The sequence below is a fragment of the Orcinus orca genome, chromosome X (assembly GCF_937001465.1).
Source record: "Orcinus orca chromosome X, mOrcOrc1.1, whole genome shotgun sequence".
NCBI classification, from domain to species: Eukaryota; Metazoa; Chordata; class Mammalia; order Artiodactyla; family Delphinidae; genus Orcinus; species Orcinus orca.
Genome location: NC_064580.1, coordinates 4114753 through 4186841, shown reverse-complemented (window position 1 = coordinate 4186841; position 72089 = coordinate 4114753).

Below are 72089 nucleotides of genomic sequence, written 5' to 3'. Positions count from 1 at the left end.
TTCAGTGGCTCAAAAAGTGTAATAAAGTCATATACTGAGCTAACCAGCCTTCTGTCCTTTTCTTTTTTATTCTTTTTAACTCTAGAAAAACAGATGCAATAAATGATAGAAGTAGAAACTTAGGAAATTTTTTATTGTCAAAAATATAGCTGTGACAGTTATAAGAATCATATCTGCATCCCCACAGACAGTTATTTCCAAAACAACAAAGAGTAATAAAGACAGACACTAATATGACCATCCCAGGTCATGATAGTTCAAACATAGCTGATTTGACTAATCCCAGATGATGAAATTTTTTTTAAACCAAATTTATCAGTAAAACCTTTCCACAAAATGAAAATCCATGGTTAGATATAAAAAATAGATATTGTAAGAGTTTATCATCCTATAGGAGCAGCACTTAGAAGTAGAAATTACCTAATACCAGAACAAAACAATGGACAAGTGACACAAATTATAAATGAAAAGGGAAGAAAAAAAAGCAGGTGGCTGTTAGCATGAAAAACAACTTCCTGCGTTATAGCAGGAAAACATGAAAAGCGTTTTAGCTAACAAGCTGACAGCTGATATACTCTTAGTAGGATTGCAAACATTTTCGAATGTTCCTGGAAAGCTACTTGAGCGCTGACATTGAGTCTTTACAATGCTCATAACTTTTGACCACGTAATTTCAGTTTTAGGAATATTTCCTAAAGGAACTGTCAGCGTGCACTTAAGAGATTTCTGTGCATGAATGGTCATCATCATATTGTTTATTATACCAAAAAAATTGGAAGCAAAATGTAAATTGACTGAAGAACATAATCGTATTTGGATGTATGTAGTGTAGCCACAGAAGGAAACAATGCTTACGGTTTGATGTTATATGAAAAAAGCAGGATATAAAACAATATATACATTTGGTCCCCGTTACGTTAAAAATATATTTGGAGATTTCAGCCTAGAGTATCAATATGAGTTTGGACATCTCAGCTCCATGAACCCACTCAGATTTTCTCTACATAAATAGCTAAAAATTGAAAAACTTGCCTCACTCAAAGGGATTATCTATATACCAGAACTGATTGAAAGAAGCAGGAGTAACTATTTGAAAATTTCTCATCAACTTAAACACACACACACACACACACACACTTCAAGAGGAAGTATCTATATAAATTAGAAATGAAAGTCATGGAGAAGCAAATCGAAATCAGAGATTAAAGAAGGGAGACCAAAAAAAAAAAAAAAAGAAAGTGTTGGAGACAGTGAACAGCAGCAGACAGGTACTAAAGAAAACCAAACTGTCAAAATAAAAAGAATTATGAGGAAGTAACACCAAACCCAGAAAGCGGAAAACTGGAGAGAACAATGGACAGAAAGATAAGTAAAAAATAGATAGATGGCCGACTCAGAATTCCTACCTAGGTCTAAGGACACCCTGCAAACCAGAAGCCACAGAAGCACAGGAAGAAGACTTGACCAAAGAAGGAATCTTAAGCTCCAGATGGCCCCCAGGGCCAAGTAAAATCCTGCAAACACCTCCCACCGTATGAAGAGTGTAAGCCGTGCTGGGCACCCCAGACCTCTGACCGAAGGGGAAACGTCTCCCAGAAGCTGGAGCGCTCCCCACAGCCAGATGGTTACTCATGAGAGGCGGCAGCACAAGCCCAGGGAAAGACCGTGCTCTCCCGAAAATAACGTGCTTAGGCATGTAATGCCAACAACCAAGACATTAACTTAAAAAGGAACTCAGGAAAGGAAATTGGGGTGGAAAAGGGCTGAAGACAACGGTGTGGATCAGAATTGCTGTGAATGAGCTTACAGATGGGGGCAAATGTTAGAAAAACTAGACAAAAGGATCAGAATAATGTTGACAAGAACATAGCATAGCTTCAGTTATGAAAATAACACACCGAGAAATGAGCCCGTGGAGTCGGGGCAGGGGGTGTAGGTGTGTGCCCGTGTTTGTGGATATTGAAAATATAAAGGCAATATCTCCAACCGCTGAGGGAAGGAAGGGAGCAAAAGATAGATCCCCACTTTACACCACACGCCAAAAGGATCCAGGGAGGACACGGATCTTATTTAGGAAGGTGTAAAAGAATGATAAGAAAACATAAATGAAGGTTTATTTTGATCTGTATTAGAGAAAGCTTTTACACTAACGGTAAAGTTAGTGTGTGCTTGAAAGAATTTTGAGTATAAAACTAAGTAGATAAAAAGCAAAGAAATGTGATTATCACAACATTTATCCGAGAGAAAAGGTTAAAATTCTTAATCTATCGATTGCTCCTGTAAATCAATAAACAAAGATGCTCACATAAAAGAAAGATTAAGGACTTCCCTGGTGGTCCAGTGGGTGAGACTCCATGCTCCCAATGCAGGGGGCTGGGGTTCGATCCCTGGTCGGGGAACTAGATCCCACCTGCCGCAACTAAGAAGTGTGCATGCTGCAACTAAAGATCCCACATGCCACAACTAAGACCCGGCGCAGCCAAAATAAATAAATAAATAAATGTTAAAAATAAATAAAGCCTTTAAAGAGAAGATTAAATATTTGCAGCCTGTTCAGAAAGGAAATTAAATAAATAAGACAAAATATTTAATGTCATTAGAAGTCAAAGGTAGATAAACTAGAACTATAATTCTAAGTAATTTTTGCCTATAAAATTGTTAAACATTTAAAATATATAATGGCCAATATTTGTGAGTGGGTCTCGTTTTTGACATATAATATCCAATACTTCTACCTCATGACCTTTATCATAATTTGTAATAACATAGTTACATACCAGATTCGGTGGGGTTTTTTTGTTTATTTGGTTGGTTGGTTTATCTTTTTAAGTTTAAAAACTTTCTGTACAGTTTTTATAAGTTACACTCTATTTACAGTGATTACAAAGTATTGGCTCTATTGCCCGTGTTGTACAATACATCCTTGTAGCCTGTCTTACGCCCAATAGTTTGTACCACCCAGTCCCTCACCCCAAACTACCCCTCCCGCACTCTCCCCACTGGTCACCACTAGTTTGCCCTCTATATCTGGGAGTCTGCTTCTTTTTTGTTGTTGTTGTTATATTCACTAGATTGTTGTATTTTTTAGATTCCACATATAAGTGAGATCATCCAGTCTTCATCTTTCTCTGCCTGACTTGCTTCACTCAGTATGATCATCTTTAGGTCCATCCATGTTGCTGCAAATGGCATTATCTCCTTCTTGTTTAGGGCTGAGTAATATTCCATTGTATACATGTGCCACATCTTCTGTATCCATTCATCTGTCGATGGACATTTAGGTTGTTTCCATGTCTTGGCTGTTGTAAATAGTGCTGCTATGAGCATAGGGGTGCATGTATCTTTTCTAATTAGTGTTTTCATTTCTTTTCAGATATATACCCAGGAGAGGTATATACTGGCAGTTCATAATGGATTTGTTTTTAAAATTTAAGTTTCTCTCACTAAAAGATCAGTATCAGGAAGGTGAGATTCATATTTTTTTCTACTGTATATTCCTGAAACACAGTAGGACTTAGGCAATATTAATCCAAAGGATGAGTGAGTGTTGATAGACTCTGGGTCCCTGCCCAAGGTCCTATAAACACACTCCTTCCTGGATGGCATTGTGGAAATATGTGCCCACATTTCATAAAATGTGCATCCTCACTGAATCAGCGATTCCAAGCCCACTGGTTTATCTCAAAGAAAAGCAGGCCTATTTTTCACTCTGATTGAATGGGTATCTATATCTACCTCACTTTCCTGGGAAAATGTCTCTAAATGAAAAAAAGTGATAGGAAGAGGATAATAAGTCCATTATACTATGGAAAAGAGGAAAAAGTGAATGGTAGCAGCGAAGAATTTGAGGAAGGTGCAGGCACTCAGGCACCAGAGGGAAAGGAAAGCAGAAAAGAACCCCAGATTGGCTCAGGGCAGAAGGGAGCGGACAGGAGACCACGCCAGCGCTTGCAGGGAAAAGGAACGGAACAAAAACCAAACAATAGAGCAAGACGGTCCACAGAAAAACTGGCCCAGCCCTGCAACCCTTCTTCCTCCGCTTCTTGGAACAGCCAGCTGCAGCGTTAGTCCACAGGCTGAAGCCCTAAGACCACATCCGTCAATGAAGACGGGGTGCCGTCTGTGTTAGAAGTGGACCGGAGCAGAGTGGAGGCTTCAGATCGGCCCTCTCCAGGGTCAGATTCCTAGCATCAGTTATCCAGGAGTTTTCAGCCAGCCTGCCACAAACCCACAGGGGAGAGGCTACCCTGTCGGTGAACCTATTGACCAGTAAACCTGCTGTGCAGGTACCTTCACCTGCTGGGGTTTTTTGTCTCATTTCCCAGGTGGCTAGGCTCCTGCATTTCCGTCCCCACCCCCCAAGCTAAAATCAGAGATCAGTCAATTAAAAAAAAATCAGAGATCAATCGTATGAAGAAGAAAGAGGAGACGAAAGAGATGGAGGAAAAGCAAGAATTTTAAGAGAAAGAAGAAAAAGAAAGGCGGGAGATAGGAGGGAGAGGAGGGGAGAAGAGGAAAGAACAGGAGGGGGAGGAGATGTATCTGAAGTTGTTGCGGGAGACCCTTAGTGCTGGGACCAGAGTGCATCTTCTGGTCCCCACGCCATGGAGAGAAGCCATCCACCCCCTCTGTGCATCCAATGCAGAAAGGATGTGCGCCAGGCTGCCAACAATTCTCTCAACCTCCTGCTCCCACTTTTTTGGGGAGAGTCACTGGATCTTGTGGTGGGATTCAGGCTTCTGCCTGCACCACAAGGGTTTTCTCTTGGCCTGACGGATACAGTCCAGCCACCGTTGATCCATCAACACCCTCAACCGTAGAGATGCCCTGACCACTGGGAGACACAGACAACATGAAGGGGAGTCACAGCGAGCAGACCAAGATGTAAGACCCTGTGGGTGGAGGTCTCATGTGGAAATGAATCACGAGTGTAGCAAGATCAAGTCTAAGGACCATGATGCAGGCATGGGGGAAATGCAAGGCCATCCTTCTAAGCTTTGGGGAAAGGAGCATAGAGGGCGGGAAATCTGACCTTATTTTAAAAGATAAGTAGAATCTGGGTAGAGAAGGAAAGGTAGAAGGAAGGTGGCTCTTATTGTTTATTTTGTTTTGTTTTATTGAACTATAGCTGATTGAGAGGGAGGGTGCTTTTACTCAAAGGGTTGACCTCTACCCACTGCATCAGCACCTCCTACTACTTATTAGAGATCCAGTTTCTCAGGATCCATCCATCAGAGAACGGATCCATTTATCTGTTTGGAGAAGTCTTCTAAGTGGTCCTATCTCATTCAAGTTTGAGAATCACTCCTCTAGGCAAAGCGACCATCAGATGTGAAAGCAGAGGGGTATGGGGGAATAAACAAGCGTCATATGTCTAGGGAGACACTAGGATTCTGAATTGAGTCCAAGATGTGATGCTTGCAAAATAATTTCTCCCCACCCCCTCCTCTCTGGGAGGCTCTCTAAGACCAACAGGGAAGCCCAGGGTTTTCTTGAGAAGAGCTAGTAGCAGGGCATGTGAAGATGTATCAGCTGGAAAGAGCTTCTTTCCTGAATTATCTGATAAAACTTCATGAGGATGTCTGCCTGGAATGCAGATGCAATCCTGGAGGTGAAGCAGCCATTGTATGATCATGAAGAAGAAAACCAAACTCTATGGTTGGAGTGGCAGGAAGATAGAATTAACCTGGGTCCTTAACATCTATGTTGAACCTTAAGACTGCCTACCTACCTATTTTTTGTTATTTGGCAAAAATAAGTGTTTTCCAGTTAAGTCACTTTAGTTTGGCTTTCCTCTGGAAGGCAGGCTAATACAATATTAGCTGATATAAAAGGTGTTTCAGAATCTAGTAAAACATGAACAAAACATTGAAAATAAATAAATCACAACCATTTGTTCATTAGGCAAAGACTCTTACTAAAAAGAAGAAAAGAGAAAGGAGATTCTATCCCAGTATACAAGCTTCAGAGGAGCTGCGAATACCACCTGGGGTAAATTTTTGTTAAGAATATAGGTTTCTCTTTGTACAGATAGAAAGGACTAATGACATATGGTGTGTGCTACTGCTTCAGAGACCCACAGAGGTAACTGTCTCTCTCCCAATAACTTTTCTAGGTCATTACTAACCGAAAATGAAAAAGGTGAGAATATCACAGTACATGGATCGGTCAGCTAAATGTTTGCTTTACAATATCCAGTGCTAAAGTTAAATTTACTATGGGTCATTTATAACAAAGTAAGTCTTACCTGACGCATATAGAAAGGAAAAGAAACACACAATAGAAATATGGGGATAGTTAAATCCTAGACAAATAACAGACCTCCCTCTTGGCTCTAAGGTGATGGGTAACTCTTGGAGATGGAAAGTGTCACAATGTTTCCTAACAGCTCATTACAGAATGGCAGCAAAGGGCGCATAGAAGTCTAAAGGGCCAGCAGGAAAGAAACCAGATCTAACATGCTTGTTTTTTGTTTTGTTTTTTTTTTTATTTAAAACTTGTACACTGTCATTTGCAAGATACACTGAAGGATTATTTCCTCTTCAGCTGAGAGATATCATAAAATAGAGCCTGTGTATGTGTGATAGAAACTACATGGTATGAACCCTGTATGTTTTTTCTATGTGAGCTTCACTTACTATCTGTTGATGCAGGTTATCGGGGGGGAAATTCTCTTTCCCATGAAGTTTTAATGCAGAGAAAATTGATTTAAATTGCCGCCAGTGATTGGTTTTAGCTAAATCTGAACGCACTTCTGGGTCTGAGCTCTGTCATTTCTGTTGTGAAACAGCAAATGTAATATCTGCTTAGACGCTTCTCTTAGTTGGTTCCATAAAGAGGTAGGGGACTGGATTCTTTCATGGCCTTGGGGGCAGGGAACGCTCGCTCCATTTTGAGAATTTCTCTTTAAAACATGGTTTGGGGTCAGCAAACATTGGTGAATGTCCAGCTAATCCACATTTTCTCCACATTTGTTATTTCCAGTCTTTCCAAATTGCAGTAATTTAGTCATTTTGGTATGTAGTGGTTTTCATTTTAATTTCCCTGAGACTAACCAAGTTGAGTACCCTTTAAAAATATATATATATGTGTGTGTATATAAATATATATTTGAGAAACATACAACATGAAAGTCACAGTGAGCAAAAAAAGATATATATATATAATATGAACATTTGTATCTTAGACATCATATATAATATATAAAAACATAAATCAACATATTTGTAATATATAAACATTTATATTTAAAATATTATATATGTTTGTGTGTGTGTGTGTGTGTGTGTGTGTATATTTGGCCATTTAGGTATCATTTCCTTTTTTTTTCTGGTATCTGTCTTAGATTTTTAATCCATAAAAATCCCAAGGTATCAAATAAATGCCTTCTTTTTTCTTCTCCCCTTATTCCATGCATGCTTTTTACCCCAAGTATTCATAAATAAAATAATTTTACAAATAAGATTGAAAAAGAGGTTTAGCAGAGAAAACTGTTTCCTCTTGGAGTTTTCCCCCTGCCAGTACACCACACAGACCTGCATGAACCTGTGACTTTGAATGGGGAGAGAATTGTATGTGACCGCCGTGACTTGCAATACAGTCCAGTTTTGGAAATGAAGGTCCTGTCTTGGCTTTATTTATTATACAGTGCGACTCTGGGCATGTTGTTCAAATTCTCCACACCTTGTTTTCCTTACCAATAAAATGAACCAATCAGTTACTCGAGGATTGAATGAAGCAGAGTCTGTATTTCTCATAATTTGTGTATTTACTTACTTACTACAATCTCACAGATGTCGAGGTGCTATTACATCTTATCCCCAGCTACCTGCACTCATATATGAGTTTCTTTAACTACAGGCTGGACTCATATCTGGGGTTTCTTTAATTAAAGTCTGGTTAACAGAGTAAAGTAAGAAGTCAAAAACCTGCTTCAATGCATTTTTGAGTAGTTACTTGTATTTCAAAGACTTTGCCAATTTTGAGGATAAAAGTTCCCTATTTAGATAAATAATACTAGTCATGTTGCCTTGATCACTGTGTTAGGACTTACTCCATGGGACATGAAACTGCAAAAAGAAACAATAAATAACCCCAGGGAAGCTGGCCATGTTCTCTGAATCGCTGAAAGCAGAGAACACCTCAGAATACAGACAGAAATAGTTCTGTATATGTTGAAAGTGATCATTAGAAACATCTGTTTGGTCTGATCCCCTAGAGGCTTATGAAGAATCCCAGTAATAATAATGCTCATTAGCAGAACATTATTTCTCTTTATTCGATTTGTTACTTAATCCAATTAAAATGTGCTTGGATACATCTCAGGAGGAAAGATTTCAATTGTACCCATCTAGTTGCAAAGGCAAGCAGATTTAACAAAGTTCTGTATTTTAAGAAAACCCCAGTAACAGCCGAGAAGATGCTCTTTTTTAAAAAAAATATTTTATTGAAGCATAGTTGGTTTACAATGTCATGTTAATTTCTGCTGTACAGCAAAGTGCCTCAGTTATACATATGCATACATTCTTTTCATGTTCTTTTCCATTATGGTTTATCACAGGATATTGAATATAGTTTTCTGTGCTGAACAGTAGGACCTTGTTGTTTATCCATTCTATATATAATTCCCTATGTAATAGTTTGCATCTGCTAATCCCAAATGCAAATGGCATTATTTCCTTCTTTTGTAAGGCTGAGTAATATTCCATTGTATATATGTACTATATCTTCTTTATCCATTCCTCTGTCAATGGACACTTAGGTTGCTTCCATGTCCTAGCTATTGTAAAGAGTGCTGCTATGAATATTGGGGTGCATGTGTCTTTTCGAATTAAGAGTTTTCTCTGGATACATGCCCAGGTGTGGGATTGCTGGATCATATGGTAGTTCTATCTTTAGTTTTTTCAGGGACCCCCCATACTGTTCTCCATAGCGGCTGCACCAATTTACATGCCTACCAACAGTGTAGGAGGGTTCCCTTTTCTCCACACCCTCTCCAGCATTTGTTATTTGTAGACTCTTTAATGATGGCCATTCTGACAGGTGTGAGGTGATACCTTATTGTAGTTTTGATTTGTATTTCTGAGAAGATGCTCTTGATTTCTAGATTGGGCATTTCTTGTGGGTCTGCTGGAGGAACCAGCAGGTGGTACTTTCCAAGGTTAGAACCCCAAAGTTCAGGGGTTCAATGGAAGGGTCATTTCCAAAGACCCACCCATCTTGCTCCTGTACCTAGAACGTTATCACTCAATTTGGTGGTAAATAAGAACCATAACCACAGAGAGAACCTTGGAGGAATCCATCCAAAAAAATAGAGCTTGTCTCAAAAATATTTTTTCAAATAATAGAGTAAAAAAGCATCTAGCAGTGTTGGTACAGAGCGTGGGATCATTGTTTTTCCGTTTCCTCCTTGATCTTCTTTCAAATGAAATTTTTATGCCAGAAACTAGTTTGCTCTCATGAAAGTAAACTTTTGTAGGTAAAAATACAGCACAGTTTCTTTTCCAGAATTACCTTTAAAAGCTAAAGCCAGAGTTACATAAAGCAAACGATTGCCTGGTAAACTTGAATAATGCATAATAGTACCCTTTAGGGATGTATCCCAACTCTTATTTCTGTGTTTCCACAGGAATGTCAAGAGCATTTTAATTTTTAATCGAAGATTTTCTCTAGTGTGTCAAGGGCGAAGCTAGATCATGATAGTCAGACCTATTCAGTGCTGGACGCAGAATCCACGTTATTGGTCCAAGCTTTCCATGTCCTCTACCTGTTATCCCTGTGCGATTCTCACCACTGCCCTATATAGGAATCAGTTACCATTAGCGGAGTTGGAATCCAAAGAAACATGTATTTGCCAGTTAAGGACCATCATCCGTTTGCTTTTTTCTGTTGCGTTTTCAGAAGGAGGTCCGTTAAGACAGTCAGGAGTTACTTGACGGTGATAAAAGCAGTCATCTAGACTTCTGTTTTTGCACGAAACAACTCCATGTGCCACTGCCCTGTGTTATCAGATCCTTTTTAACCCCGTCCATTAAATATTGGCAAAGCATGCCCCGTGGTGACCTCCATCACGTAATAGATCAAGGAGAAAATGCACTTGCAGGAGACATTATGGACTTTGCCTTAATGGCTTGTGCAGGTAATGCTTATTGTAGGTGAACACAATCGGTGTGGTGTCATGTAATGACAGGTAGATGGCTCTGATAGGGGAGAATAGGCCACTTGCTGGATGTGTGCGTTGAGCCCAGTCCTTCAACTTCTCCAGACATCGCCTCCACAGTTGTGAACTGGTGCTAAGTCCTTGGGGAGATGTTGCAGTTAAATAAAGCAGCAACGTGTGAGCATGCTGGGTGCACTGTGACACTTTCTGCACACCTCACTGGCTTCACCATTTATTGGACCCTCTTGCTCTCATAGCATTTTTCTACACACCCTCGTTCTGCATCCGCTACGTAGAACTAGACTATTTTAATCTATCGCCCCAGTTCTCGGACTAGGCACTCAGAGGAAATGCTGACCTCATTCCTGTACTCCTGGAATTCGATAATGTTCCTCTCACTCCATAAGCACCTGGTGAGTGAGCAGATGAAGGATTGCATGACAAATTACCGCATGATCGAATGAGCAGAAAGGATGAATAAACCCTGTACGTTTCATAAGAATATGGTGCCAAAAGTGTAGAGTTTTGGGGAGAAGAATACATGCATCTGCTTTATTGCACTTATTTTCAGTTGCTTGTTGTCTAGTCCACTAAACTAAGGCTATCCTAAGACTATTCATTGAAATTTCACTCTTCATACTATTGCTAAGGAAGAATGATCTCTGGGTCTGAATTGCAGTGATCCCTATATTCTTCTGAACCATATTTTCCCACATTATTATTTTTTATTGGTTTGTGTGGCTGTGTCTTTAATGACTGGTGTCTCTCCACTGGGGTATAAGTTCAGTGGGTGTTTCAGGCATGCTCCTCCTCTATCCCCAGGATGTAATACAGCATGTGGAACGTGGGACCACTATGATTAATTTATATTTTGTATTAGAAAAGTCCATAAAGCTTATTTTTTTTTAATTCTCAAAGTTAAAAATAATTCTAAAGGCAAAAATTCTGAATTTAGTATGTTCCTTGTTGAAAAGTGAAAATGTGGGACAATGGTAGCGCTACTACTGGTCACTCAGAAGTGATTATAAATACTGTCCTTTTCCAATGAATTATAGTTGATTCGTTCTTTATATTTTTTCAACATTTTTCTGATGGTGTGTTTAAATGGGGTAATCATTGGGAATAATTAGTATTCTTTGTCATTTTGTGAAGGAGGAGCTCAGTTTATTATTTCAGAGTCTGCTTCACTAGAAACATTTAAAGGAAAATGTGATCAAACATTGTGGGGGGAGGGAAAGGGGGAGTGGCAGGAATGTGCAAATAAAACGTCTACTCTCTTGGGCTTCCCCGGTGGCGCAGTGGTTGAGAGTCCGCCTGCCGATGCAGAGGACACGGGTTCGTGTCCCGGTCCGGGAAGATCCCACTTGCCGCGGAGCGGCTGGGCCCGTGAGCCATGGCCGCTGAGCTTGCGCGTCCGGAGCCTGTGCTCTGCAACGGGAGAGGCCCGCGTACCAACAACAACAACAAAAATAAATAAATAAATAAAAGTTAGGCTTTTGTCTCCACATTTCCAAAGTGCTGAAATAAATTTGGTCAAAACATGTTTGGGGGTTTCCCACCCTTTTCATTCAGATGAAGTATAATTAATTTTATGTGTTTAAAAGCCCTCAATAAAAATAAAAATAGTCTTAGAGAACTAGGAAGAAGAACAAGCCCAAATGACTTTATTAATGAGCAAAGTGAGATTAAAGGTAATCTCTGGGCTCCGAGAGGTGAGAAATGGGTTTTGTCTTGTTCTTTTTCTAGTGCCCAGTGTCCGCCATTCAGGTGAGCAAATGACCGGATGTTAAATCAACTCACCCAACACAGTAGAGATCACTCAACACGATTCCATGCTGAATCCCAGGGCCCTCACATCAGGGTCTCCCCGCAGCCCTGACACCCATATTCTTTAGGCCGAAGAATAAATGCCTTGTAGTACTGTTGAATTTCAAAATTATAATGAGTCTCAAAACTCATTCCATAAAATGCAAGAATGGCTCCATATCTGTGAATGCCATGCACCATGATATTAAATCACAGAGGACGTAAGCCATGGGATCGGTATGTGCCAAAACCAATCTGATAAAATTCAGTGTCTCCTCCGGGTAAAATGTGTAATGAAAAAGGACTGATTATTTTATTATGAACAAACAGTATTCTCAGCTGTGAACCAGCCCTTTAATTCATATGGAAACATTAAAGAGATCCCTATTAAAGTTGGTGTAAGATAAGGATGCCCAATTTGTTATGATTTAACATTGTTGTGAAATTACTGCACAGTTCAGTTAGACAAAAGAGAGAAATAGGGAATACAAATTAGGAAGGAGGAAATGCAGTAATTTGCAGATGGGAGTGTATATGTGGAAAACATTGATGTAATCTAAAAAGCTGTTGGAAACAAGAAGAAAACTCAGTAATTTTATTCAGTACTATATATATGATCTATAACACATAATATATGCTCTTGCTTTTTAAGAAATTGTTTTACATTCCTCACAGTTTTTCCATGGGAACTTAATACATATGAACTTGTAGACCATAATAGTACATATCAAAGCATGGTGTTAAACAATATTAATAAAAGTTCAGTAGAGATGTGTGATTAGACAGATCAATAGAAGAATAGAGAATCCTAAAATTGCCCCCAGTACATACTAAAATTTTATTTTTAATACAGATGGCAATTCAGACCAAGCCAGGACACCTAAAACAATCACCCACCCCTTATGTATCAATACATTGTGTCAAATAGCTAAAAATTTGTGAGCGTGGGGGGATGTACGTTTACCCCTTCCAACAAAGGAAATAGTACACAAACCAAAGATTTAAGCATAAAAGGGGTATGTTTTTAACATATTTTTAATATTTTATTGAAATATTTTAATATATTTTAATATTTAAAAAATAACGTTAGAGTATCAGAGGCATTTCTAAGGAAAGCAAAAATCCAGACACTTTAACAAAGAAATTGATAAATTTGGTAATATAAACTGAAAATCAAAACCCAACAATTCCTGCATAAATAGCAAGAAACATCAAAAGTATAAAATCGTGCAAAATATTATGTACAAAGCCACGTTTGCCTGCTGTTGATAGCTTTTACAATTTAATGAAAGACCAAGATCCCAGCAGAAAGAGTAGACCAAGGACGGGAACAGATATTTCATGGAAGAATAAATACTATTTGCTTATAAACATAAGAAAAACTGTCCAACCACGTTCATAATATTAACAGGAGAATTAAAACAATTAGATATAGATATACAGATATATTTTTTTACCCTGTTGTTTTGAGAAAGCTCAAAGTATTTGAAAATACATATAGTATTGGCAAAGATGTGGGGAAACGGAAGCTATTGGTAGGAACATAAAATGGCGTGATCTCTTTGGAAAGAAATGTGATCTAGCAATTCCAAATCTAGATATTTATGCTACCCATCTATTCAAATATGTGCACAGCTCAACAGATAAAAAGGCTCATTTTGGCATGATGTATAAAACAAAGGACTTGAAACCACCTAGGTGGACATAATTGAAGATTAGTAAAATAAAGTATGATACCTCCGCAAAAAAGATGACTTTGATGCAATGATACATGGATGATGAAATGGAAAGTTTTCCCAGATAAACTGTTTAAAGAGAAAATGAAGTACAGAAGAATGTGTATAATACCTTCCACTTGTGGAAAAATAATATGTATATACGTATATATGCATACTTCAGTATATAAATATACACACCTGTACACTGATTGTTGGTCTGGGTTTTGACCATGTTCTATTCTTTGCACATCCCTTTTTTCTTCTGAGATTTTTTCTAACATGGGTATGCATTACTTTTATTTTAAGTTTAAAAGCAAGTTAAAATTAAAAACAAATGAAGGTAGAAAGGTGAAATAAGAGCCATCCCCATCCCCTTACTTCCTGAAATGTTCTTTTCCTCACAGTGTGACCCAATACCGTTCTCTTTTTAGAGCCAAATGAAAGCCGACAGCCCCTGGGATCTTTTCCCAAATAAATACCGAATAGTTACCCAGCTATAAGCTACAATTAATCTCACTTTCGTCCAGAGTGAATTCATAATTTAATATTTCCTTGACAAGGCAGGAGATGTATTAGGAATTTGCTGTCATTGCTGTCAATTATTGTGGTGCCTTAGACGCACGTAAGTCTAGGTTGAAGATGTAAAAAGAGCGTCTTTTGAGAGAATGCTCATGCAAGCATCACTTCATAATATTATTCTATAGCTTCTTATAGTTCCACTGATATTACATTTTTGCTTTACAATCACATTACCATTCCATTAAGGATACGACTCCGTCATCTGTTCTATCATATATCTATCATCTATCTATCTATCTATCTATCTATTGTCTATATTCTATCTATAATCCATCACCTATCTACCTACCATCTATTCTATGTATCTATCTATGTATCTATCATCTGTCATCTATCTACCTGTCTATATAAATCATCCGTTATCTATCTACCAATCATATCTATCTATCCATCCGTCTGTCCATTTTCTTTCTATCTTATCATCTATCTTGTATCTATATCTAACTAAGTCTATACCATGCAATACTTGGACGTGTAATAGTTAATAGCCTACTACCTAATGTTTTTAAAACCACATTCTTGGTAATAATGGTTCCCCAAATCTCATAATACAATTCTGTGCTGGTTTGCAGGAATTTTCCAAGCCATAAAGAGATGACATCTGACTGCTCTGAGTTCTGTGAAGAGTGATGTGGAGACACACGGCATGACGTGACTGTTACTACAGCCCAACTTGTCCACCAGGTACGTCCACTCGCGCACCTTTACCAGCCTGTCGCTTGGAAACATTGCTTCCTGCCTACTCTCTCCTCTGAACACAGAGCTTGACGACAGAGCATTAAATGTGTGTGGCTCCGTAGCGTGTCTGCTGAATGACAGGCTAAGGCATTAAGCTGCCCGGCATCGCAGGGCAGGAGCATCCACTGCAGTCCACGTGCGGGCGGCCTCTTCGGCGACAGTGGTTCCCGTTGGAGTGGTTCTCAGAGCTCAGTGGCCTCTGTTGATTCTGCTAAGTAAGTGGCCAACGGGAGACTAAGAACGCGGTCGAGGAGGGGCTAGGATGGGACCAGGCTCCACTGAATTTAGGTCACTTGTCACAAGCAGAGATCAGGTCACGCGATTCCCTGTGTTTGTTTAGATGACAGACGGTCAGCTCATCCAGGCCTGGCTGGACTTGGAGGGTGCAGAAACGGATCTGGACAAATCTTTGGTGAGGGCGGAGTAGGTGGCCTGGCTCTCAGAGCTGGAGAGAGTAAGCAGGCAAGGGCATCACAGCTATAGATGGAGGAGGGCGGTAGGTCCCAGACTGCAGGGGAGAGTAGGGCTGAGGAGCTGGGCTTCTCCTTCCTCCCTCCCTCCCCCCCTCCCCCCCTCCTTTCCTCCCTCCCTCCTTCCCTCCTTCCTCCCTTCCATCCTTCCCTCCCTCCCTCCTTCCTCCCTTCCATCCTTCCCTCCCTCCTTCCCTCCTTCCTCCCTCCCTCCCTCCCTCCTTCCTTCCTTCCTTCCTTCCTTCCTTCCTTCCTTTCTTTCTTCCTTCATTCCCTCCCTCCCTCCCTGCTTCCTTCCTTCCTCCCTCCCTCCCTCCCTCCCTTCCTTCCTTCTCTCTCTCTCTGTCTCTCTCTCTCTCTCTCTCTCTTTCTCTCTTTCCTACCTGCTTGCCCATTTTTGTCCTTATCACTTGTTTGTCCTTCTGGGACTTTGCAAAGTAACCAAGAGCTGGTTTTTAGGAACATCCTCTGGTCGTAGGACAGAGCAGTAGGGAGACAGACTGATGGACAGGTTTCAGCTGCAAAGCTCTTTCTGAGACAGAAGGGAGGGTTGTTCGTCCAGGAGCAGTAACTTGTAGAAACTCATGAAAGGAATAAAACATTCTCCTAGGAAACCCGGAGATCTTTAACCCAGACACAAAGGCAAGACTGGAGTCTTAGGGGGTAGCCTGAATACCCGCGTGAGAATACACCACGTTGCCTGGCTTGCTCGGCTGAAATCTGTCTCTTAATTTAACCCCTCTCCACAGTACACCGCCCCTGCAACCCAACAGGGTGTCTGCACGGCCACATGCAGCTTCCGAAAAGCGTCACCGGGCTTGTATAACATCTCCTGAAAGCTGTTTACATCTTACGCTTCTTGAAGTTAAAAAATAAAGAAAATTAAATGTGAATGAAAGAGATTGCCAGACATCCAAAGATTGACAGAAACCAACTCTTTTATTGCAGAATAATAGGAGAAAAAAATATTTGCTTAGGCCCTTGCTTTTGTGCCTGACACACATTCGGAAAGTGGTGTCTGAGGTCAGTGTGTGCACTTCCCAGGCTGCCAATCACATTTAAAACCACGACAATATAGCCTGTGTTTCATTTCCCCGTCCCGCTGAGTTAGATCTCAGCCTCACTACCTTCTCACGTCTCAAAAGATGCTGCTCCTTTTTTTTTTTTTTTTTTGACTCACTGAGTTTGCGTTTGCTTCCCTCTTTTAACCTCTTTCATCTGGTACCTCCAATCCCTCAGGGCCCACATCCAAGGCACCAACTTTCTGAAGATGCTTAAGCTTCTGGAGGGTAGTTAGTTCCTTCTCCTGGCTACACAGAGCCTGGGGTCACCCTGTTGTTAAGTCAGACAGATTTGTAGTATGTAGGGTTACTTCCTGTACCAGGCTTCAAGCATCGTCTGAGATTCTATTTTATTTTATTTATTGTGTTTACCTTTGTGCACTCAGGTCCTGGCACATGATTGGGGTTTTTTAAAGGTTCATTAAAACAAAGCAACTGAATGAATGTGTACAAAAATGTTTTAAACATTCTAGGCACTGCAAAAATCTCATCTACCTGTTAGGTTTATTACAAGTGACTGTGTTCGTCAAGGGTTATGTGACTCTATCAATTCTGTTCTGATGTTTCTTCCACTGTGAGTTAGATTTAGGGAGATTGGAGTCCAACAGGTTCTCAACCTTGAACTGAAAAAAAATTTTTTGGCAGAATTCTATGTCCTTTTTTATTCTTTCTACTATCTCGCTAACTTTATTTTTTTAATATATATTCTTGTGTGGAGCCATCGTATGCACTGTAGGATGGAAAGCTGCATCCCTGGTCTGTACACATCAGATGCCAGTAGTACTACACCTCCCCCTGGTTTTGACACCCAAAAATGCCTCCAGATGTTGCCAAGCGCTCCCTGGGGGGGACAGACAAACTCACCCCAAGGCTGACAATCATTGGCGTTCCCTATATTTTGTTTTCCTTTCTTGTTGTTGTTTTTTAAAGAGTACCTGAAGGGGATCATTTCAAAAGGAAAAAAGGCATCTATCATGGAAAGATTCAAGTAGGTGCGGTTTATTTGTTGGACATTGTTGAAGCCAGATAAAGTTCACCTTTCTCCTCTAAGGAGGAGAGAGAAAGAAAGAGAGTTAAACAGAGGCACTTGCAGCCCAAGGGGCCGCACTTGGTGCAGATGCAGAACAGGGCGCACGTCGTCAAAGAGTGTGCTGTGGGGTTAAGAGCTGTGGACGGAAGCCAGTCAGGTGCTCTTTCCTCTCTGAGCACAGCCCACCATGGACAAGTCTCTCCTGCCTTATATCCAGTAATCCTTCTCGGGCCTGGATCCCGTCTGCTTTCTACTACAATCACAGGCTTGAACTTGACTCAAATGAACAGTCTGAAAGCCACATTCAGTCTCCTTGGAATGAAAGGCATTTCTAACGGGCAACCACAACATATTTTTGTCTGCAGTCACCACTCACAAGCTGAACACTCTTGACTTGGTGGTTCATGATTAATTACCTGCTCAGAGCTACTTAGGGCTTCTCATTAATAGAAAGTCAGCAACAGGGAAAAGGAAAGAAATGCTGGAGTCTTGTCTCCATCTCTACTAAAAGATGATGAAACTATACGTAAACATTTCAAATTAGTTCAGGAATAAAAAGCAAAGGTTGTCGTATTAATCTGGGTTTTCCAGAGGAACAGAGACAATAGGACATATAGAGATCTAGCTATCCCCAGATAGCTAGATCTCTATATATTTACATTATATAAATATGTATATATAAGTATATAGACAGATCTATCTATCTAATCTATCTTATCTCTCTCCCTATCTTTCTGTCTATGCATATATAGAGAGGTATGTAGATATATAGATATGACATCATACATATATAATTTGTGGAGGAATGTATGATGTCATATATGTACACATATCAATATTTATGGTTATAGGGTGTGGAGATGCCAGACTATATGATTTCTTCTTTGGCAATAGTACGATTTATGCAGTCACACTGATGTGTTCTTTGCTTATCCTTCTAGTTAGCGACAACTTCAGAAGTGCTCAAGAACCATAGCAAAATCTCTCTTTCTCTCATATATATATATGTATATGAAAAGTGAAATAATTGACATTGAAAGGTTTTTATGTAAGTTCCTTGGCGATAAATGCAATGTGCTAATTCAACACATATTTTCAAACTAAAAAGTGGGATTAATGTAAATCTGCCTAATGGAATTCCAGAATCCTCATTATTTACTACCCATTTGTGGGATGAGAAAAAAAATTGTCTCAAAATGTTAATCCTCGGCTTCCCTGGTGGCGCAGCGCTTGAGAGTCCGCCTGCCGATGCAGGGGACATGGGTTCGTGCCCCGGTCCGGGAAGATCCCACGTGCCGTGGAGCAGCTGGGTCTGTGAACCGTGGCCGCTGAGCCTGCGCGTCCGGAGCCTGTGCTCCGCGACGGGAGAGGCCACAGCAGTGAGAGGCCCGCGTACCGCAAAAGAAAAAAAAAAAAAAGTTACTCCCTCCCCCCTGTACTCATCGAGCCTGTTTTGAATTAATGGAGCTTTATGTGCCAACCTCATTAATTATTACAAATGAATCTGAAGAAATAATAGACTCGTGTTGATACTTTATTGAAATTTTACAAAATATTCAGATCCATTCATTTGAAAATGTCAGGCAAAAACTAAAAACCTAAGCATCTGAAATATTTCTATCCGCAAACCATCAGTATACTTGGAAGCCAAAATGTATTATAATTCAATATTCCTGCGAGTAATCCCTTTGGTTCTGGGATTAGAACCAATTTCTATTTTCAATGAAATCTTCCATTTATTTCTTTTCTCCTTTAAGGAAATCATTTCTATTGGTCATGAATATTTACTGTTAGATGTTACCTAAAATAACATAGCTACATCAAGTTTGAAATCCTGGCTTTTAAAGGGTCATTTCAGGCTATCAGAACGTGAAGCATATTCCATGAAGAGGCTTGCTGGGAGAATGTCAGTTGTACCGATTTTCAGAGTGTATCCAGAATGATGGGGGGGGGGTGCTTCTCACCACTGGCCTCCTAATTTGTATATACTCTCTCTTCACAGTTTCCTTAGAGAAAGATTGCTCTGGTGACTCAGGGTCTTTGTGGTTCCATATGAATTTTAGGAGTGTTGGGGTTTTTTTTCGATTTCTACAAAGAATGCCACTGGGATTTTGATAGAGATGGCATTGAATCTGTAGATCTCAATGGGTGGTATGGATATTCTAACAATATTCTGTCTTCCAACTCATGAACGTAAATATCTTTCCATTTATCTGTATCTTCTTTCATTTCCTTCAATCATTATTTTATAATTTCCAGTGTACAAATCTTTCATCTCTTTGGTTCATTTGTTCCTAAGTATTTTATTGTTTTTGTGGCTATTTTTAATTCTCTTTTTGTGTAGTTTATTATTTGCATATAGAAATGCCACTGATTTCTGTGTGTTGATTTTGTATCCTGCAAATTGACTGAATTTGTTTATTAGAGTTTTTTGGTTGAGTCTTTAGGGTTTTCTACTTATACGACCACGTCATCTGCAATAAGTGATAATTTTACTTCTTCCTTTCCAATTTGGATGCCCTTTATTTCTTTTCCTTGCATCATACTCTGGCTTGGATTTCCAGTGCTCTGTTGAAGAGAAGTGGTGAGAGTTGGCCTCCTTGCTTTGTACTGCATCTTAGAGGAAAAGCTTTCACTTTTTCATTGCTGAGTATGATGGTAGCTGTGGTGTTTTGATATACGGTTTTTGTTGTGGCCATTGAATTCTAAGAATAGATTAAACATTCTCTTGGTGCTTAAAAAATGCACCCAGAATTCAAAAGGTAGAAAGAGCCATCAACTACAAGAAGTGACACCTAATCTATGGAGAAAGTACAAAGATCCCACAGTGTACATGTTTTGCGTTTCCTCCATCAGTTGACGTAGGTCTTAGACTGATTCTGTATGAGCTCCTTCTAACCAGGTAGGGCAGGTCTAGTCCACCCCAGGGATGCCCCAGAGACCAACAGGACAGTGAAACTTTGCTTAAGGTACAATTCCAGCTCCTTCCCCTGAAAGACCTATCCTGGGAATTGCTTTCGTTTCTAAAATCATTATACTCTCTCTCTAAAGCATCTTCTCTCATCGTTCTTTGAAACCGTATTCTGGGAGAGCAATGCGGGCGTTCTGGGATAGACTCTATCTGTATTTTTATTATGTTTTAATGTTCATTTTAAGATTCTTCCCCACCTCTCGAATTACATACAGTTTTATTATTTTTAGTCTCACAGGAAATAGTCTCATTTTGATTGCATATTTGAAGAGTGTATATGGATGTATAAATGTAATCTATTTCCAATTTATGTCCCTTTTCTGAAAAAGAATGTCGAGAATAGTCAAAATCACATGCATTACATTATAAATACCATACTCAGAGCCATAGTATCGGTCATCTGTATGCATATAAATTAAAGACATAAGGTGTGTGTGTGTGAGAGAGAGACAGAGAAAGAGAGATGCTATATCTGTGTTGTTTATAGATTTCTGAAACATATAATTTCATTAGTTTTTAAACTGAATGTCAATATTCAAGATTTCCAAGCTTCTCCTCACTTTGTCCTGTATCATAATTAAGTCAAAGGAAAGAATTCACTTTTGAATTTCAGTTACCTGGAATTGACCCAGCAGCTTCTTGCCTATCTTCAGTTCTCTCTCACACTCGGAGAAGTCAATGTAACTTCCGTTTGCTTGCTGTTATATGACCGTTCAAAGCACTCCCTACACACACACATGCAAATATTCCGTATGATTTCCACATGAGAAAGGGGGAGAGACAGCTCAGTGGAATGGAGCCTTTCTGGCATAACCGAATGAGAAAACAAGTTTCATTCTCTGCTTGCAATCCTGTCATTATCAAAGAGATAATTTAATTTCACGTGCATGCTTTTTGACATGTGCTATGCCTGTCACCGGTAAGAAGCCCAGCAGGTTTTATGTAACCCACACAGCTGGGTCTGCGAAGCACTTTTGAAACCTCAATAAGATTGTGAAACTGGGACATGGAACCCACTGATAGATATCACTCTTTCCTGTGGAGAGAACGGGTAATACGCTTTTCATTGTCTCTCTGGAATTGTCTATCCCCCTCTAGTCATCCAGATATCTGCTGGGGAGGCGCAGCTCCCAGGATGTGACTCTGGAAACAAGCTGGTCTGCTCCTCTGGGGCCACTAATGACTTTTCCTGGAGGTCAGGGGATAAGCAGCCTAATAGAGGCAACTCTGCTCCCATGTGCTTCTGGCTGGGAGACCATCACCACTGATTCCCGGTTCCCTCCCCCCGCCCGCCCTCCAGGCAGCCATCACCCTGGGGACCCTCATGCAGCAAACTGCTCTCTACCAGGTAGCAGCCCAATTAAATTATCAGCGGCCAGATTGCTCTGCCAGCCTTTCAAGTACATGCTTCATCTGTGTGACTAAGGATTCAGAACAAAAGGCAGATTTCCAAATTGCCAGTCTCTTTAATAAACCGTTTGAAGGTTATATGTTTGATTCTCTTAAGGGGCAATGTCCTGTTGTTTTTCTACCATGGTCGTATTCTCTGGAGCACTGCTTGCAGAGATAGAAGGGTAAATGACTCCGTTCTAGCCACATATTAGCAGAGGGTGGCATGGGCCCCCCAGGAAGCCTTGTTAGAAAAGAGCAGGCTGGGCTCCCCTGAGGGTCTGAGTCAGCAAGTCTGGGGTGACACCCAAGAATTTGCATTTCTAACAAGTTCCCAGGTGCAGCTGATAGGCTTCCGGTCCAGGCACCCCATCTGGAGAACCACTTCCTACAATATATTTCTCCCATTTTAACTAAATCGTTACATTCAATAGTTCAAATAATTCTATACTTCAATCTGCTGATTCATAATGATTCATTCCATCAAGGTGTTCTCCTTCTCAAAATCTGTATTGTTTAATTATCCACGTCTCGGCATTTTACAATATTTTCACTCTGGCTTTGATAACCATGAACTGAAGAAAAGAATGACATCGGTGTAGGCACCGCTGCTGGTGTTCCCATCACACCCCTTATATCTTCTTAGAATTGCGTAGTAGAGGTTATTTCTCCCTTTACTAAAATTAATTTAAAAATCCCTCTTACCTTGTTTGAAAATGAACTAGGAATACAGACACGAGAGGCATGCATTAGAGGACTAGCTACATGGACATCCCAGGCATCTGGCAAGTTTAATCACCCACAGGTGGTTCTCGTAGCTGTACATGCAGCTCACCTGTAACCTGTGCTTGTGAACCAAGGGGTCAGGCGGAGGTGTCAGGAGGACCTCGCTCCTCTCCTAAGTAGCGGCATTTCCGGTGTGCTGACAAAGGCTCGCTCTTACAAACAAAACTCTCCCTACTGCATGGTGCTATCTGAATTTCCACCCTTCACTTGATTACCGAGTCTTTTATAAAATAATTGGAACCAAAAGTTAAAAAGTAAGTACCCCTGAAAGAGGTAAGGTATGGAGTAAAAGACATTCCGTATATACTACAGGGCTGTACTAATTTCCTAGGGTTGCCGCAAAAAATTACCAAAAACCAGGTGGCTCTAAACTACAAACATTTATCCTCCCCTAGTCCTGGAGACCACACCTCTGAGATCCAGGTGTGGGCAGGGCCGCGCTCCCTGCAGAGGTTCCAGGGGAGGGTCCCTCCTGCCTCTTCCAGCTTCTGGGGGCTCCAGGCGTCCCTGGGCTCGTGGCCGCATCCCTCCCGTCTCTGCCTCTGTCTTCATGGGGCTCCTCTTCTGTGTCTTCTTTTCTTATCATAAGGACCCTTATTATTGGATTTAGGGCGCATCCGAATGCACGGTGACCTCCTGATTCCTGGCGCAGAGCTCCCGAAACCCTAGGAGCTTCCTGAGTGACGCAGGCCAGAGGAGCATCCTGCGACCCTCGGAACGAGCCGCGCCGCGCCCGAGTCTGCGCTGAGGCGTAGCCCCGCGAGGTGCGGGCCTGTTGCCCGGAGGAACCAACCACGTGACGAGAGGGTGGGCCCGTTCAGCCCCGCCCCCAGGCGCCACGGAGCGCGGAGGGGGCGGGGCTCGAGCGGCTCACGTTGCGCGAGGCTTTCGACAGTCGTTCCTGGCTGCAGCCCCGTAAAGTCTCTACGTTGAGGGGTTCCGAGCGCTTCCGGGTTGGGCAACCCGTCCGCACGTTGGCAGAGTGACGCCCCGCAAACTCCACGGAGACAGGAGCTCCGGCGCTCGGGGCCTCCCCGGGCCTCGCCCTCCACCGCTGTCTCTGGCTGTTCGTCCCTTTCTGATAAACGGGTGAGTCAGCCACGTGTTGCCTGCGTTCTCTGAGGAGGGCGTCACGGGGACCCTCCGTGTGTAGCCTTGTCGGACACAAGTGTGGGCGGCCTGGGGACCCAGTCCCTGCGCTTGGGGTTGACGTGGGAGCCGTCCTGGGGCACCGAGTCTTTACCCCGTGAGGTCTGCGCGCCCCCGGGCTCCTATCAGAGTTGAAGTGAACGGCACCCAGCTGGTGTCCCAGGAGAACTGGAGACCTGCTCGGTGTGCAAGACCCACACGTTGGGTGTCGGAAGTGCTGTGAATAGAGAAACAGTTTTCCTTTAATAATAATTTATTTTTTTCTACTCCTTTGGAGCAAACACCTCCTCCTGGCTGGCCTCTCTGCTCTTGGCCTTTTCCCCATAAGCCAACCTTCTCTCTATAGTCGGAGCATTGTCTGAAGCAGCAATTAGATCATGTCCGTACCTGCTTCAACCCTCCGTGGTTTTCCAAGGCTGTTAGAAAAAAGGACAAATTCCTTCACCTGCCCTGCTGACCGAGGAGGGGCCGCAGGTGAAGGGTGGTTCCTGATATAATGAACATGAGTTGGGGCTGGTGGAAACGATCTCCCACGGAGTGCATCTCTGGGTTTACGTTGTGTCCTGTTGCCTCAGGAGCTTCAGTATTCTTTACGTTTGCCAGAGGAAACATTAATGTAGTTTGGGACTCATCAATGTGCCTAATCTTCTAAGAGCGGACCCGTATGCTTTGGCGAGGCGGACTGTCATAGCATCTGTAAATAAATCCAACTTTGCCTTGTCATTTCCAATATTTGTGCCTCTTCCTTCCACTCTGTGTTTCATTTATTGTGCAGAATTTCCAATAATCATATCTATTGTGAGGATCCTTCTTTTGTTCCTGGTTTAATAAGCGCACCTCAATTTTGTTCACTCTTACTGGCTTTGGTTGTGAGATCAGTAATCTTCCCCAAGTCAAAGATTTATGCGAGACCAAAGCAGAGCTCAAACCCAACAAAGGACACCATCTCCATAGAATTTTGAGACTAGGGTGGCAACTCCTAATTTGTGGAGTGTGTGGTCATGCTTTAGCGGGCTAGGCTCTCGGCCAGCTCTAGAAACTGTTGCTAATGTGTGTCTTTATCTTTAAATACTGTCGGACAAATTCTAAGTAAATATGATTTTTTTTAAGTGGGTCTTGTCATTAGACCAGCCACATCTAAATGAAATAGAAATTATTTTAATTTGGTCTGTACTGTGTTTCTACTTCTGGCAATTTCACACTTATGCAAAGTCTGTTGAACCTCTGGGATTTTTATCTACTAAGTTACAGTGAGAAAAGCAGCAGCAAACTGAGCACTGTTTAGTTTTTGTTTGTTTTTTGGGTGTTTTCTTTTGGCCAATCTTGAGTTATCCCCCTGGCACCTAATTCCCTGAGTCTAGCTCCCCACAATTTCAGCTCTCCCAGATTATCACGTTCCTGCCCACAGTCATTGCCAGGTTCACCATAATGACAAGGTCGTTCCCAAGACTCGTTTTCATGACTCGTTACGCATTTGAGAAATTCTGTTGGGAAATTCTAGATCACTTCTCAGAACCTTGAATGAACTGGTGTGCCTTCGATCATTCAAAGAAGGGTACATCGTACCGAGTGCTGTCAATGCAAGACGCTTTGAACATGGAAGGATGCTAAGGTCTCTATTAAGTGGAACACACTTTTGGAAGGACCCGCCCGATGGAAGAGGTCCAACTTCTACAACCCTGTTTGCTTTATATGTTCCTCCTGGTGGGAAGAAACCCAGCCCACATTGCTCTCAAATCAACCTCCCCAATCACCCCAGCTAGAAATCATCTCTCCATCTTCTCTAGGCCTTGAACCGTATTTTTGCCTATTTGGTTGTTTGGCAAGTGTCCTTGATTTTAACATGTTCACATTGGGAGGTTAGTGACTTAATGTGGAGGCTCAAACATTGAGTCCATAGCAGACAGAGAGGCTGTGAATACACCGGTCAGCTGAGGAAGTCAAAACAGGCTAGTTCTGGACTTGCCAAACTCTGCCGACTTGACCCTGGCCTGTCATCTGGTTTTCGTGATGCAGGATACCTCTGTGGCCCCACATAATCAGCCTGCGTGTGCACAGATGTTCGCGTGTGCACGAGCTCTCTGTTCTCTGCATAGGAACCCCTGCTGTCTCCACTGATGGCAGAATCTGGGATTTGTCATCTGTGATTTCCTGGGACCTCACACAGTACCCTGGATACGACAGTTACCCCAGAATTATGTGAAATGAATGAACTCTCCTTTAGAAACAGTTTTAGCTCCTCATTTCCTGTCTTGTTCATCTTCAGGGACACATTCTTCATTTAGGGGAAAAAAAGCTGCTTCTTTGGTCAAATTAATTTGTTTAAAGGGTTCGGCCAAGACTGAACGAAAAAAGTTTCATAGATATTCTGTCAGATACGAACCAGCACATCTTAGAGAAGCATTTGCTTTTCTCAAAATTGGTTCTGCCTTGCTTCTCAGCTGGGCACATCTTTTGGTTTAGCCAGCCTGGTTTGCTTCTCATCAAAGTGGAGGGAATCTCATCCTTTAAGGTCATAGAGCTAATCAAATGGGCATCGGTGGGCTTCGTGGGCATCTGTGGACTTGGCATACAATATCTGTTACTTGCTTGAATTTCCTTCCCATTATTAAAAAGTATTTTAAGAGATAAACAGGTCAAGTGTATTAGGAAATAAATGTTTCATTTCAAACCATTTCAGCATAGTGAGGGATAGGTACTGTATTTGGTCAGCTATGATAAAGTGCCCTCATTTTGTTTCCATCCACCTGCCAGACACTGGGTCTGATAAGCTGGTCAGGTAGGTCCAGATTTTAGTTCTCAGGAAGCCCAGGGATAAGGTGGACTTCAGGTGAGAGAATCAACCCACTCAGTGAGGTCATCGGGAATCCAGGTGTTTTCTGTCTTCCTGCTCTGCAGTCTTGGGAGTTGGCTGTCTTCAGCTTCGGAGTTACAGGCTTGGCTTCAGGACAGACAGATGTGATGTAGCAGCAAAGAGAACATCTCTTCTGTGCGTCTCTGCTAGTTAGGCGGACACCCTCCTGTTACCCTTGCAGAAGACGTCCCTCATCTGATTAGCAAGAATCACGTAACACACCCAACTCCTGAGGTGAACAATAGCAAGATTACAGGGATTGCCTCTGGTTCAGTCAGACACTCCAAGATGCCATCAGCTTTTCCGTGGACACTGGGCCGCACCGGGGTGGAGTTGGGGATAAAGACGTGAACAAAATCACGCATCTAATTGGAAGTATAAATGGGGAAATTCATCCTGAGAGACCCCTGCCAGTGTTCCAGTGCAAATGTCTAGAAGGGTATGTTTGCTTTTGCTGTTCACAGAATAAAATTTCTGATAATATATGATCATGAATGCCCGCCTTTGTTTACATCAAATTGAGCAGAAGTTGGGAAAGGTCAGGGGAGAAAAAAGCATGATAAAGTTTACGCGTTCTTTGGATTTCATTTTCATTGCTGATCATGATGGAATTCAAAAACAATGGTGCTTTTCATACGGTGAAGTTCTTGTCAGAAGAAGAATGGAAATAACAAGGCTAAAATATCACCGAATGCCTTCCGGTTCTGAAAACTCCTCGGACATTGTAATTATCGTAAAAGACACCGACTCAAGATTCGAGAGGTCTTTACACAATATATTCCATGATGCCGAGCTTGTCAAAGATAGTCCAGTTGACTTGAGGATAAATAAAACAAAGCATCGTGAATTCAGGTGAAACAGTCTATGGGCATTCCTGGTTTCTACAATCCAAACCTACCAACATTTAAAATATAAACTTGGAGTTCGGGTTGCACTTGACGCAGGGGTGAATGTTTTCAGTAAATCATTGTAGTATTTTCAGATATGTGACAACCTAAAAGGGCTATTCTGAATGAATTACCAAGGTACATGTAAGTCTAGTTTTCAATAACAATTTTTTTTTTTTTTGCTAAATATCTGTCTTTGTCTTTACCCACCCATAGGCAAAGACACCCCTTGGGCAAAATAGTTAATTTAGTTGCCATGATTCATTAGGAGTGACAAAACGAGACAGAGGAACTTCCCTGGAGTTTTGATGGAATGAACGAGGAAAGTTCCCTTCTTATTCCTATTTACATACCCATCAAATTCCCTTTGGGAACCACTGCTTACTGCGGGGCCTCCTTGGTCACCTCTTCTGCTTCCCACCTCCTTCACTTCTGATCTCCCCTCGATGGGAGAAGCATTTGATTTACGATGGGTTTATGACCCATCCTGTAGTATGGTGCCCACTCCGTGGAGGTGTCTTATGTTGCTTTAGGAAACCTGAAAAATTAGATACTACATTTCCTTGAACCCAAAGAAGCTTGGTCGTATGACACGCCACTTTTATCTGGTTCTCTGAAAGAGAACATTGCCAGTCAAACCAATAACATAATGTTTTCTTACCACTTAACAATTTTTATGTTACACTTAGTCAAACAGCACTCTAAAGATCTATTATACCACTTTTGTGTGTACCTAAGACAGATTAGGGAAGGGGTCCCTACTTTTTTTTTTTTTTTTTACAACTTTACATGTTGATGTTCACATCTTCTGACACTATGGTATAATCTTATATGTCATTAGTATGTTGCTGATATGTCATTCTCTGCTTTGTGTTCACCGTCTCTATGAAGATAGAGTGTATAAAACTGAAAAGTGCACAGATCATTCATACGAAGCTTGAGTTATCACAAGTGAATAATTTGTGTCTGCATCTCCTTGGTCAAAAAGTTGACCATTGCAAGAAGATTCTCCCAACAACTCATCCCCTGCCCACTTCTCCCAATCATGACTTTTCATGCCACAGATTACTTTAGGCTCCTTTTAATATTTATAAAACTAGAACATTTATAAAACTGCATCTGACTTCTAATGCTTCACGTTACATTTGTGAGATCCACCAGTGCTGTTGTGCTTAGTGGTGGTTAGTTTATCTTCAGTGATATGTGGTGTTCCATGATACGAAAAATACTATCATTTATTGATCGAATCTACCTTTGACACCATTCGATGTGTTTCCCATTTGCGGCTCTTATAAATAATGCTGGCGAGCACAATTTTGCATATATCCCTAAAAGTGAAACTGACGGCTCTTAAGGGATATGTATGTTCGACTGTATGTACATGTTTCAAAGAGCTGGTATTAGTTTACACCCTTCCCCCCAGCATTCCCCTAATGTTCTGTATCTGTGCTATCCAGTGTAGTAGCCACCAGCCACATGTGGTCATTTAAATTTAATGACTATGAAATAAAATTTAAAATTTAGTTCCTCAGTCCCAGTAACCAAATTTCAAGTGCTCAGTGGCTGCATGTGGCCCCCATATTTGGCAGCACAGATTAGAAGCTTTTATCATCACCAAAAAGTTCCATTGGGTACCACCATTTCACATCCTAGCAGCACTCACTATTGTAAGTCTATGTAAACTTTGAAATTCATATGAGTGTGATGATATCACCTGGTGCTTTTTTAAAAATTTATTTTATTGGAGTAGAGTTGATTTACAATGTTCTGTTCATTTCTGCTGTACAGCAAGGTGACTCAGTTATATATATATATATATATGTACATATATATACATATATGTACGTATATATATATGTTGTTTTTCATATTCTTTTCCATTATGGTTTATCATGGGATATTCAATATAGTTCCCTGTGCCATACAGTAGGACCTTGTTGTTTATCCCTTCTATATATGATAGTTTGCATCTGCTCATCCCAAACTCCTAATTTATCCGTCGCCCACACCCCCCACACTGGCAACCACAAGTCTGTTCTTTATGTCTGTGAGTCTGTTTCTGTAGATAAACTCATTTGTGCCATATTTAGATTCCACATATAAGCGATATCATACGGTATTTATCTTTGTCTAACATACTTCACTTACTATGATAATCTCTAGGTCCATCTGCATTGCTGCAAATGGCATTGTTTCATTCTTTTTAAGGGGTGAGTACTATTCCATTGTGTGTGTGTGTGTGTGTGTGTGTGTGTATATATATATATACACACACACACTGCATCTTTTTTTTTTTTTTTTGCGGTACACGGGCCTCTCACTGCTGTGGCCTCTCCCGTTGCGGAGCACAGGCTCAGGACGCGCAGGCTCAGCGGCCATGGCCCATGGGCCCAGCCGTTTCGCAGCATGCAGGATCCTCCCGGACCGGGGCACGAACCCGCGTCCCCTGCATCGGCAGGCGGACTCTCAACCACTGCGCCACCAGGGAAGCCCCCCACTGCATCTTCTTTATCTGTTCATCTGTCGATAGACATTTAGCTTGCTTCCATGTCTTGGCTATTGTAAATAGTGCTGCAATGAACATTGGGGTGCATGTATCTTTTCTAATTAGAGTTTTCATCTTTTCTGGATATATAACCAGGAGTGGGATTGCTGGATCATATAGTAGCTCTATCTTTAGTATTTTTAAGGAACCTCCATACTGTTCTCCATAGTGGCTGCACCAGTTTACATACCTGCCAGCAGTGTAGGAGGGCTCCCTTTCCTCCAGACCTTCTTCAGCATTTGTTATTTGTAGACTTTCTGTTGACGGCCATTCTGACTGGTGTGGGGTGATACCTCACTGTGGTTTCGATGTGCATTTCTCCAATAATTGGCAATGTTGAGCATCTTTTCATGTGCCTGTTGGGCATCTGTATTTCATCTGTGGAGAAATATTTATTTAGGTCTTCTCATTTTCTGATTGGGTTGCTTGTTTTTTTGTTGTTGAGTTGGGTGAACTGTTCGTGTGTTTTGCAGATTAAGCCCTTGTCGGTTGCATTGTTTGCGAATATTTTCTCCCAGTCCGTAGGTTGTCTTTTGTTTATGGTTTCCTTGGCTATACAAAAGCTTGTAAATTTGATACGGTCCCATTTGTTTATTTTTGCTTTTATTTCTATTGCCTTGGGAGACTGACCTAAGAAAACATTGGTACAATTTATGTCAGAGAATGTTTTGGCTATGTTCTCTTCTTGGAGTTTTGTGGTGTTTCATGTCTTATATTTAAATTCACTAATAAACAAACAATGCTTAGAGTTAAACACTGTGTAAATTTTCCACGACGAGATTAACATATTACAAGAAACAATAGAAAATGTGGGTGGTGTTATGTGGTAAAGAGTAGTACTCTTGGACACTTTGAATAATTTTATGTAACCTTTCTGGGAGGCCATTTGGAATTATATAATAAAACGCCTTTAAAAAGTCTTAAATTTGTCTCTGTAGACATAATTTTAGAAATGTAACCCAAAGGAAAATAGCGCAAATGGGGAAATACATAATCCCAAGGAGGTTTACAGTAGCAAAGCAGCAGCATAGCTTACTTCCCCAGAATAGATGGGTTAATTAAATAACTCGTGTCTTAAATTCACATGTGTGATGGTATCACCCTGTGCTTTTTTAAAAAATTTATTTTATTGGAGTAGAGTTGATTTACAATGTTCTGTTCATTTCTGCCATATAAGAGAATACTATATGTGATTATAAACACAGATACAATCAAACATATTGTTTAGTGACTGGGAAACTAAAACTTCAAGTAAGATTTACAGTTCTTATCTCTAATGTGGAATCTTGGCTGAATTTTTTGGAAAATTGTTTAATCAGAATTTTTTCTAATTTTTCTCCAATAAAACATTATATATACATGTATATACGTATATATCTAGTCACAAGTCTATCCCTTCATTATTCTTCAGATTCGTTTCAAGAATTTTGCTCCTTATTTTAAAAATTAAATTAGAATATATTTACATGTATAATTTCTATGTATAACTATATATATATAATCTCTATACATCAAGATAGAGACAGTTTGTGTATCTTGAATACCAAAAATAATATGAAAATTCTGCTTCGTAACACGGAAATATGGACATTCAGTCAAAGTGTCTTTGTTTGTTTTGTAAATGGCATTTTAAAATATTTGTAAATTGTTTACTTATATTTCTACCCTGTGTGTTCACTGGTACAGAGAAATGCACAAAAATAACAGAGTTGCTCAAATCATAGAAATAACTGTATTTCCAGTTAATTTTCTCCTTGGGTTGGATCTCATCATGAGATAATGTATGTGAAATGGTTTTGAAAATTGTAAAACAAGGGGGAAATGTGAGTGTTTATTGAGAACGATCTTGCCCTGGAAAATACACTCATGCTACTTTCCATATATCTACACAATCCACTTCACTGGAAGTCATCTCAAATAACTTTTAGAAATGGAAACATTTCCTCTTTTGCTGCAGTAGGAGAAAATAGAAATAGGGAAATTATTTCCCTAAGTGCATGTACCGAGTGCCCGAACTGATTAAAAGTGGAGCCCAGAACCAGCAAAATGAACAGTCTTGTGGGATGAGAGAGTAGGGGAGATTACCAGTATTAAACATTTGATTAAACGAAGTACTTGGAGACCACTGAGTAAACCATAACTTTCCTTTCATTTTCAATACCCACTTTTTTTTTTAATGTGTTCTACAATACTTTTATTTTTCATGAATGCCAGAGGACTCTTGTGTATACCATGAAGTATGAACTTACTGAGTGAATTTATTTAAATCCAAATACATTAAAAAAAAAATCTGAACCTACTTGTCAGTAAAAGGAAACCTTTGAGAGCACGATGAATTATAACATGGGCATTTTTAAGTGAAAGTTTATCAGGAGTACTACCTAGTATAAATCCCCTCATTTTTTCCCCCTCGGTGCATCTCAAAAATTCTGATTCTGAAGCAGACTTAATTCATGAGAATGTACAAGTCCCTGTATAAATTTAGCTCCACTCCCCATGAATTGATATCTGGAAAAAAAAACCCAATCAAATTGGTATTCATAATGAACACCTTAAAAATTACTACTTTTAATTCAGTTATGTTGTGCCGTGTTTTCTTAATAGAATAAAAATCAATGTGTACACTAAGACCCTTCTCAAATTGTCCATCATCTTATTGGACCACCTCTTAATTTAGAGATCAGCTGCACCCCCATAATCCGTAAATGGAAGCCTCTGTGGAGGAATTGCATGGTAAACAAGCTTGATATTTCTTTATGTTTTGCGATTCTTCAGTGTCCTGAACTGTCTGCCATGTCATGTTAAAAATGACAAAGGGTGGGACTTCCCTGGTGGTGCAGTGGTTCAGAATCTGCCTGCCAAGGCAGGGGACGTGGGTTCGAGCCCTGGTCCGGGAAGATCCCACATGCCATGGAGCAATGAAGCCCATGCGCCACAGCTACTGAGCCTGTGCTCTAGAGCCCACGAGCCGCAGCTACTGAGCCCACATGCTACAACTACTGAAGCCCGCACGCGTAGACCCTGTGCTCCACAGCAAGAGAAGCCACCACAATGAGAAGCCCGTGCACCGCAACGAAGAGTAGCCCCCACTCGCCACAACTAGAGAAAGCCCGTGTGCAGCAACGAGGACCCAGTGCAGCCAAAAATATAAATATAAATTATTTTTTTAAAAATGACAAAGGATAAGGGAGCCTCAGCCCAATGCACTGTCCTCATTTCTGCCATGTATCATCATCAGAGCCTCCACTTCTGCTGAACTGGATGAAAATTCACAGACAGTTTCATCTTTAGGATTGCGAGTTTGAACAGGGAAAGTGGACTGTGTCTCCTTGGAGTTACATCCTCAGGTCTCAGGGTCTCATGAGCTAAGACTGTTGTCCAAGGAGAAGGCATGAAGTGGTCCAAGTAATAAGGAGAAAGATCTACCTTCCTGTTGACAAACCTTACATATTCAAAATCAAAAGCCCCTCAAAGCCCTCAAAAATTTGTCCAGTAAAAACATCTCTGAGAAACCCAGTCATCCTAAGGTTCTCTCACAACCCTCTTTCCTACCAAATTTCCCATCCTTAAGACTCCTGATGCATGCAATTTGGACCAGGTCTGTGGAGGGATAATAGGAGGATAAACTAATATGGTGACAGAGAAATGTCTGTTCCACTTGCAAAATTAACAAGGGGCCTCCATCTACCATCTCCCCTTTCTGGGTGTCTTTTTCCAGTGATCTGTTCTTTTTCCTATTGAGCACTCTATTTGCCATTTTCCAAATTTGGTTTTGGGATTTCTGCGGTCTTCTCCAAATATTCTTCCTTTTAATTCGTGGATGACCATGAGTTCTTCTGAGAAGTGTTCTTGTCCTCAAAACACTCACCGTCTGAGATGAGAGGCAGAGAAGTAAAAAGATGCTAAAATAAAAACCAATTCGTGTCATGACAAAGAGTACAACACTAATTGGTGGTTTCAGTGCCCAATTCGGAACTGGCTAATCAAAGAGTGGAAACCACAACTTTTGCACCAGAGGAACCAGGATGCCCAGAGGTACTGTGTAGTCAAGAACAAAGTGGATTTGGGGAAATGGGAGTAACTTGGAAAATGCTGGCGCATATACCAAATATCGGGCAGCTCTGAAAGACCAGTGGGGCAGGTTGGCACATGCAGTGGGAGCTTGCTCTTGGCGGCACTGTGTGGTCAGTGATCCTGGGAACATGTGTGTCAGATAATTTCACTGATTTGCTCTAAACGGCAGAAGGCTTCCCATCCTTCTCAGGCGCCATACTTCTCTTGGGCACTAGGTGTGTTCCCCGCTCCTAGTTTCTCTTTTCTGCTGTTTCTCTTTTCTCTGTCTTTCACGACCTCCCTCTGGATCTTTACTCCACACATACCTTCTCAGGGAACTTTCCAAGGCTTTCCCTCCACGGTCCAACACATCATTCCCACTTCCCATGCTCTGCTTCTGTTTATCCTTAGGACTTTTCTCTTTCGGACGTACTCTAGAATACTCCATATTGCACCTTGTTTTCTTTTTTCCTTTTTAGTGTGTCTTCCTCTTGCACAAGCAGCTGTGCCAGCCTGAGATAGGAGACCAGAGCTGGCCAAGAATGCTTATATTTATTGATTTATTTACTTATTTATTAGTTGTATTTTTTTGGCAGTGTCGGGTCTTAGTTGTGGCACGTGGGATCTTTGGTGAGGCATGTGGGATCTTTCGTTGCAGCGCATGGGCACTTGTTGTGGTGCGCAGGCTTCTCTCTAGTTGTGGCAGCGGATTTTCTCTTCTCTAGTTGTGGCACATGGGCTTAGTTGACCCGCGGCATGTGGGATCTTAGTTCCCTGACCAGGGATCGAACCTGCGTCCCCTGCGTTGCAAGGCAGATTCTTTACCACTGGACCACCAGCGAAGTCCCTATAATGTATATTTAAATATGATATGTGATATATACATCTTAGGAAATGTTTACAAATTTAGGATCATACTGTATATATAATTTTGCATCCTGCTTTAAAAATAAAATGCTGTACTTTTAAAAACTGCCAATGTGATACGTATTTTAATGTTAGTGGCTGATTAGTACCACAGAATTTATTCAGCTAATTTCATTTTGTTGAGCATTTGCACTTGATTTTCACTACTATCAGTAAAATTATAGTAAACATCCTTATACGCAAGTCTTTTCATAAATCTGATTATTTCTTTAGGATAAATTCCAAATAATGGAGTTGTGATTGTTTTTAAATTGTATTCTTTTCTTTTCCTGAGTCTGTGCCAGACCTAACTCATCCCTAATAACAACATGCTCTTTCATTTTCTCGGTATTTTTAGACATGCCTGAGGAATTTAGAGAGTAGTAATTTTCTTTAGTTAGAATACTTTCTTTCCATTTAAAAGCTGAAATTCAGGGCTTCCCTGGTGGCGCAGTGGTTAGGAATCCGCCTGCCAGTGCAAGGGACATGAGTTTGAGCCCTGGTACGGGACGATCCCACGTGCTGCGGAGCAACTAAGCCCGTGCGCCACAACTACTGAGCCTGTGCTCTAGAGCCCGTGACCCACAACTGAGCCCTCGTGCCATGACTACTGAGCCCACGCAACGCAACTATTGAAGCCCGCATGCCTAGAGCCCATTCTCCACAATAAGAGAAGCCACCGCGATGAGAGTCCCACACACAGCAATGAAGAGTAGACCCCTCTCGCCGCAACTAGAGAAAGCCTGCACGCAGGAACAAAGACCCAATGCAGCCAAAATTAAAAAATAAATAAAACAAATTTTTAAAACAGCTCAAATTCAACATTGATGCAATTTTCCAAACAATGCAGTGTGTTTATATCTGCATGATTTAAGCGTCATTTATCAGTAGGCAAGATTCCCAATTAAATGATTAGGCACTGTGATGAAATATTTAGAACTCTTCCCCCTTGGAAATAAGCATTTATATTGCCATCCGTAATGAGCAATAGTCATCTTAATTGCTTAATTTTCTAACAGAAACATTGGTGCTTTCATGACTATTAACTAAAGCAAACAAATCTTAATTACTATATTCTAGACTAATCATGTCAGTTAAGACCTTAAATTGGAAAAAATAATGTGTCTGGAAAGGGGCTCTTTCCTTCTTGCAAATTGGACATCCAGACTTCCCCCAAACTATGGAACGTCCATCAATATTTATTGAATATCTGATTCACTTTAAACTCAGTGCTGAATGCCAAGCATGCTTAATGCTAACATACATTCTAAATATACATGAAAAATACAAATGAAGAACTCCATTCAATAGAATCAACTATGTAAAGAAATGATTTGAAAATTGTATGTATATATATAATCTCAGATATAAAATGAGAAAGGACAGTAACTTGCAAATGAATCTGGATTGGATTGAAGAAGAGAGAGAGGGGTATTGAACGTAGCTGGCACTCCTCAAATATAGATTGGCTTATTTAACTTCAAGGAGGAATCAATTCTGTTTCACACGAGGAAAGGTATTTTGTGTGCAGAATGGCAAATTGGCTTACAAAGCTAATTCTGCTAGAAATAAGGGATCTTGGGAGTTGTGGAGAAGATGAGTTCAAACTACGCTGGTATAAGAAGGTAGTAACCATGCTCTTTTATTCACTGACACACATTCAGGACAGTCACAGACGTGTAGTGGGCACTTGTGAATATCTCTGGTAGAAATGTAGGAACCACTTTAAAATGATCATTAGGTGTGAAAAGTCAAGCGTTTACAGACTTTCTTCTAAGAGGAATCATTTAAATTAAAAAATCCACTACTCGTGTTAAATATGATAAAGGCATTTTTTGTTTTACTTACATCCCTTTCTCAAAAAGTAAATGGAAGAAAACCTTGTCTTCAAAGAAACCAAGAAATGAGAACTCCAGGCCAGTAGACAAACTGCTTCCTGGCTAAGTGTGCAGTCTAGCCAGGAGATGGAGATACTGACAGTCTGTCCTCCATCAGAATCAATAGCTCCTAGAAAAAAAAAAGTGTCAGAGACCTGAATTAGAGAGGAATGCAAATGGGCATATGTAAATCCTTCCTCTCAACAAAGCCTGTCTGTCAGGACTGTATCACTTGCTGCAAAATCCTATTTTCAACACTGAAATCTGACTGTAAACTTCCCTCCACCTCCTCCTAGCAGAGACATGCTTAGGACAGGCTCAGGATGCAATTATGTTGATGGAAATAAAAACGAGGAAAGCATTTCCATTTTTAAAAAGCTGTCACTCCCATCGTTTCCATGGATCTTAGATTCCTACCTCTATGGTGCTGCCTGAGGTGAAGCAAGTTGAGATGATTGCATCCTTAACTTTTAGTTTACAACTGTATCTACTGACTATGGGATAAAGTCTCCCTATCATCTGTACCAGCTCCCTGAACTCTTTTTTTTTTTTTTTTTTTTGCGGTACGCGGGCCTCCCACCGCTGTGGCCTTTCCCATTGCGGAGCACAGGTTCCAGACGCGCAGGCCCAGCGGCCATGGCCCACGGGCCCAGCCGCTCCGCGGCATGTGGGATCTTCCCGGACCGGGGCACGAACCCGTGTCCCCTGGATCAGCAGGCGGACTCTCAACCACTGCGCCACCAGAGAAGCCCTCCCCGAACTCTTGAATCTTGAAAGAGACCTGCTCCCAACGGCAAAGAACTGACTTGGAAAGAGGGAGTTTTTTTTTTTTTTTTTTTTTTTGCGGTATGCAGGCCTCTCACTGTTGTGGCCTCTCCCGTTGCGGAGCACAGGCTCCGGACGCCCAGGCTCAGCGGCCATGGCTCACGGGCGCAGCTGCTCTGCGGCCTGTGGGATCTTCCCGGACTGGGGCACGAACCCGTGTCCCCTGCATCGGCAGGCGGACTCTCAACCACTGCGCCATCAGGGAAGCCCATTTAATTTGAGTTTTTTTTGTTTGTTTTTTTTTTTTTGCGGTACACGGGCCTCTCACTGTTGTGGCCTCTCCCGTTGCAGAGCACAGGTTCTGGATGCGCAGGCTCAGTGGCCATGGCTTACGGGCCTAGCCGCTCTGCGGTATGTGGGATCTTCCCGGACCGGGGCACGAACCCAGAAAAGAGGGAGTTTAAAGGACAAAGTGAACCAAAGCTGCAAGGCAGACCCTTTGCATTGCTAATTACCTATTCTAAGGTAAGACCAAATGAAAGGGGAGCCAACAGAAAATTGTCTAAACTGCAAAGAAAGCAGGTGAGACGGGGTCACACAAGGGAACAAGCAATATAAATAACCAAAAAGGAAATGAACGATAAACTTAAGGAAATGATGATTTCATACAATTACTTCTTCATCATCTGCAACAAATTTTCAATACATGATTTCTCTTTTAAAATGCATTGAAAGATGGAAAATGTCTCCAAAAAAATTACAGAACAATAGAGGAGTATGTAAACGAAGTTGCTAAAGCTAGTGAAAGAAATGAAAGAGGAAAAATAAGAATTACGAAGGTTGAAAAAGCCATTTGGAATATCATAAAATAGACTTAAAAAGACTAAAATATTGCAGCGCAGAGGATAGGTTTGACTCAGTCACTCAAAATGAAAAAGGATAAAGATGTTCAGAATCAGGAGGACAATTGCAATGAGAGACAAAGAGGGTATAATGTGTACATAAGTGGTGTTCCTGAAGGTGAGAACAGAAGAAAAATTCCATTCAAAAACTAAAAGTAGAACTACCATATAACCCAGCAATTCCATGCCTTGCTATTTATCCAGAAAACCCAAACACAGTAATTTGAAAAGATGCATGTACCCCAGTGTTCATAGCAGCATTATTTACAAGAGCCAAGATATGGAAGCCACCTAAGTGTCCATCATCAGATGAATGGATAAAGAAGATGTGGTATATATACACAATGTAATATTTCTCAGCCATAAAATAAAGAAGGAAATAATGTCATTCGCAGCAACATGTATGGACCTAGAGATTATCATACTAAGTGAAGTAAGTCAGATGGAGAAAGACAAGTATCATATGATACCACTTACATGTGGAATCTAAAAAATACAACAAACTAGTGAATATAACAAAAAGAGCAGACTTACAGATATAGAGAACAAACTAGTGGTTCCCAGTGGGGAGGGAGGGGTGGGCAACTTAGGGGTGGGGGAATGGGAGATACAAGCTATCGGATGTAAGACAGGCTATAAGGACGTACTGTACAACACAGGAAATACAACCAATATTTTGTAATAACTGTAATAGGAGTGTAACCTTTAAAAATTGTGTAAAAAATGTAAATAATAAAGTTTTGTGTTTTTTTTTTAAGAATGAAATATAAAGTCGTCCAAAAAAAAGATGTGATAGAAGAGAAATTTCTTGAAATAAAGGGACACTTGAATCTAGTCGTCAAAAGTTAGTTTAGGAACAGTTGTTACACACTGAACCTCTCACCAAAACCTAGCCTAGTGATGTTGCCAAATGGGAAAAATAAAGAGAGAACCATAGAGTCACTTGGAGAGAAAAATAAGTCCTATGTAACATGGAGAAAAACAGGTTGGCCTTGGACGTTTTCATGGAGACGTTCGATGTCTGAGTGTAATGGAGCAATGGATATCGTTTGAAAGAATGTGGTCTTCAGAATGGTCCTTGGTCTGTAAAGGACATCTGACAGTAACCGTGACATTATCTTTAAAAACTCTACTGAAGGGACTTCCTGGTGGTCCAGTGGTGAAGACTTTGCCTTCCAACCCAGGGGGTGCGGGTTTGATCCTTGGTCAGGGAGCTAAGATCCCACATGCCTCGTAGCCAAAAAAACAAAACATAAAACAGAAGCAATATTGTAACAAATTCAATAAAGACTTGTAACAAATTCAATAAAGATTTTAAAAAATGGACCACATCAAAGAAAAATATCTTTAAAAAAAACCTACTGAAGAATGAAACCATTTAAACAAACGATGGGGAAATAATTCTGAAATTGAGACTTTATCAAAAGGGGTGCTGGTATGTACTGAATCCATCCTGATACAGTTCCAAGGTAAAATTATGGAGAGAATTTTGAAAACCAACTGAATTGGATTATTACAAAACTTGCCCTTTTCAAAATGACACTAAAATGAACAAAATTGGAAAGCTGAGGAGAGAGAAGATACCAGGAAAGTATTTGTAGAAAGTCCTTCATCTTTCATAGGGGGAAGTCAGTTGTTGCCCATAAAGCTAAAACATGACATTAACAAAAACAGTATCTCCAACCTTTTTAAAGATTTTTTTTTCATGAGAAGACTGTATAGTAGAAGAAATATCTTTCTGAATATCAGTATTTTCAACTTAACTCCACTTTAGGTTCTTCTGTGAAAGTCGTATCTTTTCTCCTAAGCATATATGACATACCTCATTTAAAAACGGATTCAATGCATTTGATCGACTTACCTACGTTTGGTGTGTATATGCATGTAGAGATGGTATTGTCTAAATGTTGAGTATGCTTATTTTAGATGACTTTTGGAATCTTCTTGATACTTGGCTGTATTATCTGAATTTATCATTTAAACTATTCTGATCATTGAAGAAAAAAAGAGTCATTGGTGAAGAAAAAAAGTAATAAAATCATGAAAGCAAAATCTATCCACAGCTTCAGAGTTTAGCTTAGCTCTGCCTAAATGTCTCATTAACCAGAATTTTCAGGCTAAAATACACACTTATTCAACGTCCCTGCCCCCCTATTCAGACTTTTTGAGACCCTCATGTTGCTTTACTTTGACAGAAGAGGAGGTATTTCATCCCTTCCTGTTCACACACAAGCAGGGACCATAAAATTGTATATTTAGTCCAGGACATGAACGTAAATCCTCCCCATTTCCCCCTTTTCTTCATCTTAACTAAACTGACATAAATTAAACTACATGAATAAATAAATATTCTCCTAGTTCCTAAACTCCAAGTATGATATCTTCATCCAAGAGAGAAACTTTCGTTTTTTTAAACAAACCCTTAAGTTTTGGCATGTTTACTTCAGTGAATTAACATGTGCTCCATCACAGTGAGGTCTGTGTACTCTTAGCTGTCTTTCTGTGGCATTATTGCTGTTACTCTGACAGTATCCATCTTTATGAAGTAACAACCAGAGCAGACCATCTTAGTTGTCCTTTCACACTGAACATGATGTTCTGACTCCCAGAAATCAAGAGCAAATAGCTTTGAGACTCTCTGGTTCATGGGAATTGAAGTTTAACATCTGAGACCGTCCTGATCAAAGGCCTACGTCAATAAGGGCAAAACCCTGGGTCCTCAAAATTTGGATTCTTACCCAGAACCACTCAGTGAACACACCTGGGTCCAGAACCCAGATCTTCCTGCTCCCCGACCCTATGAGCATTCAGTTCTTTTCTATACTCATTGGCGTTGACCAGCTCTGGAAAGCGGCAGCATGGCATACTGGGGAACAAAAGGGGGAATGCATTCAAAACCAAGCAGATCTCTGTAGAAATCATCTCACCTTTCCAAGTACCAACATATGTCCTTAGGAATATTAATTTTCTTTTCTCTTTCTTCTTTTTCTCCTGTCTTTCCTTCTCCAACCCAATCCCATCATGGGAAGAGAATATCACATATCTCAATGGGTCGATAACTCTGTAATTTACTGGGCTTTATTTTTCATGGATAGAGAAAATTGGACCTGAAATTTATGTCTATTCATAAGTATTCAGTCCATTTATATGGTGGTTCATTAAGGTAAAAGGAAGGCTGTATACGTTAATTAAATCCAAGCGCAAGCTGTGCATTTGCATTTGACGCGGGCATTTTAAGGGGCTGTGACGGATACATCATTAAAAGAATTAGGTTTGAGGTTAAATTAGTTATTGAACCACCTCCAGGCTGAGGTTCTCTGTTGTGTGGGAGATGGGACAGGGGGACCCACCGCTCTGCATAAATCAGGTTATCACACCAGGGCTGTTCAGCTTCCAGCATCGGGAGAGTGGTCGTCCTGGAAAGAGATTAGAGAGCATGTCATGAAATGAAATGTTCATTTTTATAAAATTGCAAGTGAGTTCATTTCCACCACAAAGGAATTGCTCTAACAGCTTAAGTAAATGTAAGACCCCAATAACTTCGGACCCAGGAAGTAAAATCATTATGAGTTTTGCCCCTTTGCACGATTGGATCTCTGTGTTATGGAGTCACCTAGGACCAATTTCTGTGATGCAGGTTCAAATAACACCCTGTGGGTAAAAAGTTGTGTTCTGATGAAGCACTATGCACTGTTTCTAGGATCTTGAAATAAATGCAATTTAATCTGGGGGGACTATTGCAACTTAGATTAAACAACTTATCAATAAAGGTAGCACCCATAGGATTTAGGCTCCACTATGAGGATGGGTCAGACAAGAGGCTACCTAATAAGAGAATACCCAAGAATCAAACACCACTTTCTCTACACCCCTAACGTATCAGTGGTGTCTCAGTCCGCATTCAATTGATGGTTCAGTCTGATCATCCTGGGCTGTCTATTTATTGAGATAAATGCATAATGCTTATGCATGGGTGCCGAGACACTTGAAGACGGTTTTTGGCAAAGCAAATAATTAATTCAGCAAATATTCATCTCATGCCTTCTAAGTCCAGGCATCACTCTAGGTAATGGGATACAGCAATGAGCAAACAGAGGGAGGTGTCTCTGCTTCCATGGATCTTATCTTCCATGGATCTAATAGTTTAAATGATCTTATCTTCCATGGATCTAATAGTTTAAATGATCTTATCTTACATGGATCTTATCTTATCTGGTGGGTGGGGGAGGGGAGGTCTAGCAATACAGGAGCAAACAAATCAATGAACAGGCTCTTTTGGACATTCTGAGTGTGGTTAAAGAAAATAAAACTGGGTGAGGCAAGATGAGGTGGGTGAGGGAGGTCCTTTAGATCGAGAGCTCTTAGAAGGCTGTATGTGACACCGAGCTCGAAGTAGGAGCCATCCGAGGAACTAGGAGCTGGACCTTTAGCCAGTAGACAGAGCACTAGATGCCCTGAGGGAGGCATGAGTTTTGTTTGAGGGAAGAGCAGAAGGAGGTGGGTGTTTGCTGGATCACAGCAAACAAGGGGAAGGGGGTTAGTCCTAATGGGAAAGGTAGGAAGGGAGCAGGTCATGCAGTCCTCCCAGACGCCAGTACGGAGCTTGGATGCTCTCCTCTCTTCTGTGGGAAGCCCTCTTAATCACAGGGTCAATAACAGTTTGATACAGACCGCTCTTGCAACTGCTTGCAAATAGTCCTGCTGTGATCCTCCAGGAACCCCCTTAGACGTCATGGCAGCGTGGACAGAAATGGTAGCAGTCGGGCACGTGAGCACGTTTGGGAAGGGACGCTGAGACAGCGCTTGACTTTGGGTTATTTTGCTGGTTGGATGTGCCATGCACTCTGTAGGAAAGATTGGCAAGATACCGAGTTTGTGTTGGAGGGAACCAGGAGTTCTGTTGGGGCTGCGCTCGTTTTCATAGGCCAGTTATTCATCCGACATGAGATGCTCAAAGATATTTGGGGGGAACTGCTATATTTAAAACCATGCAATGTGATGGCAAGGCCAAAGCAGTCAAGCTAAGATGATGGTGGGTTGAATAAGACACAGACAGAAAAGGGACCATTAATAGGGCAGCAGGGGGGCTTCCCTGGTGGCGCAGTGGTTGAGAGTCTGCCTGCCGATGCAGGGGACATGGGTTCGTGCCCTGGTCCGGGAAGATCCCACGTGCCACGGAGCGGCTGGGCCCGTGAGCCATGGCCGCTGAGCCTGCGCGTCCGGAGCCTGTGCTCCGCAACGGGAGAGGACACAACAGTGAGAGGCCCGCGTACCGCAAAAAAAAAAAAACAAATATAGGGCAGCAGGGAGACCCTGGGATGTCCTTTCAGGAGCCGCATTTGACTATAGCTGTTGACTGTTGCCTCATTGGATTGGCCGCTCAAAAGTAAAACCGAATGCATCACAGGGAAATGAGCAGCAGCTACCTGGGCTAGAGTGTTAGGGCAGATCCTAAAACATCCACCTGGTTGTGGGTTGGATGTCAGATGGATCCGAAGAAGGACCCTTCCAGCTTGTTGTGGGAAATTCACAGCCCTCTGTGAAACCAGGACCTGCCCTCAGGCTGCACCATTGTTTCTTTTGACTGTTCCTCCCTTGTCTCTGCATCCCCTCCCTTCCCTGATTAGCATCTGTTTGAACCTGCCCCTTGGAACTCAGGGAAGGTCATTGGGGCTGAATGAAGCCTATTTCCTGTAATCAAGACACAGGGGGACACAGAAAACCTTTTGTGCCCAGGAACCCCACAGGGTCCTGCTAGGTGTCATGATTAACGATTATTATTATTTTAAAAAATATTAGTTTAGGGCTTCCCTGGTGGCGCAGTTGTTGAGAGTCCGCCTGTTGATGCAGGGTACACGGGTTCGTGCCCCAGTCCGGGAGGATCCCACATGCCGTGGAGCGGCTGAGCCTGTGCGTCTGGAGCCTGTGCTCTGCAACGGGAGAGACCACAATGGTGAGAGGCCCGCGTACCACAAAAAATAAAAATAAAAAAAATATTAGTTTATTTATTTTGGCTGCATCGGGTCTTAGTTGTGGCACGCGGGGTCTTCGTTGAGGCATGCGAGATCTTTCATTGCATCACAGGCTCTTCGTTTTGGCTCCCAGGCTTCTGTCTAGTTGTGGCGTGTGGGTTCCAGGGCACGTGGGCTCTGTAGTTGTGGCATGTGGGGTCCGGAGTGCATAGGCTCTGTAGTTTGCGGCATGCGGGCTCTTTTGTTGAGGCGTATGAGCTCAGTAGTTGTGGCGCGTGGGCTTAGTTGCTCCGCAGCACGTGGGATCTTTGTTCCCTGACCAGGGATCGAACCCACGTCCCCTGCATTGGAAGGCGGACTCTTTACCACTGGACCACCAGGGAAGTCCCATTAATGATTATTAATGTGCTATCTTGTTCTGTTTCTGAGGTTTTACATAAGCTCTTCTCTTGGACGGAGGTCTGCCAACACCAGCTCTCCCGCTCCCCTTCTTCCTTCCTAGAAGCCGCGTTCACCCTGTTGTCATGCCTTAGCTGCCCCTTTCTTGCCCGTGTTTAGTGTGGGAGATGCTTGTGTGCATGGACAGAAAGCTTCCTGCACTTATCCCCATTCTGCCACCATCATATTTTATCAGAGCATCCACATCACTTCTCTGTGCATCCTCCTGGCCTGTAGATCTCTCAAGACCCCTTCAACGATCAGGTCGTCATCATCACCTTAGCGCTTGCTTTTCCGTAACCACGTGATGTATAAGTGAACATATACTGTGTGTCAATTTAAAAACTACAAATACCTTTTTTCATTGAACAAAATTATGTTCTAGTTTTTTTTTTCTTTTTCATATGCTCCGTTGACTTGTAGAAAAAAGGACAAAGCAGAGAAAAGTGAAAGAAATAGTGGAAGTTAGCGGTTCTTTTTTCCCCCTTAATTACAGTATCTTTAACAAGTAAAGACCATATAAAGGTCCAAAGAATGGAAAAACAGTTAGCAAATTCATGAACTGTTTGCTTATCCTTTAGTCTTAAGGATAATTAGTTGTATTAGACAAAGACTTTTGCTTGGATTAATGCCTTCTGCGAGGAAGCAGCCTACATTTTACGAGTAATTTTGCGAATATTTCAGAGCGGCAAGCCTTGTGAATAGATTAATGCGACCACCTGTTGCTTCAAGCAGAGTCCTTATTGATGTGCAGGGTTAGAAACCGAAAGACATGAATTTTCTAGTGAGGGCAGGGGAGGGTTTGACCTGAGGTACCCATTTTCATAATTGGAGGGAAGTAGAGTTCTTGGATGATGCTATAGCAGAAACTCTTTGTGATGTAGACATTTTCAGTTATTTATATGGCCTGGTAATATATGAGAAACTTGGTGATAATTACAGGTTGCTCCAAATTTATATTTGAAGGTTCATTGAAGCAAATTATTAATTCATCAAACAGCTATTTGTCTTTCCATGTATTGCTTGCAGGACTCTATCCTAAGAGCTTTGGAATAAAACGTGGAACAGGATGGTGGCATAGTTAATGTTAAAAAAACAAACCCACAGATAAATAATAATTCAAGGTAGAGTATAAAACATGCAATTTAAGGGGAATAGCACAATATTGGATTTTAGAGAAAAAGGTTGACTTCGAAATAGGAAAATCGGGAACATCTTCATGAATGAAGTGACAATGGACTTGATCCCTGGAAAATATAGGGCTATTTGAGTGCAAAAACATTTGAGGTTTGTTTTTCTCTTTTATTTTTATTCTAACTGAAGTATACTTGCTGTACTGTTACGTAAGTCACAGGTGTACAATATAGTGATGTGCAGTTTTTAAAGGTTGTTCTCCATTTATAGTTATTATAAAATGCTGGCTATATTCCCCATGTTGTACAGTATATCCTTATAGCTTATTTTATACCTAGTAGTTCATACCTCTTCCTCCCCCACCCCAAATTTGCCCCTCACTCCTTCCCTCTCCCCACTGGTCACCCTTAGTTCTTTATATTTGTGAGTCTGCTTCTCTTTTGTTATATTGACTAGTTTGTTGTTTTTTTTGTTTTGTTTTGTTTAGATTCTGCATATAAGTGAGATCATACAGTGTTTGTCTTTCTCTGTCTGCCTGGTTTCACTTAGCATAATGCCCTCAAAGTCCATCCATGTTGTCACGAATGGCATTATTTCATTCTTTTTAATGGCTGAGTAATATTCCATTGTATATATGTGCCACATTTTCTTTATCCATTCATCTGTCGATGGACACTTAGGTTGCTTCCATGTCCTGGCTATTGTAAACAGTGCTGCAATGAACATTGGGGTGCATGTGTCTTTTCTAATTAGAGTTTTTGTCTTTTCTGGATATATACCCAGGAGTGGGATTACTGGGTCATATGGTAGCTCTACTTTTAGTTTTTGAAAGAACCTCCATACTGTTCTCCATAGTGGCTGCACCAATCTACATTTCTACCAACAGTGTAGGAGGGCTGCCTTTTCTCCATACGCTCCCTAACGTTTGCTATTTATAGACTTTTTGATGATGGGCATTCTGACAAGAAACAGTTGAGTTTTCAGGGGAGCCAAAATCAGTGGGCTTGATTCCTACATTGAAGCTGTTTCTAAAGCAGACCCTGAAAAGAAGAGACAGGTAATTTTCCTCATTGACAAATTGCTTTAAAATCCACACCCTCTCTTTGACCAGGTGACATCAATTTTAACACCCTGGGCCCAATCCTTGGGAGAGTTGTTGTTCTTCTTTATGACGTCTCTCCTCTGAGTTTGAATTCATACTCTCTCAGAGCTATAAGGTTTTCTTTCAAATAAAATCCTTTAGCAGTTGCAGGCGACTGTGATCTGACTGATCCTTGATGTACTTCCCAGAACCTACATCTTAGCAGCAAAGTTGGACTCTGATACTTGGAGTGATGTAAGAAATAAGCCTTTGGGGCCAAAAAACTGCTAAACATCATGGTTCCAGGAAGAATCTAGGGCCGGTGACATTGCCGTTTATTCCTGTAAAATCTAGGATGAAAATGCAGTTTTTCAAATGTAAACTCAGATCGCTCGCTTCGCAGGCAGAGTTTACAACACCGTTGGGATCGAGGACAGCCAGGTGTTACTGTTCATCTGGATGTGACCGCAGACAGGGTGACTAGAATTGAGTCATGGCCTGATCTGTAAACCATGGCAATGCCTTCTCAGCAGCAGCCCTCTTTGCTTTTGACCATTAGGGGCATTTTTTTTGAGAGGGGACGCTTGAGCACGTCTGAATGGCATGTTACAGTACGGTGAGTAAGTGACCTCATTTAAAGAGACCAAGTAACAGTCACAGCTGGTAATGTAATGAGATGCTGTTGTTCTGACCATCCAGAGAAGGGCACAGTAGGGCAGAGCCATCCATGGTCTGCATCTCCTAGAACGTGTCTATTGATACATCCAGTACCCAGTACGATCCAGCCCAGGGTATCTCACAGGAGTGTGAATTAAGTGGAGCAATGTGACTTCTTACCAATAGCCTTTGAGGCAAAGGACAGTCCACCCAATCCATAAAATACAGGTTTTCATCAGAGCAAGAAGTAGCGTCTCGAGCAGAGTTTCACAGAGCACCCAATTTTACAAATTAGCTTTGACGCTCCTTATCTCTTTTGTAGCCTGAGTGTCCCTCGTTGCGTTTGGGATGGGACCCCTGGGATTTTTAAAGAACGGAAAGCCTACTCCTGGTTGATTGCCCACAAGATATATTATTACAATGATGGTAGCTCTTACTGAACGGTAGCCCATGCTGAATTTCAAATGCAGATAGATCTTTTTTTTTTAAAGATAAGGCTTTTTAAAAAAAATATTTATTTATTTATTTCTCTTTTTTTGTCTACACCACGTGGCATGCAGGATCTTATTTCCAACCAGGGATCAAACCCATGCACCCTGCAGTGGAAGCATGGAGTCTTAACACTGGACTGCCAGGGAAGTCCCGCAAATGAATCTTTTGTTCTTTTTTTTTCAGGATTCAGATGTTTGTTTTATTTTTTTCAAGGTAACAGTAGTGTGTGTGCTTTTTTTAATTGCACACTTGTCTGTAAACCAAATGAATAGGTGTTTTCTATTTTTTTTATACAGCAGGTTCTTATTAGTCATCTGTTTTATACACATCAGTGTATACATGTCAGTCCCAATCTCCCAGTTCATTCCACCACCCGCCCCCCCACAGCTTTTCCCCCTTGGTGTCCATAAGTCTGTTCTCTACATCTGTGTCTCAATTTCTGCCCTGCAAACCGATTCATCTGCACAATTTTTCTAGGTTCCACATATATGCGTTAATATATGATATTTGTTTTTCTCTTTCTGACTTACTTCACTCTGTATATCAGTCTCTAGATCCATCCACGTCTCAACAAATGACCCAATTTCATTCTTTTTTATGGCTGAGTAATATTCCATTGTATATATGTACCACATCCTCTTTATCCATTTGTCTGTCGATGGGCATTTAGGTTGCTTCCATGACCTGGCTATTATAAATAGTGCTGCAATGAACATTGGGGTGCATGTGTCTTTTTGAATTGTGGTTTTATCTGGGTATATGCCCAGTAGTGGGATTGCTGGATCATATGGTAATTCTATTTTTAGTTGTTTAAGGAACCTCCATACTGTTCTCCATAGTGGCTGTATCAGTTTACATTCCCACCAACAGTGCAAGAGGGTTCCCTTTTCTCCACACCCTCTGCAGCATTTGTTGTTTGTAGATTTTCTGATAATGCCCATTCTAACTGGTGTGAGGTGATACCTCATTGTAGTTTTGATTTGCATTTCTCTGATAATTAGTGATGTTGAGCAGCTTTTCATGTGCTTCTTGGCCATCTGTATGTCTTCTTTGGAGAAATGTCTGTTTAGGTCTTTTGCCCATTTTGGGTTGGGTTGTTTGTTTCTTTCATATTGAGCTGCATGAGCTGTTTATATATTTTGGAGATTAATCCTTTGTCCATTGATTCCTTAGCAAATATTTTCTCCCATTCTGAGGGTTGTCTTTCCGTCTTGTTTATGGTTTCCTTTGCTGTACAAAAGCTTTGAAGTTTCATTAGGTCCCATTTGTTTATTTTTGGTTTTATTTCCATTACTCTAGGAGGTGGATCAAAAAAGATCTTGCTGTGATTTATGTCAAAGAGTGTTCTTCCTTTGTTTTCCTCTAAGAGTTTTATACTGCCTGGTCTTACATTTAGGTCTCTAATCCATTTTGAGTTTATTTTTGTGTATGGTGTTAGGGAGTGTTCTAATTTCATTCTTTTATATGCAGCTGTCCAGTTTTCCCAGAATCATTTATTGAAGAGACTGTCTTTTCTCCATTTTATATCCTTGCCTCCTTTGTCATAGATTAGTTGACCATAGGTGCGTGGGTTTATCTCTGGGCTTTCTATCTTGTTCCATTGATCTGTATTTCTGTTTTTGTGCCAGTACCATATTGTCTTGATTACTGTAGCTTTGTAGCATAGTCCGAAGTCAGGGAGTCTGATTCTTCCAGCTCCATTTTTTTTCCCTCAAGACTGCTTTGGCTATTCAGGGTCTTTTGTGTCTCCATACAAAATTTAAGATGTTTTGTTCTAGTTCCATAAGAAATGCCATTGGTAATTTAATAGGGATTGCACTGAACCTGTAGATTGCTTTGGGTAGTATAGTCATTTTCACAGTATTGATTCTTCCAATCCAAGAACATGGTGTATCTCTCCATCTGTTGGCATCATCTTTAATTTCTTTCATCATTGTCTTATAATTTTCTGCATACAGGTCTTTTGTCTCCCTAGGTAAGTTTATTTCTAGGTATTTTATTCTTTTCATTGCAGTGGTAAATGGGAGTGTTTCCTTAATTTCTCTTTCAGATTTTTCATCATTAGTGTATAGGCATGCAAGAGATTTCTGTGCGTTAATTTTGTATCCTGAAACTTTACCAGATTCATTGATTAGCTCTAGTAGTTTTCTGGTGGCATCTTTAGGATTCTCTACGTATAGTATCATGTCATCTGCAAACAGTAACAGTTTTACTTCTTCTTTTCCAATTTGTATTCCTTTTATTTCTTTTTCTTCTCTGATTGCTCTGGCTAGTACTTCCAAAACTATGTTGAATAATAGTGGTGAGAGTGGACATCCTTGTCTTGTTCCTGATCTTAGAGGAAATGCTTTCAGTTTTTCACCATTGAGAATGATGTTTGCTGTGAGTTTGTCGTATATGGCCTTTATTATGTTGAGGTAGGTTCCCTCTGTGACGACTTTCTGGAGAGTTTTTATCATAAATGGGTGTTGAGTTTTGTCAAAAGCTTTTTCTGCATCTATTGAGATGACCATATGGTTTTTATTCTTCAATTTGTTAATATGGTGTATCACATTGTTTTGCGTATATTGAAGAATCCTTGCATCCCTGGGATAAATCCAATTTGATCATGGTGTATGATCCTTTTAATGTGTTGTTGGATTCTGTTTGCTCGTATTTTGTTGAGAATTTGTGCATCTATATTCATCAGTGATACTGGTCTGTAATTTTCTTTTTTTGTAGTATCTTTGTCTGGTTTTGGTATCAGGGTGATGGTGGCCTCATAGAATGAGTTTGAGAGTGTTGCTTCCTCTGCAGTTTTTTGGAAGTTTGAGAAGGATGGGTGTTAGCTCTTCTCTAAATGTTTGATAGAATTCACCTGTGAAGCCATCTGGTCCTGGACTTTTGTTTGCTGGAAGATTTTTTTTTTTTTGGGGGGGTGGTTCGCAGGCCTCTCACTGTTGTGGCCTCTCCCGTTGTGGAGCACAGGCTCCAGACGTGAAGGCTCTGTGGCCATGGCTCACAGGCCCAGCTGCTCCACAGCATGTGGGATCCTCCTGGACTGGGGCACAAACCCACATCCCCTGCATCGGCAGGCGGACTCCCAACCACTGCGCCACCAGGGAAGCCCTGTTGGAAGATTTTTAATCACAGTTTCAGTTTCATTACTTGTGATTGGTCTGTTCATATTTTCTATTTCTTCCTGGTTCAGTCTTGGAAGGTTATACCTTTCTAAGAATTTGTCCATTTCTTCCTGGTGGTCCACTTTATTGGCATAGGGTTGCTTGTAGTAGTCTCTTAGGATGCTTTGTATTTCTGTGGTGGCTGTTGTAACTTCTCCTTTTTCATTTCTAATTTTATTGATTTGAGTCCTTTCCCTCTTTTTCTTGATGTGTCTGGCTAATGGCTTATCAATTTTGTTTATCTTCTCAGAGAACCAGCTTTTAGTTTTATTGATCTTTGCTATTGTTTTCTTTGTTTCTATTTCATTTATTTCCACTCTGATCTTTATGATTTCTTTCCTTCTACTAACTTTGGGTTTTGTTTGTTCTTCTTTCTCTAGTTCCTTTAGGTGTAAGGTTAGATCAGGTATTTAAGATTTTTCTTGTTTCTTGAGGTAGGCTTGTACAGCTCTAAACTTCCCTCTTAGAACTGCTTTTGCTGCATCCCATAGGTTTTGGATCATCGTGTTTTCATTGTCATTTGTCTCTAGGTATTTTTTGATTTCCTCTTTAATTTCTTCAGTGATCTTTTGGTTATTTAGTAACGTAGTGTTTAGCCTCCATGTGTTTGTGTGTTTTACGTTTTTTCCCCTGTAATTCATTTCTAATCTCATAGCCTTGTGGTCAGAAAAGATGCTTGATATGATTTCAGTTTTCTTAAATTTACTGAGGTTTGATTTGTGACCCGAAATGTGATCTATCCTGGAGAATGTTTCGTGTGCACTTGAGAAGAAAGTGAAATCTGCTGTTTTTGGATGGAATGTCCTATAAATATCAGTTAAATCTATCTGGTCTGTTGTGTCATTTAAAGCTTCTGTTTCCTTATTTATTTTCATTTTGGATGATCTGTCCATTGGTGTACGTGAGGTGTTAAAGTCCCCCACTATTGTGTTACTTTCGATTTCCTCTTTTACAGCTGTTAAGCAATTGCCTTATGTATTGCGGTGCTCCTATGTTGGGTGCATATATATTTATAATTGTTATATCTTCTTCTTGGATTAATCCCTTGATCATTATGTAGTGTCCTTCTTTGTCTCTCGTAACATTCTTTATTTTAAAGTCTATTTTATCTGATATGAGTATAGCTACTCCAGCTTTCTTTTGATTTCCATTTGCATGGAATATCTTTTTCCATCTCCTTACCTTCAGTCTGTATGTGTCCCTAGGTCTGAAGTGGGTCTCTTGTAGACAGCATATATATGGGTCTTGTTTTTGTATCCACTCAGCAAGCCTGTGTCTTTTGGTTGGAGCATTTAATCCTTTCGTGTTTAAGGTAATTATTGATATGTATGTTCCTATGACCATTTTCTTAATTGTTTTGGGTTTGTCTTTGTAGCTCCTTTTCTTCTCTAGTGTTTACCACTTAGAGAAGTTCCTTTAACATTTGTTGTAGAGCTGGTTGGTGGTGCTGAATTCTCTTAGCTTTTGCGTAAAGCTTTTGATTTCTCCATCGAATCTGAATGAGATCCTTGCTGGGTAGAGTAATCTTGGTTGTAGGTTCTTCCCTTTCATCACTTTAAGTGTATCATGCCGCTCCCTTCTGGCTTGTAGAGTTTCTGCTGAGAAATCAGCTGTTAACCTTATGGGAGTTCCCTTGTATGTTATTTGTCATTTTTCCCTTGCTGCTTTCAATAATTTTTCTTTAATTTTTGCCAATTTGATTACTATGTGTCTTGGTGTGTTTCTCCTTGGGTTGATCCTGTATGGGACTCTGCGCTTCCTGGACTTGGATGGCTATTTCCTTTCCTACGTTAGGGAAGTTTTTGACTATAATCTCTTCAAATATTTTTTCGGGTCCTTTCTCTCTCTCTTCTCCTTCTGGGACCCCTATATTGCGAATGTTGTTGCGTTTAAGGTTGTCCCAGAGGTCTCTTAGGCTGTCTTCATTTCTTTTCATTCTTTTTTCTTTATTCTGTTCTGCAGCAGTGAATTCCACCATTCTGTCTTCCAGGTCACTTATCCGTTCTTCTGCCTCAGTTATTCTTCTATTGATTCCTTCTAGTGTAGTTTTCATTTCAGTTATTGTATTGTTCATCTGTGTGTGTTTGTTGTTTAATTCTTCTAGGTCTGTGTTAAACATTTCTTGCATCTTCTCAATCTTTGCCTCCATTCTTTTTCCGAGGTCCTGGATCATTTTCACTGTCATTATTCTGAATTCTTTTTCTGGAAGGTTGCCTATCTCCACTTCATTTACTTGTTTTTCTGGGGTTTTATCTTGTTCCTTCATCTGGTACATAGCCCTCTGCCTTTTCATCTTGTCTATCTTTCTGTGAATGTGGTTTTTGTTCCACAGGCTGCAGGATTGTAGTTCTTCTTGCTTCTGCTCTCTGCCGTCTGGTGGATGAGGCTATCTAAGAGGCTTGATGGGAGGGACTGGTGGTGGGTAGAGCTGGGTGTTGCTCTGGTGGGCAGAGCTCAGTAAAACTTTAATCCACTTGACTGTTGATGGGTAGGGCTGGGTTCCCTCCCTGTTGGTTGTTTGGCCTGAGGCAACCCAACACTGGAGCCTACCTGGGCTCTTTGGTGGGGCTAGTGACAGACTCTAGGAGGGCTCACGCCAAGGAGTACTTCCGAGAACTTCTGCTGCCAGTGTCCTTGTACCCTGGTGAGACACAGCCACCCCCCTCCTCTGCAGGAGACCCTCCAACACTAGCAGGTAGGTCTGGTTCAGTCTCCTATGGGGTCACTGCTCCTTCCCCTGGGTCCCGATGCGCACACTACCTTGTGTGTGCCCTCCAAGAGTGGAGTCTCTGTTTCCCCCAGTCCTGTCAAAGTCCTGCAGTCAATTTCCACTAGCCTTCAAAGTCTGATTCTCTAGGAATTCCTCCTCCCGTTGCTGGACCCCCAGGTTGGGAAGCCTGACGTGGGGCTCAGGACCTTCACTCCAGTGGGTGGACTTCAGTGGGTGGACTTCTGTGGTGTAAGTGTTTGTTCTCCAGTTTGTGAGTCACCCACCCAGCAGTTATAGGGTTTGATTTTGCTGTGATTGCGCCCCTCCTACCGTCTCATTGTGGCTTCTCCTTTGTCTTTGGATGTGGGGTATCTTTTCTGGTGAGTTCCAGTGTCTTCCTGTTGATGACTGTCCAGCAGCTGGATATGATTCTGGTGTTCTCTCAAGAGGGCGTGAGAGCACGTCCTTCTGCTCCATCATCTTGGTTCAGGCTCCCGGCAAACAAATCTTTTGTCTTCCTGTTACCTGTCACTTCGTGACCCCAGGAATGACAACACTAATATTTTAAAATAACAGATGCATATTTTATTTATTTAGAATATTTATTTATTTAGTTGTGCAGGCTCCTGAGTTGTGGCACGCGGGCTCCTTAGTTGCGGCCTGTGAACTCTTAGTTGCGGCATGCGGCACCTAGTTCCCTGACCAGGGTTCAAACCCGGGCCCCCTGCATTGGCAGCATGGAGTCTTAACCAGTGGACCACCAGGGAAGTCCCCAGATGCATATTTGAAATGGGTTCCATTAGGGAAGGCCAAGGAGTGAAAGAGAATGCAGGGAAAAGAGAAAATTTGGGTAGAAGAACCTCCTTTAGCTGCATGGTTATTTCTCTCAAAGTTAGGAAGACGAGGAGACTTTCTTTTGATATGTTTCAGGAAAATATTCAAAAGTGATCATTTGTTTGCTACTGTGTTACTCTTATTCAGGGAATTCAACATGATTTTACAAAGGAAGTCATTTTTGTCATGGTCTCTTTGGTTTCAGAAGCAATGTAGTGCTTTTAGAATCAAGAATAGGTTATCACTCTTGGGACTTCCCCGGAGGTCTAGTGGTTAAGACTTTGCCTTCCAGCGCAGTGGGTGCGGGTTGGATCCCTGGTTGGGGAGCTACGATCCCACACACCTCGCAGTGTGGCGAAAAATCCAAAACATAAAGCAGAAGCAATATTGTAACAAATTCAATAAAGACTTTAAAAATGGTCCACATCAAAAAATCTATAAAGAAAAGAAAAAGAATAGATTGTCAGTCTTCTTGTCTGGTGCCAGACATTTTAATATTTTTACCTTTCATCTTCTATAAAATGATATGCAAACAATAAGTGTCCTATTTACTGAACACAATTTTTGTAGAAAGTTAAAATTATACAATTATAAAATCACTTCAAACCTACTTAATGTAGAAATTTTACACATGAAATTTCAATCACTTTGTAATCCACTGCCTGAAACTTCCTGAAGAGGAAACTAATGGTGTTTGTTAATCATTAATGATTTATACAATGTGAAATTTTTTACTGCACACATGAAGTTAGTTGGAAGGAATATTAAAGATAATTTCTCATATTTGCATATGAAGAGAACTCTAGCAGCCATCCAGTTCTAAGGTACCCGTATGATATGTAGCTGATCAAACAAAGGAGGATGATTTTGAGAGTGAAAATGGACGCTATTTCGAATTGTGTTAGGATAACAGGCATCAATTGGGAAGTGGAGTTTTGTCCAAATACCCATTTTTACCCCCAAGGAAACTCTGGTCTAGAGAAGTGACCTCTTAGGACAAACAGGGACTATTCAGAAGACATCCCCACGGGCAAACAGTTGTGGCTAACTTTGGTCCTCCAATCCACCTGTCTCGTGGGTAACTCAGTATATTGCACGCTATCGAACTGCAAATGTGATACTGCTCACTGAACTGTGGAATATGACTTCTTCTAGCTGTAGCACGCCTCTTTCTCTCTTTACTTCCCATGATGTTCTAGAAATAGAGACAAGTCCCTGATTACCTTGGTCATGGTGACCAGGAACAGCATTGTGTTGAATTAGCAGTCAGAAGCAGACTCTACCCCTTCTAAAAAGCACCATGCCCCGTTTTACAGGTGAATCTTGTCGGAAGATGTATAAAGAGCAAACCCTTAGTTTTAATCAATGTTTTAGAAATGTAACAAGGGCAAAAGCTTTCCAGCTCAGTTTACAATGTTAGTGAATCTTTCATACAAAACAAGCTGGTGTGTATTTTGCATGTCCGAAATATTTCTTCATATTTCAAGTAAACATTATACACACTACTGTATATAAACTAGATAATGAACAAGGGTCTGCTGTGTAGCACAGGGAACTATACTCAATATTTCGTAATAACCTGTAAGGGATGAGAATCTGAAAGATATATATATACATATACATATACGTATATATACATATATATACACATATGTGTATAACCAAATCACTTTGCTGTACACCTGGAACTAACACATTTTAAATCAACTGTACTTCAATATAAAATTTTTTCTCAAAACCATAAAATAATATAGAGTATATCTGTCCCATGTTCAGGGGGAGCCTTCATAATCCCACAGCCATATCATGGACTTATAACTATAAAGATTTATAGGTGCCATTATACAAAACTTGTGATACGTATCCAGAATAACCCCGTGACCAACCCTGTGAGGGCACGGTTTATCACGCGGATCCCGTGAGGAAATCACGCAGGTACCTGGGGGCTGGCATTTCAGGTAAAAGGACCCCAAGCTCAAGTGCAGAGAGCGAGCCTGTAGTTAGTGTGTTTAGTAAACAGCACAGGGGATATTACAGCTGAATAGGAGGAGCGAAGTCAGCAGGTGGAGACAAGACTGGAAAAGTACCAGGATTCCACGCCAAGTAGGGCTTTCAGCGCCATCGTAAGGAATTTAACTTGTAGTTTGAGCGAGATGGAGGCCATTCAAGGGATTTAATGAAATTAATGATTCATTATGGACTTACATTTTAAAAGAATTAACCTGCCGCTGAGTTGGGAATAGACTGTCAGGTGGCAGGTCAATGCAGGGACCCTTGTTAAGGAGGTGACCGCAGTAAACTGGGGAAGATTTGATGGAGGCTAGGACCAGGTTGGGATGGAGAGGTGGTGAGAAGTGGTCAGTTTACGGATAAGTTTTGACCTTAACTGAAGAATGTGAGAGGGAGAAAGGAGATAAAGATGACTATTTTTGGTCTCATAACGTTGAGAATGGAGTTGCCCTTTGCACGTTGAATACTTATTCCATAGGCATCAAAGTGTGTCTTAGAAAAGCTGCGTTTCCCCCACTCTGATTTCACGTGGTCCTGTTTCAGTATAACCTTATCTCTTGCTTCTAGGCATTTCTGAGACCTGCAGGAAGTAGCGAATTCACTCCCACACCCCCTGAATGTTTCCTCCCAGGTCCCCTAAGCCTTGATGGGCACAGAAGCTGAGTCCCAAGAAATAATTGGTGGTGATTTAACTAGTGTTTTATAAGTACACATTAGTGCTAATTGACGTCCCAACCTAGAATAGAAGAGTTCTCTCTCTGCGTCTTTTTGTCAGTGGCTCAGCTCACCCAACATTTTAGTTGTGTGAGTTGTAGCAGACGGCTTCTGTAGACATTATTCTTTATTTAGATGATTTTGGACGGCAAATTTTTCAATTTATATTGAAAAATTACTCAAACTGGCTTTCAAAAAGATTGATGTATTGATGTATTGTTACGTAGAACTTGAATTCAGTTGTAGTGCAGTTTTCAAGGCTGGCTTATCCAGAAGCTTGTGTTCCATTTTTGTTGAGACCCCTTTGGCTTTGTCTTGCTCTGAGGGTTGGCTTCATTCTCAGGCTGCTCTGTTTTATAGTACCAAATGGCTGTTGCAATCCAGCCATCACACCAAACACCACTGTGTCCACAGAACAGAGGAAGTGCTCCTATCTATGCCTAAGAAGCTAGAGTCCCAAGATAAGCTCTGATTGGACCATTTGGGTCATGTGCCCTCCATGTGCTGATTGCTTCAAGCTGAGGCACACCACAGCCATGGTGTGAGTAGGTTCATGCTCTATTGGGGTATATGGGCTATGTGGATAAGAGATGGATATGGAAATAAAAATCTGGGTGGCATTAAGAAAGGGGATTAAGTGAATGTGCAGAGGCTACCTCTCTGCCCTCTGTAGTCATTTTGTCAGTGCATCTTAATCACACACACACACCTTAGCTGGCTGCTTCTGTTCCTAAACAATCACATGTGCACATGTATGTGTGTGTGTGTGTGTGTGTATATATATATATATATATATATATGTATGTATGTATTTACAAATGTGCATTAGTTGTTGTGATAGGCGTCATCCAAGATGGCCCCAGATGATCCCCACCTCCTAATATTCCTACCCTCACCTTGTCACCTACCTTCAGTTTCGGCTACATCAAGTCACTTCTTCTAATACCAAGAATACAGCAAAATAATGGGAGGTCACTTCTGAGACTAGGATTCCATCTTGGGCATCATGTCTGCTTTGTTTGCCCTGAGGGAAGCCAGCTGCAATATTTGGAGCTGTCCCGTGGAGAAGGTCACATGTAGAAGAAATGCCACATCTGTCCCACAGCCCGTGAGGACCTAAACCCTGCTGATACTATGTCAGCAAGCTTGGAAGTGGATCCTTCCCATCTAGTCTTTGATAAGACCCCAGCCCCAGGTGACATTTAATTGCAGCCTCGTAGGAGTTCCTAAGCCAGAAGACCCAGTTAAGGTACTCCGAGATTTTTGACCTACAGAATCTATGAGATAAATTATTGCTTCAGTTGCTCATTTGGGGGGGTAGGTTTTTATGCACCATCAGGCAGCTGATACAGTTAAAATATCTCAAAATTTGACACCAATTAAATTTTCAACACCATTGGCTTAGCCACCCATGTGATACTATATCGTGTGAAGAAAGTGGAGTCACATCACTTCGGTGAGAACATCTCTCATCTACTCACCATGTTGACAACTGTAGCCAAGAACCTTAACCTTCTCTGTGATCCTCAGTTCTCTGTAAAGAATAGTAAGCACTTCATAAGATTATTGTGAAAATGAAATGACAAAATCCGTTACTCAAAGAAGTGTCTGGCAGAACGTAGACCGTCAAGAGAAATAAGATTTTTTTTCTTCAGCGACTGTGTAGCTGTTATGAAGCATGCACCTGAAGAATATTTATGGACATGGGGAATGTTCACTACATATTAAGTGCAAATTCAGGTTATAAAAATGTATGTTAACGCCTAGACAAAATGGCTAGGGGGTTGTATGTTAAAATGTAAATTGACTAAAATTGATTCTGATAATGGTAGCAGACGTCTGTGAATACACTGAAAACCACCACTAGAGGTACATTGCTTCATGTGGGTGAATTGTATGGTCTCAGAATTACAGTGGCATAAAGCTGGTAAAAAAGCAAGTGTGTTTTTCTTGGTGTTGCAGACTTCTGTTTGCATCATGAACCGTTTCAGTATTTTCTACTGTGACCATGTACTTTCTTACAAACTTTCTGAAAACCTAATGATGACTCCAGTTTAAAATTACATGCAGTCAACAACTGTATAGTAGGCACGCTTGTCTGTCATCCATTTTTGGAATTTATCTCTAAGTATACACTGTTTGGATTTATCATTCCTGTGAGCTAAACAGACATAGAATTTTTTTTTTTTTGCTTTATTTCATTCTGTTATCCTTTTAAGCCAACACTTTATAAATAGATGTAAGAAAATCTGATTGCCATGGTGAGTATTATTCCATTTGAGGGGATGAAGTAAGTATTGGAAATGATTTCCCAATATATTTTCTTGTAACTTTGCTTAGAACCCCATCCGAAACACTGAGAAAGAACTCAAAATGCAAAGGATGTGGGTCCCGCATAGAGCATTAATGCATTGATTGTTATCTACCCAGTGCTAAGTGTTTTCCATTGATTATCTGTTCGAATACTCTTGTCAGTCCCATGGGGCGGGTCTGTGCGCTGCTTCTAGGATGGCTCTGGCGATCCCCACCTCCTTGGTGTTCATGCCCTTGTGTAATTCCTCCCCTTTGTGTGTGCATGGGGCCTGAAGACTTCCTTCTAATGAATAGGATACTCAGAGGTGATGAGGTCATAAAAGTAACATGTGACGTCCACCTTGGTAGTAGGCTACTTCTGTTGTTTTCTTGGCTTGAAGACTTTGATGATACACATTGACATGTGTGCGAAGCCCATGAGTCAGGGAACTGAAGGAAACCTCTGCCCGACAGTCATAAAAGAACTGCGGCCCTCAGTCTGAGAAACGGAGAAGAGTTGAATCCTACCCACAACTGCATGAGCTGGAAAGTGGGTCCTTCCCTCGTCCAGCCTTCAGATGATTGTGGTCCGAAGACCCAGCTAGGCTGGGCCGAGATTCCTGACCACAGAAGCTGTGAGATAATCCGTGTGAGTTGTCTCAAGCCACTACATTTTGGGATAATGTGTCATGTGAGGATAGAGAAGTAATACCCTCTATTATTGCCTTTACCAAACGGGAAGGATATCGTGTTGGTACGACGACCCCAAAAGTTGTCTGTTTTCACATGCAATTCCTCATGATAGGAGATGTTCCAGCCAGGCAAGAAAGATTGCAGCGAAGTTAAGGTTTTTGATAAATTTGTGGTCGATAGCGCATTTATAAATGTCGATAGGAGCCGAGTTTGGGGCTCAATCTTACCCTTTTAAAAGCAAACTTGCTTTCTCACAAAATGTCTCGAAGTGTCTTTTTCTGACCAAAACCGAACTCCGGGATGCCATTTCCCCCGTGTTGCTCTATTAAGGAGAGCAGCCTACAGTTCTTGGTTTCTACCGGGCAGCCCTTTACTGTCATGCTAAACAGCTCTTCCTTAGTGCTTAGGGTTCCTGGAGGTCCTCTGAAGCTTGTGCAGAGACTCACTCACGTACACACTGTAAGACAAGACAATTCCTCTGCCTGAGGGGATCCTTCACAGGGTCTCAATAACAACAGCTCCTTTTGGGGTACTAATAGGGTTAAGTCTGAGCATTTCCCATAACGCTGTGAGGTGAGCTGCCAGGTACCACAGCTGTTCACTGCATGAGCTCCTGCCTTATTCCTGGTGACAGTGGAGACATAGGGAACGTTTTCTGGGGAAATTCGGTGCTCATTGCTTCGTTCCTCAGGAGTAGACTTGGACTGGAACTTTGCTTGGTGTCTAAGGCGTTGTTGATCAGACATAAGCTTACCCTCCCTCTAGAGATTTTTTTCTCAAAGCGTCAGGGATGTTTCTTCCTGTTCACTGCACCGTTGACCCAGGTTTTGGGTATGCAAAACGTAGAGTACAGTTCACCAAAAATATTATTTTCACATCTATTTTGTCCAGTGATACGTGTACTTTACAAAGGAGAAAAACGGTATTTCAGTGTTTTCAGGGAACTAATCAGTGCCACGTATGTAGGTGTTAAGAAGCAGCAGAGCAGCGGGATGTGGGCAAACTCTTGTGACCTTAAATTGCATATAATGCTCTTGCACCATCTCTGCTGTCTGGATTGGATATGATATAATAAAGTGATGCTACTCAGCGCAAGGTGCGGAAGTGGTGTCCTGCAAACGCTTTAGTTCTTTAGCAGAGTTGACCCTAGCGATGCCTCGCTCAGAATTTGAGCCACAAGAATCCCTACAAGCCATCTTTTGCTTGTTTCATTGTATATCTCATTTAACTCTATTAAACAAGTACATTGCTTCAAGGGTATACCAATGGCTGCATATTTCCATAAAAGGTCATCCCCAAACTCTTGACATAAGATTAAAAATGTTTACTCCTTTATTATTGGGTAGAAACATTAGGTAATATTGAAAGTATTTCTGTTTAAAATGTTTTCAGGGTTTTTCTCACAGTTCTTCTTTCCCTCAAAAACTCTCTCCACTCTAAAATTTGGGATATTTTTGAAACTCTAAACCTTAAGGAACATTTTCACTTCAAAAGTGAAAGCTTAGCTGATACTTATTTTCAGTGCAATATGATTCCTAAATCCCATTCAGTGTAGTACCTCTGTATTTTTCCATCTTCAAAGAGAGTAAGTTTATAGGTAAATGCATTCTTCTCTGGGTAAATTTAAATGGGGTCAATAAAATGTATGAGCAGTGTCTAATTTCATAACATAAATAACTTCTAAGGGAAAGTTAAAAATATGAAAACAGTGTAAATTTCTACATATAGTTCAACAAAGAGTCCAATCGATAGTTTACGTTGACCTAGTATAAGAAAATTTTTTATGAGAATAGCATAACTAGAAAATACAAAATTGGTTGTACGGTATTATACATTTTTAGTAGTCAGTCTTGTTAATATTATATGCCTATAGGAGAAAAATGAGTTTATGTGGATCACATTAAATGGTGACTAGTTAAAAGATGAATTCAACGTGAAATGAAAAAATAAACATAATACGATTTTCTCTTCCATATAAATCAACATTCAAAATCTAGCGTAAGAGGCGGTGTAGTGTTGCCATGGACACGTAACTGTTTTTGCCATAAAGATAACACCAACATCATTGCTTCATAATGATGATTTGAGAATGTTTTGAATATTACTGAACTATCCACTCTTCTCAAACAGTGAATTTATTAACCAACGATGGTCAATTAAGAAAGAATTACTAAGGTTCAAAAGGAGGCTTCATTTAGATTTACGAAGATGGGGAAAATACCATTTTCTGGAAAGTACACAATATAGGAAGCTTGAGTGAGTTGATCTATAGCGTCTCATTGAAGTACATGCAAAGCCTTGCAGTGGTATGCTCAAAGAATGACTGAAATAAAAACAAAGGGAGGGAATTTCACAATTCACCTGGGATCTTTCCTGAATTATTTAGATATGTACACTGGGTAGCATAAAACTGCAATGACTGTGCCCATAAAAGGTATTTTTTTTTCAGAAATAATCAAAATATCCTTGTCAGTGAACAGCTTAACTTGTTAATCAGAATATCACAGGTTTAAGTCGCAGAGACTCTCTAGGTGAGAGGGGATACAGGACCATTTAGAACACAAATGTCAGACACCAGCTCAATTTTTTAGCTGTATCATTTTGAGATAGCCATTTATCCTCTCTAAAACTCAATGCATTCAACTGTAAAATGAGAGGAAAAAAAAGATAGAAATGCCCACAATATGGATGTTACGAACAAATAGGATTAAACACGTAAAATATTTAGTGTAGCATCTGGCATGTCTTCATTCATGAGAGGTGTTATCATCAAGGACTAACCACATGAGTTGGCCAGTGAACAGCATTGTTCTGTGAAGTACATGCTGCTTAAAAGAGTTTCCTCCTGCCAGGGGGAAGAACCAGCAAGCCAAGAGGAGCTTTGTGTGGAAATGTTCATGGGTGGTCTGCCCTATAGACAGACAGGAGATTAAACAAAAGGGAATACTCTTGCTGTTTCCCCTAGACTGTGTGTGTGTGTGTGTGTGTGTGTGTGTGTGTGTGTGTGTGTGTGTGTGTGTGTGTGTGTGTGTGTGTGTGTGTGTGTGTGTGTGTGTGTGTGTGTGTGTGCGCGCGCGCGCACGCGCGCGCGAGCAAGTGAGAGAGAGAGAGAGAGAGAGAGAGAGAGATTAGGAAGCGGTATTGTCAATGCAAGTTTCCTGTAATCAGATCAAATTGCAGTGATTGGGGAGCATATAGAACCCAGGTGAGCAACCGGTGTTGATCTCCAAAAATCCATCCTTGCCCACACAGAGTGAGGGCCTTCAGTGCTTGCAGGGAGGACAGGGTGTCTGGCTGTAATCATCTGTGGATAAGCAGTGGAAATGGCATCAGGTTCTGTCTTAGTCCTTTCGAGCTGCTCTAACAAAATACCATAGGCTGGGTGGGTTATAAAAGACATACAAGTATTTTTCTCAGTTCTGGAGGTTGGAAATCCAAGGTCAAGACTAAGGCAGGTTCAGTGTCTGGTGAGATCCCTTCTCCTGGTTCACAGACAGCTGTCTTCTCACCGTGTCCTCATGTGCTGGAAGGGGTGAGGGAGCTCTCTGGGGTTTCTTTTATGAAGACACTAATCCCGTTCATATGGGCTCCACCCTCATGACCTTATCACCCCCGAAGACCCCACCTCCTAATACCATCTCATTGAGGGTTAGATTTCAACATGAATTTTGGAAAAACACAAACATGCAGTCTACAGCAGATTTGGAGACAGGGGTGCACTGTACAGAGAGAGCAGACAGGACTCGATGCCCAGATATAGTACAGCTGACAATCATGTTGGAGGACTGGGTCTTCTGTACAAAGAGGGGGGTCTGATGCTGAGCCTTTGCTCTAAGCAAGGCAGAGCTCTTTGCTTATGGTGGCAGATAACAAAGTCCAAGAAAACCAGTTAGCTTGAGGATATTGTCCATCCCTAAAATAAAAGGATAGTATAATACAGGTAGTTATTCATTTCCAAGACTCATCACGGTAATGCGATGGCCATGGAAGGACGCAAGGGCAATTGGGAAAACATAATGCTTCCAGCTTTTTATTGAAAGGCACTTTTTTGTTGTTTTTAATTGTGAACAGTGGATTTCTTTTTTCTTTCTTCCTTTATAAATTATAGACTTGCTAAATTTTCCCTAGAATCTGACCTACAGTAACAATGGCCCTCCATTAAAAACATGAATGACGTTTAAAGGAAATTATTTGATATTTGAAAAAAAGGAATGTTGCGGTGGATGAATAGGTTGATGGTTCAACTATATCAGGCACTTGGGGTAAATATCTTGAAATATAAAATTGCAAAACAAGGTCTCCTGTGTTTGAGAACCTTCAAAGATCAAGGCTTATAAATACAGTCCACAGTGGAAAATAGCTTAATGTGAAGATGCAAAGCACCTTCTTAGCGTTATTAATAATAAACTCAGAGGCGTAAGTCGTGTTGCAGAGGGTTGTATAAGGTCACTGAGAAAGAAACGAGAGAGAACAGTAAAGACTTAGGAGAGATGTTCTAGTACAGGGCTGTAGCGGGTGAATACCAAAATACACACCAGCGTGCGCTCTTTACAGGAAAAGTAAATCAAAAGCGTGAAAGTAAACTTAGAACTCCTCACAGAGTTTTAGCCTTCATAAATATCCACCTGGCCTTTGTGTTTGCTGGTAAAATTATGAACTGTGATTCTCAGTTCTGCCTGGAACACTAGACGTGTGAGCCCCTCTTTCCGAGGGGTAGTTTGGTTTTATATGGACCACACAGGCACATTCAGTTGATCCCCATGAGTCACGATAAGTTCATGGAAAAATACGGCTTGGTTCCAAGATTATGAGAGAGTTGAAAAAGCCTGCGTTTTAACGAGGTGACTGGATTCAATTGTAACTCAAAGGTGAAGTTTCCATGTGTGCTGCCTCTGCTTTTCCCAAAGTTTCAGGGGCCACATAGACTTCACAGGAAAGGACTCTACATATGTTTACAAGGCTTCATGGTTTCCCATCCAGAAAATTTTACTTTTGGTCTCAAATATGCAGATTATCCATTTTAAAAAACGTTTATGGTTTTAACAAATGTTTTAACTTGCCTCCGATCCTGAAAGTTTTGTAGACATTGTTGTGGTATTTTTTTTTTAAAATGAACTGTGTATTCTTCAGTTACATTATGAATTGGTGATGTAATAATTGTCCAGTTCCAGGGTAGGGTAAAGCCTCTGGTGTGTATCAGTACATACTTACAGAGAACACAGCGGATAGAGGATGTTATGTAGTAGAAAAAGAATGAAACCTCCTTAGGTTGACACACAACCTCTTTGAGAAGGGAGAAGACACACTTAGGAAGTTGCATAACCACAGAATGGCAAGGGCTGTGTGCTAAAGAGCAGTGCAGTCCTGGGGTGTGAATTTTAGGGAAGCAAGCAGAATTTTGAAGGAAGGCTTGGAAGAGCATGTAGAATTTGAGCTTGTTCCACTACCTCAAAGTTTCATTCTCCTATTTCTGTTTTTCCCTACAATATTTCGGAAGTATACTTGTTGTACAGTATTCTGTAAGTTGCTGGTGTACAATATAGTGATTCACGGTTTTTAAAATTTTTACTTCACTTAAAGTTATTATAAAATATTGGCATATCCTGAGTGCAATACAATATACCCTTTTAGCTTATTTTATACCTAATGGTTTGTGCCTCTTACTCCCCTCCCCCGTCTTGCCCCTCCCTCCTTCCCTCTCCCCACTGGTAACCACTAGTTTGTTCCCTGTGAGTCTGCTTCTTTTCTGTTACGTTTAATCGTTTGTTGCATTCTTTGATTCCACATCTAAGTGATACAGTATTTGTGTCTCTGTCTGACTTATTTCACTTAGCATAATGTCTTCCATGTCCATCCATGTTGCTGCAAGTGGCAATTTTCAGTCTTTTCATGGCCGAGTGATATTCCACTGGGTTATATATATAAATTGTAAATAGTGCTGTTATGAACTTTGGCGTGCATGTATCTTTTAGAATTTGTGCTTTTGTTCTTTTCAGATATATATACCCAGTAGTGGGATTGCTGGGTCGTATGGTAGTTCCATCTTTAGTTTTTTGAGAAACCTCCATACTGTTCTCCATAGTGGTTGCATCAGTTTACATCCCTGGCAAGAGTGTACGAGGGTTCCCTTTTCTCCACACCCTCACCAACATTAGTTATTTGTGGTTTTTTTGATGATAACCATTCTGACAGGTGTGAGATGATATCTGATTGTGGTTTTCACTTGCATTTCCCTGATGATTAGTGATGTTGTGCATCTTTTCATGTGCCTGTTGGCCATCTGCATGTCCTCTTTCAAAAAATGTCTTTTCAGGTCTTCCCCCCATTTTTTTTTTTTTTTTTGTGGTACGCGGACCTCTCACCGCTGTGGCCTCTCCCGTTGCAGAGCACAGTCTCCAGATGCGCAGGTTCAGCGGCCATGGCCCACGGGCCCAGCCGCTCCACGGCACGTGGGATCCTCCCAGCCCGGGGCACGAACCCGCGTCCCCTGCATCGGCAGGTGGACTCCCAACCACTGTGCCACCAGGGAAGCCCCCACCCATTTTTTAATTGGGTTGTTTGTTATTTTGATGTTGAGTTGTGTGAGCTGTTTATATATGTTGAATCACTTATCAGTCATATCATTTCCAAACTTTTTCTCACATTGAGTAGGTTGTCTTTTCATTTCATCGATGGTTTCCTTTGCTGTGCAAAAGCTTTTAAGTTTAAGTCCCATTTGTTTATTTTTGCTTTTATTTCCTTTACTTTAGGAGATGGATCCAAAAAAACACTGCTGCAATTTATGTCAAAAAGTGTCCTGCCTATGTTTTCCTCTAGGAGTTTTATAGTATCCGGTCTTACTTTTAGGTCTTTAATCCATTTTGAGTTTATTCTTGTATATGGTGTTAGAGAATGTTCTGAGAATGAAATTAGAATATTCTCCTATTTCTTTTGACCAGAACAGTGGTGGGCTTTCTATTAGAATTTTAGCTGACGTGTTCATTGTGACATGCTCTTAGGCTAAAATTTGCAAGAATGGAAATCTCACCTTGGGGTTTGTTTATTCCAAGTGCCAACTCCTCTCCAGAATCAGTGGGCTTATATTTATCCTTGTCTAACTTCAGGTAGTTCATTGGCATTTATTCTTGTTATCTGGACACTTGTTGGTTCAGTAGGGTCTTAACTGGCCACGCTGATGTGAAATTCTTGAGCTGGACTTCTACGAAGTTGAAGACTTGTTAGATACAAGAGAAGCAGAGGGTGATACATTACATGCCAGAGAAGTAAGTCTATCAGAGATTCTGGGGCTGATGGGAGTGCACTCCATGTGTAGGGAAAGAAATAACGGCGGTCTCCTTTGGTTTAACAGAAGTGGGAAACTAGACGTTAAGGCTGTAAGCAGAGCATGCTCTTAAGAAGCTGGGTGTGAGTGGCTGTGTTGGGCCTGATCGTAAAGGCTGAAAATGAGCGATTCAGGGTAAGACAAGGTGAAGATGAATCTGTACAGCCACCTGTCGTGGTCCTAGAGGACAAACCCCAGAATTGTACCAGAGCAAGGGGGGCATGGGGATTGAGACAGAGGAATATGATGGAACAGATCTTTTTTTGAAATTTATTTTAATGAAGTATAGTTGATTTACAATGTTGTCTTAATTTCTGCTGTAAAGTGATTCAGTTATACACATATATATTCTTTTTCATATTCGTTTCCATGCTGGTTATCACAGGATATTGAATATAGTTCCCTGTGCTATACAGTAGGACCTTGTTGTTTATCCATCCTATATATTGGGTTGGCCAAAAAATTCGTTTGGACTTTTCCGAAACATTCTTACGGAAAAACGCAAACGAACTTTTTTTCCTGTTTCAGTTTTTCACCACAAGCCTTCAGGCATTGCCTTATCCATGGGGTTTTCTGGAAAACTCCTCAGTTACTTTAGAAAACAGAAGAAAAGGTTTATTTTCCAATTGAAGAAATCTAAGGTACTCAGATGGGGCATCCCTCTGTGTAAAAGAAGTTGCAGCCTCTCTTATGTGATGGGTCCTTCCACCTTACAGATGGAACAAAGCAGGAAACGAAAGTGAAGGAAGAGGAAAAGATGGGTCAGACTTAAATGAGGGGGTGAAAGATAAGTCAAGCCAGCCTTCAGTAATCATTACCCCATAGCAAGTGCAGACATGGAGGACTAAAGATAGAACGTGAGTAACATTGTGTTTTATTTGCAGAGATAGTATATTTTGCAGAATAGCTAATAATTACATTCTTCCCCAGATTCACACTCAACCTTGCAGTTTTTGAAAGTAACTTGTTACCTCCTGTAAATTTGTAATAGTGCTGGTTATATTGGTCACAAATCCCTACACTTACCCATTCATACCTCTAATCTCAAACGAGTGCATACTACCGGGTTTGTTTTTCTAAAATTATTCCATCATCGTGAAGGATTTTGCCTCTAGTAACATTTGGTTCTAATGACGTTTAATCTGTTTCTGACCTACTATTACATCCTTCAGTGGTTATCCACCCTAAAGATTTCTCCCTTTAATTCTGTGTTTTAAAAAATCAGGAGCAGTGGGGTAGAAGCTTGTCATTGTGCAATCATTGAACCTCTGTGTACTAATTAATGGTTAAATATGTAGCAACAGGATTTAGTGACATATTAGCAGCAAGAAGTCAGTTTAAATTATAATATCCATATTTTACCACCGTTACTGTAGGACCACTAACTCTCCCTAACTCAGTTCCTGACTAAAGACAAAAGAGCAGGACGAATAAAAATACTACTTATCAATACTTTACACCGTGGAGGCCAGCAACATAAATGACATTTTTAAAACTACAGTGTTTGAATCTCCTTTTATACACTAGTTCCAGATGTGTATGGCAATGCTTACTTAGGTTGCTTTTTCTATGTGGTGCTTAAGCTCCAACCAGGACACCATCTGATGGTGATCAAACAGTCCAACTCTTGTTGTTCCAGAAATTGAGAAAATTGGAATTGGTCATGATGACTTTCCCCCCACCATGCTTAGAAACAGACCTCAATAGGCGAGCCCATCTCTGGTAAAGAAGTCAGCCAGTCGGTGAGCTCAGCTTTGGGTTTTTTTTTTTTGGTTTTTTTTTTTGCATTACGCGGGCCTCTCACTGTTGTGGCCTCTCCCGTTGCGGAGCACAGGCTCCGGACGCGCAGGCTCAGCGGCCGTGGCTCACGGGCCCAGCCGCTCCGCGGCATGTGGGATCTTCCCGGACCGGGGCACGAACCCGTGTCCCCTGCATCGGCAGGCGGACTCTCAACCACTGCGCCACCAGGGAAGCCCGTCAGCTTTGGTTTTGAATGTAGGGTGACTGCTTGGTGGTGGTCAGCCTCATCCATCTCGTCATAACCAGCGGCATCACTGCCAGCATCAGCGTCAGCATCAACAGCGGTGCAGCCTTCACTGGGTACCACGTCTTTCCCTGGGTTCCCTTACTGGATGTGAATGCCATGGCTCTAATTTCTGTCTGCAAGACGTTGTCAGTAAAATTGATGTACAAGTTGAGACTGACAGACAAGCAAGAAATGGGAGTGAAGTGATGACTAACTACAATATATATTTTTTCCGTGATTTTTTAAATTTTATTTTTGTTTTTTTATATCTTTATTGGAGTATAGTTGCTTTACAATGTTGTGTTAGTTTCTGCTCTATAGCAAAGTGAATCAGCTATACGTATACATATATCCCCATATCCCCTCCCTCTTGCGTCTCCCTCCCACCCTCCCTATCCCACCCCTCTAGGTGGTCACAAGGCATCGAGCTGATCTCCCTGTGCTATGCGGCTGCTTCCCACTAGCTGTCTGTTTTACATTTGGTAGTGTATATATGTCCATGCCACTCTCTCACTTCGTCCCAGCTTATCCTTCCCCCCCACCCCATGTCCTCAAGTCCGTTCTCTATGTCTGCGTCTTTAAAACATAATTCAAAAAGATACGTGTACCGCAATGTTCATTGCGACACTATTTACAATAGCCAGTATGTGGAAACAACCTAAATGTCCATCGACAGATGAATGGATAAACAAGATGTGGCACATATATACAATGGAATATTACTCAGCCATAAAAAGAAACAAAATTGAGTTATTTGTAGTGAGGTGGATGGACCTAGAGTCTGTCATACAGAGTGAAGTAAGTCAGAAAGAGAAAAACAAATACCGTATGCTAACACACATATATGGAATCTAAAACAACAGTACGGATGAACCTAGTGGCAGGGCAGGAATAACTACAATGTATTAAGATTCAGCGTGAGGTAGGTACAGTGCTTTTGCGTTGGAGAAAAATCTTGAAGCATCGGAAGCAAACTTCTTAGAGAAGGAGAATGCTGAAATGTATTCACTGATTCAGAAGACGTTTGTTGGCCAGTTGTTTTTTTCCAGGTTGTAGGCTCCCCGTAAGGGGACACACAGGTGTGTGAAATAAAAGCTTCATCCTCAGTGTGATGGTTAATTTCATGTGTCAGTTTGTCTATAATTAGCAGATTACTTTCACAAATGCTGCCTTTGATTATGTGTATCCTGTGAACTAAATGCTAAGGTACTATAATTTCTGTTTGCAGATCGATCAAATGGGAGTCAAGTAATATTTTTATTAAAATACTACAAGTAGTAAATGAAGTATTTTTCCCCATCTTCGGACTCTTAGTCCAGTATTCTTTCTGATGCTAAAATATCTATTAGTAGAGTTGATTGGCAGCTGTGTAAACTTCAGAAAAGTGCCCAAGAGAGATGCTGACCAATTCTGGAGAGGTTTTTTTTTGGTTTTGTTTTTGTTTTGTTTTTGTAATGGCTTTAATCCCAGATCTCAATACAAGAGAGAGGAATTGTAAGTTAGGATAAGATTTGTCACCTATGAATTTAAAGAGCCCTTTGTAATTAAACTTTATATACAGTGAAATAGAAGTATAAAAATTTCATTGATATTACAGGTGCAGGATCATGATAGTCTCATTTAAAACAAACAAAAAAAATAGTTAAAGGTAATCCTTAGAGAATGTATATCCTAGTTAAATTACATGTTTTTTCTTATTGACCAAACTTGTATTCTACAAGTATTTGACTTCATTTCTCTCTCCCCTGCATCATAAGCTTTCTAAGGGGTTCTGTCTTGGGACTTCCTTGGTGGCGCAGGGGTTAAGACTCCACGCTCGCAATGCAGGGGGCCCGGGTTTGATCCCTGGTCGGGGAATTGGATCCCACATGCATGCCGCAACTAAGAGTTCGCATGTCACAACTAAGGA